Source organism: Primulina tabacum, chromosome 12 (genome assembly GCF_025594145.1).
Source record: "Primulina tabacum isolate GXHZ01 chromosome 12, ASM2559414v2, whole genome shotgun sequence".
In the NCBI taxonomy this organism is placed as follows: domain Eukaryota; kingdom Viridiplantae; phylum Streptophyta; class Magnoliopsida; order Lamiales; family Gesneriaceae; genus Primulina; species Primulina tabacum.
The window spans coordinates 16,400,751-16,472,839 of record NC_134561.1 but is presented as its reverse complement, the minus strand read 5'-3'; the positions used below and the strand labels follow the sequence as shown (position 1 = coordinate 16,472,839).

General features: G+C 38.8%; 1 protein-coding gene across 1 annotated transcript; it reads right to left on the bottom strand.

Moving 5' to 3' along the window:
• Window positions 1-37,774: 37,774 nt before the first annotated feature.
• On the bottom strand, window positions 37,775-70,371 carry LOC142520232 (uncharacterized). Its single transcript, XM_075623236.1, has 6 exons — window positions 70,263-70,371; window positions 69,576-69,772; window positions 51,813-54,105; window positions 41,822-43,066; window positions 40,690-41,189; window positions 37,775-37,969 (listed from the first exon to the last, which is right to left on the bottom strand). The coding sequence occupies exons 1-6, from the start codon at window positions 70,369-70,371 to the stop codon at window positions 37,775-37,777; spliced, it is 4,539 nt and encodes a 1,512-aa protein (XP_075479351.1).
• Window positions 70,372-72,089: the final 1,718 nt, after the last annotated feature.

Genomic DNA, 72,089 nt, shown 5'->3' with positions numbered 1-72,089 from the left:
GTGTTTCCATCATTGCGAATATGTGGTAACGGTCATGTGGTAACGGTAAGAATGTGAATGTCGTGAGGGGAAAAAGCCCCAGAGGGAACTCATTTATGGGAAAAGGCCCCCGAGGGAACCCCGACGAGCGTATTTCTATTCGATCATGATAGGCCAGGGCCCAGTTGACCGGTGAGAGTGTTGCTGGTGTCCCCCGCCGCCCAGTACTGAGGTTTCACGTAGATGGATCCATCGTCATGTCATGTCATGTCAGGAAAGTCACAATTAACGATCTAAATTCAACAAAAGAAAAAAAAAGGAAGTGTTCATGATTATGTTTAAGGTTTTATGTCATGTCATGTTGAGGAAAAGGAAATTCATGTTTGCATGTCATGAAAATGTTTATGTTTAAAATTTTATGCATCATGAAAATGTTTACGAAAATGTTTATGTTTATGCATCTTCATGAAAACGATATTTTAAGTACAAGTATTTTTCACCGTTATATGTTGACTGTATTACGTATTACTCGTTATAAAGATTATGGTGTGTTGAGTCTTTAGAGTCACTAGGTGTGATGGATGCAGGTGGTATTGAGGGAGGACTTGATGAGTGATTTGACTGGACTGAAGGCGCACACAACCCGAGGACCAGCGCTTCTACTTTTTCCGCATTCTGACTTTTGACTCATGCTTTATGATAAAAGATTTTTAAGATTATTTATTTATGCATTTGAGAGATTTTTGAGAGGTTTAGTATGGGCTATTCTTTTCAAATTATTGCTTTTTAGGTTTGGTAAAATATGCGACGATTTCATTTTATCACTATTGCACTTGGTTTTTAAAATGATAGCTGGTTAATGTTTAATTTTAAAGGGTAAAATATTTTATAAAAATATTTTCATGTGAGAAAGGTACATGGCCGAAAATTGAGTGTTAAAAAAAAAATTCTAGTACTTTTAAAGCAATAAAAAGGGCAGGACGTTTCAGCTAGAGCTAGTGAAGAATTATGACTGTGACATTAGCTACTATCCGGGTAAGGCTAATATAGTTGCAGATGCCCTGAGCAGGAAGAATGCGGTGATCACCCAATTGTTAGTACAGAGACCGTTGCAGAAAGAGATTCAGCGGTTTGAGTTTGCAGTTTATGCCAGGGGCAGTGCCCCTAGTCTTTCTACCCTGAAAGTACAGTCGACACTGAGGGACCGGATCCATGCAGGACAGACTTCTTACGAGCAGTTACAGAGGTGGAGACAGAGGGATGAGACTAAAGGCCGGAGGTTGTATACAATTATGGATGGCATAGTCAGATATCGTGACCGACTGTGGTTCCTAGCAGTGATTCCCTGAGAGCAGATATCTTTAGTGAGGCCAACAGCACCCCGTACTCCATCCATTCAGGGAATACATAGAAGTATAAGGATCTTCAGTGTCTTTATTGTTGGCCGGGCATGAATTGAGATATTCTGCGTTTCGTCTCCGAGTATTTTGACATGTCACCAAGTTAAGGTCGAGCATCAGAGACCTGCCGGGAAGCTGATACCACTCTCTATTCCCGAGTGGAAATAGGAGAACATTACCATGAACTTTGTGATGGGATTACCGAGGAATACTGGAGGATATAATGTCATTTGGGTGATAGTTGATCAGCTCACCAAGTCAGCACACTTTCTACCGATCAGGAAGACTTTCACCATGACTCAGTACCCAGAGTTGCATATCAGAGATAGTCAGACTGCATGGGATTCCAGTGTCCATCGTGTCAGACATGGATCTGAGGTACACGTCTGCGTTGTGGAAGTGTCTGCATCATGCATTGGGTACTAAGCTGCTATTCAGTACTACCTTCGACCCTCAGACCGACGGATAGACAGAGAGAGTGATTCAGATCTTGGAGGACCTATTTAGAGCTTGTGTGATCGAATTCAAGGGCAGCTGGGAACCGAAGTTACCTTTCGTGGAGTTCACGTACAACAACAGCTACCTGTCATCTATCGGCATGGCTCCATACGAGGCAATTTACGGGAGGAAGTGTAGGTTTGCAGTGTATTGGTATGAGGTAGGATAGAGCACCGATTTGGGGCCAGATATTGTCAGACAGACTGCAGAATTAGTGGTCAAGATTCGGGACAAGATGAAGACCGCGCAGAGCCCACAGAAGAGTTATACAAATCAGCGGCGCAAGGATCTTGAGTTTCCAGTAGGGGATCATGTGTTCATGAAAGTCGCACCGATGAAGGGTGTGATGAGATTTGGGAAGAAGGGCAAGCTCGGTCCTAGATTCAAAGGATCGTTTGAGATACTAGACAGAGTTGGGATGCTCACATACAGAGTTGCATTACCGCCGAATATGGAGGGAGTTCATAATGTGTTCCACGTCTCTATGTTGCATAAGTACATGTTGAATCCTTCGCATGTTTTGAACTATGAGCCACTGCAGCTGACGCTGCACCTGTCATTCAAGGAAAGACACACTCAGATTTTGGACAGGCAGGAGAGGAGGCTCCTGAACAAGGTGATCCACATGGTAAAAGTCAAATGGCTGAATCATTCCAAGAGGAGGCTACTTGGGAGAAGGAGGGCCGAGATGAGGAGTCGCTACTCAGAGTTATTCGGAATGTTTTAAATTTTGAGGACGAAATTATGTTTAGGGGGGAATTGCAAGGTCCAGGAAATTCGAACTACGTAACTTGAATGCATGCAATCTAGGGTTTTTATTTAAAATATTGTTTGTTTAACAATTTTTATGCATTTTAATGCATGATAGGTATTTTTACCCGCCGGGTTATATTTGTAACCGGTACACAAAATTTAGCGAGTTAGAGGACTTTTTGAGATTTCGGACAATATTTTCAAAAACGTACCAAAACAAAATATTTTTCGGGAGTGTTATTGAGCTCGATGGGTTTATTTTATTACTTGATGGGCTTAAAAACCCTTTTAATCCCTATAGTTTTTAATTAAGGGCTCATTAGTGCTTAAGTATACCATTTAAACACTCCACACTCTAACCCTAACCTACCTCTCGGCCGCCCTTCCCATAGCATCAACCTCAGTTTTTTGAAAATTATTCAGCATCCATCTCAGTTTTCCCTCAAGTTATCGAGAAAAATTCTTCCCCGCCTCTCGGTGGGCGTTCTACTCAAGGATTTCCAAGTTTTCGAGTGGTTAAACGCTAAGGTACGCCATGTATCTCTTTTTCTTATCATTTACACCATTTACATGCTTACATATATGTATTTGCATGAGAAATCTTTTGATTTATCATGTGGTGTCACTTTCGCAAAGGTTTGACATGAAATATGCATCATTTGACTCATAACTCACGTCTTTCTTGATATTGATGCAAGCGGATGATATGGCTTGTGGTTAGAGGGATTTTCACTTCAAGTAAATAGGTGTAAAGGTGCTGCAATTGGCTGAGGGTGAGATTTTGTGAGGGCCGATCGGTACTTGTGGTGGTTTGGGTTCGGGTATGGCTATATCATATGTTTTTGGTGCGCCGGCTGTGCAAAGGCCATCCCTAGCCTTGTACCAGACCCTGGTGGGTTTGAGCGATGGCCTAGGATGGCTCGAACATGGCTGAAATTAGTGAGGAGGCCGATCGAGCGTGGGGTGTAGAGGTTGGTCTCAGTTGGGGCGATATTGGTGGCAAGCGGATGTTTGCATCTTACAACGTGCATGGGGCTATGATCTTGGGTTAGTTCGGTCCAGGAAGGATTGTTTCAGGGCTGGTCCTCGTTGGTTTGGGCTAGAGTCGAGGAATCGGGGTATAGACGCAACTAGGGTTTCGTGGTTTGTGCACTGGAAATTTTCAGCAAATTTTAGGCTTGGTTCATAATTCCTAAGGGGTCTGAAACGAGTGGTTTAGTGGTTTGTAGTGTAGGTTCAAGTCATTGTTTGAGTTGGGAAAATTTTGATTAAGTTTCGGGTCGATACGGGTTAAAACCGGGACCCCGATCCAAATTTAAAAACGAATCATATAAGTTTTGAAATGGGCTCGATTTTACGTCTAAGAATTGCTTATAAATAAGTTTTGAGGTGGTTGGTTGGCTTCGGGTCGAAATTTAGAGGTCTAGGGTCAAAATGGTCAATTAGGGTTTCCAGGAGCAAAATGGTCATTTTGCACCCAGGTCGAGTTTTTAGTCCTGGCAGCGCCCTAAACATGATTTGACATGTTTTAAATGCTTATGTTATCACGAATATGACTTTTTATGTAAATATGAAAAATATGTGCATGCTTGATTTTAAGAAAAATTTACGTATATACATGATTTTATTAAGTGATGAATATGATGACATGTTTTGAAACATGAGAGTTGGTTGTGATACGATAATACGATGATATGTAAGGTCAAGGTTCAGTGGATGGGTAATATTGTCGCTGATGTCGCCGCCGCCAGGTACCGCGGTTATACATAGATGGATCCATCACCTAATACGATGATACGAAAGTCACAACTAATGAACAAAATTCAAATTAAAAAAACGAACACGTATATTTTGATATGATGAGATATGTTGTGAAAATGTTTAGGCTTTGACAGGTCATGATTACGCTTACATATTTTTTTAAGATCATGAAAAATATATTATTATGGTACTTTTTTTTATTGCGTGCTATGTATATGTACATGCTATAAAGTTACAGGTGTGTCGAGTCTTTAGACTCACTAGGTTTGACTGATGCAGGTGAGCAGGTTTTTGTGGAGACTGGAGGCACCGAAGACTGAGTAGGCGAGGCTGGATGTGCGCACGCTAACCCGATGATCATATTTTCCGCACATATTGTTTAGGAGTTAGGAGAGATTGTGGATATTTTCATACTCTTTCATTTTATTATCTTGATGGTTGTCATGATTTTTGCATGGTTCTTATTAGATTTTTTTTAACGACTGGCTAGAGTTTGACGACTTGACATATGTTGCAATTAGAATTTTGGAAGTTTGACAAATTGAGCGGTTAAAGACTATAGAACTGATCAACTCAACAGAAACTAATAAAAGCTAACTGAAGCTGTGTAGTTAACTGGACAATCAGTTAAGACTGATCAGTTACACAGTCAGTTCATCAATCGCCTATGAAAGTCAGTTGATAAATCATCTTGACTTAAGGAACTGAACTGATAAAAACTAACTAAAACTGTGTAATTAACTGGACAATCAGTTAAGACTGATCAGTTACACAGTCATTTCATCAATCGGCTTTGAAAGTCAGCTGATAAATCAGGTTGACTTAAAGAACTGAACTGATAAAAGCTAACTGAAACTGTGTAGTTAACTGGACAATCAATTAAGACTGATCAGTTACACAGTCTGTTCATGAATCGGTTATGAAATTCAGCTGATAAATCAGCTTGACACATCATCAAGTAAAGAGAGTATCTATCAAGCGAAAATTTGTACAAGAACAGACTGCAACTTGTAGTGGGAACGCCGCATATCAGAACGTCACAATGTACGATTGTCAAAAGAATGATGATGTGTCTACTAAGGAAAATTAATAGATATAATTATTTGAACGCATTCAATATTACCGTTGGGAAGAAAAGCCTATAAATGGCCGAGAAGATCAGCTGAGAAAAGGATTTAGGGCGTACATTCATTCTTGAGTTAAAAAAGTTTTTAAAGATCAGTTACAAGAAGCTAACACTTATCAAATTTATTCATAGCGTTAAGGCTACATTTTGAGCACCAACATAAGCACTCATTGTTATTTTATTCGGTCTTTTTAGATCAGTTGTTCATTGTAAATATATCAGTTGCGTATTGATAAAAGTTGTAAAGATACTAAGAGTTTCAGTTTGACAGTGTTAAGTCCAAACTGAAGTGGGTTATTACAGTTTTTGTAATTAATCAAAGTCTTTTAGTAAATATCCTATCATTGAGATAGAAAAGGTGACGTAGGAGCATTTGAAGTCTCCGAACATCCACAAATCTTTGTGTTCCTTATTTTCAAATATTCAATCTGTTTTTTAGTTTGTTTCCGCACTTTAAAGTTAACTGATCAACATTGACAACAATATTATCGCGTTCAATATTTCACCAAACCGGTTCACTCTTTCGAAAAGATTGGAAAATTGTCAAGTATTTATTCAACCCACCCCTTCTAAACACTTTCACTCACAAAACCGATCCTAACAAGTGGTATCACAGTTTGAATCAATTTTGTTTTTGGATACTTTCTATCTATACAATCTGATTACCATGTCGTCCTTCAACAAAATTCCAATGTTTTTCAGAGAAGAATTTGATGATTGGAAGATAAGTATGCAAACTCATTTAGCTGCACAAGAAGATGATATGTGGTACGTCATAACTGATGGACCAATGAAGATATTAAAGGAATAAAAAGCAGCCATAACTGAAGGAGCTCCCCATCACATAGGGAAACCACATGAAGGGTTGACATCAAAATATAAAAGAAAAGCCAATTTGGACAACGTGGCTAAAGTCATTCAATACAAGACTCTGGACAAGATTACTTTCAGCAAGATAAAGATGTGCAGAACAACAAAAGAGATCTAGGAGAAGTTGATTCAGCTATGCGAGGGCAATGAGCAGACAAAATAAAATAAACTCTCAGTTGATGTTCAGAAGTTTTACAACATTAAAATGAAGACTGTAGAGTCAATGACTGAGTACGATGAAAGATTCAGCGGCATTATAAATGATCTGAATGCATTTGAAAAAGTATATTCAAACAAAGAAGTTGCACTGAAGGTAGTTAGAGGTCTCCCCAAAGAATGGGACATCAAGACTATGGCTATGAGAGAGTCAAAGGACCTGGATAAGATTGAACTACATGATTTGTTTAATGATCTCAAAGCCTATGAGTTTGAACTGCAAACAAGAGAAGGAGAATCTTCTACACTACAAATCACAACTTCCCTTAGTGCTATCAAATTGGAACCAACTGGTTCAGTTGAGAAAATAGCAGATCAGCTGAATAATGACGCCATGTCATTATTTGTGAAGAAATTTGGTAAATTCATGAGAAGAAACCATGGTTCATTCCAAAGGCAATATCAGAAAAAACAACTCTAAGGAAGAACCAAATTCTTGATATAATTGTGGCAAGCTAGGACACTTTATTGCTGACTGTCCTAAACCAAAGAAGGACAGTAGACATTCAACTGAAAAAGGGAAGAAATCAGTTGAATGCAAAAGAAAAGATAAGAATGATAAAAGATCATTCAAGAAGAAGCATGAAGTCCTACTATTTGAAGAAAGAAAATCAAAATGGGCGCAGAGACTGACAGTGAAGAGTCAGAGGCTGAGAGCTCGAGCAGTTAATGCTTAATTGCAGATGATGCAGAATTGGAGTCAACAAGTGAACATGTATTTGACTTCAGCTCTACTGATTTTACATGTAAAGAACTCATTTCCACACTGCATGACATGGTAAATGAATATCACAAAATTGCTCGCTCTTTTGAAAAAACCAAAGCTGAGCAAATTGATCCCAAAGACAACAAAACTGAAACTGATGAGTCAGTTGAATTGTTGAGTTTGAGAAGGGAGATTGCAAAGCAAAAAAGCTGGAATGACCGAGAACCAATCCTTGATTCAGCAATTAAAAACTGAAATTTCAATACAAACTAATCTGATTCAAGCATGAAACAAGTCGTCAGTCACTCTGACTGAACTGCAGAGTTTACAAAAATCAGTTGCTGATAAAACTGGTTTGAGATTTAATATCATTGATGAAACCTCTGCAAGTGATACCAGGCCAAATTTGAATGTGCACAAAGGGAAATACATTAAATTTTTGAAATCAATCGTGGTACAAGAAATCTTTGAACCAAGTAAACCCATTGTCCAACCGATTGAACATAAGAACAAAGCTAAACGGTTTGGAATTGGATATAGCCCTGAGAGTCCAACTGATTCACAAAGCTGGTTACCTAAATGGTTCAGCTACAAACGTCAGCACTCTAGGAATGACTATTAAAATTATTACAACTATAAGCCATTTCAGAAGAGACATCGGTCGAACAATGAATTGAAAAAGGATAAAAATCATACCGTTTCATCCACACACCACACACCACACACACAAGTCAAGAAGAACCATTTGGAACACATCAACTGGAAAGTCAGTTAGACTGATCCAAGTCTGGGTTCCTAAAAGACTAATCAGTTTAGGACCCAAATAGATGTAGGTACCAAAATCATTTATTATGTGTGATTGCAGGTAACAGGTACAACAAAAGAATCAACTTGGTACTTGGACAGTTGACGCTCGCGATACATGACAAGGGATGCTGATTTGCTATCCCAACTGATCAAATTTTCTGGTCCAAACATCAGTTTTGGAGACAACTCTAAAGATAAAACTGTGGGTAAGGGTAAGCTTATCCATGGTAACATTATTATTAATGATGTCTTACTAGTTGATAATTTGAAATGTAACCTGATTAGCATCAGTCAGTTTTGCGACAATAATTTTTCAATTCATTTCAACAAACACACGTGCATAGTTAAGAACTCAACTGATGATATCATTATAACTGGCAATCGTTGTGGAAACACCTACAAGGTGAGTTGGACTAATCAACCTAATGCACCAGTATGTTTTATAGCTTCAAAATCTTCTAAAAATTGGTTGTGGCATAAAAGGTTGAACCACTTGAATTTCAAGTCCATTGCTCGTCTGATTAACCATGATCTTGTAACCGGCCTGCCTAAAATAGATTTTTCAAAAGATAAAATTTGATCGGCATGTCAGTTTGGTAAACAAGTAAGATCATCTTTCAAAAACAAAAGTAGTAAATCTTCCACCAGATGCTTAGAATTGTTGCATATTGATCTTTTTGGTCCTATATCAGTCATGAGTTTAGGAAGAATGAAATACACCTTGGTAATTGTTGATGATTTTTCAAGATTTACTTGGGTTATATTTCTTAAATCAAAATACCAAACTTCTGCACAACTGATTAATATTTTCAAAAGATTATTAAATGAAAAATCAGTTGGAATTGACAGAATAAGATCTTATTGAGAGACTGAATTTGTCAATAAAAAGCTCTCATTTTTAGAAAATAATGGAATTAAGCATAAGTTCTCAGCAGCTAGAACACTTAAGCAATATGGTGTAGCTGAAAGAAGAAATCGTACGCTTACAGAAGCAGCTAGAACAATGCTGGCTGATTCCGGTATCTCTCAAAGATTTTGGGCAGAAGCAGTAAACACTGCATGTTATGCTCAGAACAGATCAATGATTAATAAAAAATCATTTGAAGATATCGTATGAACTCTGGCATGGAAAGAAAAGCATGGTTTCTTACTTTTGAATATTTGGGTTCAGATATTTTATCCATAATAATGGTAAAAATCATTTGAAAACGTTTGATGCTAAATCTGCAGAGATAACATTTCTGGGCTACTCATCAGTTAGTAAAGCTTATAGAGTGTTTAACAAATGTACTTTGAATGTAGAAGAGTCAATTCATGTTGTATTTGATGAATCTGCACTAATTGATAAGCTAATTGATCCATTTGAGCTAACTGATCGCTTTACAGAAATCAGTTTTGATGATGATAGTGAAGAAGAAGTTCTCGTCAATCGACATATCCTTCAAACACCTGAACCAGAGATAGTGGATCAAATAATTGAATGGGAAACTTTCCTAACACTCGGTAGAACAACGTAAAAATATTCAAATACCAACTGAAGCCGTTGCAACTGAAACTGATGTTCAGTTACAAACTGAACCAGTTGCTGAAATTGATCTAACTAATCCCAATTACAGATGGAAGAAATCACATCCACAAGAATTGGTGATAGGTAATCCATCTGATCCGGTAAGAAATAGAAAACAAATGTTTAATTTATTTGTTCATTCAGCATTTGTTTCCCAACTGGAACCAAAGAAAACTGATGAAACTCTTGCTGATCCTAACTGGATAAGTACTATGCAAGAAGAGCTAAATCAGTTTACTCATAGCAATATCTGGACTTTAGTTCCAAGAAAAGTTTCTAAAAACATTATAGGTACAAAGTGGGTATACAGGAACAAATAGAACAAAGATGGTTCAGTTGTGCTCAACAAAGCGAGGTTGTAGCACAAGGATATAGGAAAGAAGAAGAAATTGATTACGACAAGACATATGCACCAGTTGCACGACTGGAAGCAATCAAAATATTCCTTGCCTATGCCTCATTTAAAAACTTCAAATTCTACCAAATGGATGTCAAGAGTGCATTCCTGGATGGTCAGTTGCAGGAAGAAGTACCACCAGGTTTTGTTAATTACTTTCTTCCTAATCATGTTTATCACTTGAACAAAACGTTGTATGGTCTTAAACAAGCTCCCAGAGCTTGGTATGAGATTTTATCAAAAAATTTAATTGATCATGATTTCACTATTGGATCAGTTAATAAGACTTTGTTCAAATTTTCAAAGAATAAACATATTTTACTTGTGCAAATATATGTTGATGATATTATTTTTGGGTCAAAAAACCCCAAATTGTGTGAGAAATTTTCCAAGTTAATACAGAAAAAATTCGAGATGAGTATGATGGGTGAACTGACATTTTTCCTTGGTCTGCAAGTAAAGCAATTGGAAATTGGTACTTTTATCAGTCAGATAAAATACACGAAGGAACTGCTCAAGAAATTTGGCATGGGGACATGTTCAGCTGCAAATACTCCCATGAACTCATCGATTAAATTAGATAAAGATGAAGGGAGAATATCATTTGAGAAGGCACTCTAAATAGGTTTAATAGGTTCTTTATTATACCTAACTGCTAGCCGTCCTGATATTGTATTTGTTATTTGCATGTGTGCTAGATTTCAGGCAGATACTAAGCAATCGCATTTTGCAGCTGCCAAAAGAATTTTAAAATACCTTAAAGGCACACAAAGTTGGCTTATGGTATGCTAAGGACTCATCTTTCAATAGAGTTGGCTATTCAGATATAGATTATGCAGGATGTAAGCTTGACCGTAAAAGCACAAGTGGATTATGTCAGTTTCTAGGAGACAGAATGATTTCATGGTTCCGCAAGGAGCAAACATCCATAGCAACTTCCACCACTGACGCAGAATATCTAGCTGCCGGAATCTGCTGCGCTCAATTGCTCTGGATTCAGCAACAACTGAAAGATTATGGAGTCGTTGCAGAAGAATCACCAATCTTCTATGAAAATACAAGCACAATTGCGATTACATACAATCCAATTCTTCATTCCAGGACCAAACACATTGTTGTCATACATCACTTCATCAGAGATCATGCTCTATAGAAGGAAATCAGGCTGGAGTACATATCAAATGAACAACAAGCAGCTGAAATCTTTACCAAGCCACTTCCCGAGACTAAGTTTTCATACTTTCGCAATATTCTTGGCTTAATTGATTTGTCTTAATATCATTCAACTTGAATATTTTCTTGTTGATAATTAGTTATTATCAGTTGAACACATTCTTGTTATTCAGTTAGTACCAGCTTGAATGCAGAATAGTAAAGCAGTAAAGCAATAAACAACGATGAATAAAAATATCAATTTTATTGATAATAACGTTCTGCTATTACACGATTCATTTCTCTCTCTACTGCATCTAGCCAGAAGGACATCCACGTGGATAACCTACCGGTGGCAGTCTTCAAGAATTCTTCTGAAAAGGCATTCCTTTCCAAAACCCTTTTCTCCTTGAGAAGCATCATGAATTAGACACCTTCGTCAGTGAAGATGTCTGATATATGAGCGACGATGAGACGTCACTTATACTAATTTTCAGTTGCCAATCGTTTCCGAGTGGCATTCACTCCATCTTCTCGGAAGGACTGAAGATCCAAGATCTTTTTCCAGGTTGACAATATCTTTTCAAATACAAGGTCTTCTATCTTTTTCTTTCAAGCTGCTTCTATTGAACGCTTAAATTCGTCAGCAAGGTCTGGTTGTTGTGAACTGTTTGTTGCGTCCATTTGCTGCAACTTTAACTTGTGTTATCTGCTGATGTTTTCAAGTGATCTTGTGACTAACCATCTTATTCTTATTTATAGATAATGCCTCTCTCCCCTTCCCCACCCACCACCTATTCATCGAATCACCTCACCTAGCCACCATCGCTTCTCACCTCGCCCTGACAGCCCCTCGCCTCACCCTCGTCATCACCCTCGCCTCGCCCATAGCCTCCTTTTCAAGCATCGCCCGCAACCTCACCTCTCCTCTCTTCTTTCCTCTCGTCCACTGCCGCATACTCTCGCCTTAGTCTCACCTATCGCTGTAGCCTCGCCTTCTCCCTCACAGCCTCGCCTAGCCCTCGCCCATTTCCGCAGCCTCACCTTCTTGCCCCTCGGTCCAGCACCCCACAGCCTTGCCTCCTCGCCCCTCTCTCAGCGCCTCGCCTTCTCCCTCACAGGCTAGCCTCCCCGCCCCTCACCCGCAGCCTCTCCCTCTCCCTTGCCCTCGCCCTCGCCCTCGCCCTCACGAAGCCTCTGCAAGCCCCTCGTCCTTGCCTCGCCTTCGCCCATCTCGCCCTCATCTTCAAGGTCCTCTACTAGGCTTTAGGTAAGAGAAACGAGTACTTCACTCAACCTCCATACTTCGAGCACCTCGCTCTCCCCACTTCAAGCTCCTCTACCTAGGGTCCAAACTTCACCCTCACCATCTCAAGCTCATCTACTAGGCTCTAAACTTCATCCTCACCACCTCAAGCTCTTTTACTAAGCTCCAACCCTAGTATGAAAATTATGAATCTTATGAACCTTAACCCTCCATATTTCAAGCTTTTCACCCTCACAACCTCAATCTCCTCTACTAGGCTTCAGCCTTAGTAGGAAAATTATAAACCATCACACTCCATACTTTAAGTTCCTCACTCTCACCACCTCGAGCTCCTCTACTAGTGTAACGCCCCGTAGCCATCCTAAAATTTCCCCAAGTCCAGCACGTTTAACATTGAAGTTCTTATGTGATGAGCTACCGAAAAGAAGATGCACATTCTTTATATGAGTAGTACCTATCAAATCTTTTAAACACTCCTCAACTACACAGTTTCATACCTGAACATTTTGGAATCCCTCTCCTTCTGGTGTAAGATCGGTTTATTCATGTTTCCTTCGCTTAAAAGCCTGCCAGGAGACGCTCATTATCCGTGTAACCTTATAGCACCGGTGATCACCCTCACCCTCTTCGGCCCAGGCTTCACAACTAGGCTTCAGCCTTAGTACTAAAATTATTAACACTCACCTTCCTCACTTCAAAATCCTCTATCATTGCCGAGCCATGGTAGGAAAAATATAAATTTCAATTTCATCACCTCAACTCTTCTCCTCTACTAGGCATAGCTCAAGTAGGTAAAATTTAATTTTCATTATCCCCACCTCTTCTCCTCTACTAGGCATAGCCAAATAGGTAAATTTTAATTTTTAATCTCCTCACCTCTTATCTTTTACTAGGCATAGCCCAAGTAGGTAAAATTTAATTTTCATTCTTCTCAACTCTTCTTCTCTGCTAGGCATAGCCCAAGTAGGTAAAATTTAATTTTGAATCTCCCCACCTCTTCTCCTCTACTAGGCATAGCCCAAGTAAGTAAAATTTAATTTTCATTGATAAACCTCTTCTCCTCTATTAGGCTCATCCGTAGCAGGTAAAATTTAATTTTCATTCTCTTCACTTATTCTCCTCTACTAAGCTCAGCCCAAGTAGGTAAAATTTACTTTTTATTCTTCTCACTTCTTCTCCTCTAGTAAGGATAGCCCAAGCAGGTAAAATTTAAATTTCATTCTCCCCAACTCTTCTTCTCTATTAGGCATAGCTCAAACAGGTAAAATTTAATTTTTAATCTCCTCACCACTTCTCCTTTACTAGGCATAGTCCAAGTAGGTAAATTTTAATTTTCATTCTCCCAACTCTTCTCCTCTACTAAGCTCAACCCGAGTAGGTAAAATTAAGTTTTCAGTCTCCTCACCTCTTCTCCTCTACTAGGCTCAGCCCAAGTAGGTAAAATTTAATTTTTCATTCTACCCAACTCTTCTCATCTATTAGGCATAATTCAAGTAGTTAAAATTTAATTTTTAATCTCCTTACCTATTCTCCTCTACTAGGCATACTCCAAGTCGATAAAAATTAATTTTATTCTCCCCAACTCTTCTCCTCTATTAGGCATAGCCCAAGTAGGTAAAATTTAATTTTCATTCTCCCACCTCTTTTCCTCTACTAGGCTCGGCCCCAGTAGGTAAAATTTAACTTTCAATCTCCTCACCTCTTCTCCTCTACTAGGCTCAGTCGAAGTAGGAAAAATTTAATTTTCATATTCTCCTCTATTGGGCATTGCCCAAGTAGGTAAAATTTAATTTTTATTATACTCACTTCTTCTCCTCTACTAGGCATAGCCCAAGTATGTAAAGTTTAATTTCAAACTCCTCACCTCTATCACCTTATCTTGATTCCTATTCAAAGGAACGTGAGATGAGAATTGTCCTTTACCTCTAGCTTTATCCTCTTCTCCCTCACCTGCACCTCTCTTCCTACCTCCTCCCTCTGCTCCCTCAACCCTACTTCCTCCAGGTCGCTACTCCATCCTATTGTGTCGTTGTGCATCCTCCAGATTCACGTACTTTTCTGCCTGAGCTAAAAGATCATCATAGCTCAACGGAGGTTTCTTGACTAGTGATTTGAAGAATTCTCCTCCTCTCAATCCTTGGGTAAAGGCACTGATCATAATATCAGCGATAGTCGCTGATATCTCCAGCGCTGTATTGTTGAAACGCTGGATGAAATCTCGCAAAGTTTCTGTTTCATGTTGCTTCATCACGAACCGGCTTAAGTAATTTCTCTGATACCTTTTGTTGCTATTGAAAATAAGAGTTGTAAATATTTAAAATTAGTGTGTGATGATGTATGTAATGATGTATTTATTTTTGGATTATTTCCAAAAAAATTCTATAAATAGGTCTCTCAATGTGTGAAAAAAAGCACAATTGAGTAGAGAGAAAATTTTATAAAGTGTGTAGGTTGGTAAATTTTGAGAGTTTGAGATTTTTAATTTTTACCGTAAATTTTTACTTTTAACACGTTATCAGCACGATACTCTAAGTTTCAATTCTCCATACTTTTCCAAGCTCCAAAACACAAGAAAAAGGTAACAATATTAAAAAGTAAAAGTATTTACTTTACAGATTATTTATTTTTATTGTATATATATTTAATATATAATATCATGTTATTATAAAAGGAGCCTATGACACCTCATTGTAATAACGTGATGTGATTATATTATTATATGCTTATATAATTTTATTGTGTTACTATTTATTTATTGTATATATATATTTGAATAATATCATGTTATTATATAAAAGGAGTCTGTGAAAACTCATTATAATAATGTGATGTGATTATTTCACTGTTTATATATTTTTATCGTGTTGTATAATAATTATATATATACTTGTATAATGTCACAATATTATATAAAAGAAATACCTGACACCTTATTATAATATTGTGATATGATATAAATAATTATTTAAACATGATTAACATTATATACATCATATTATTACCATAAAATTTACATGTACATACATTTATATTTTAAGAATTTGTAACGGTCATAAACGGCTAGGCTTTACCCTATAAATATGACTTCACAAACACATTCAATCACTCCAAACTTATTCTTCCTCTCTAAAAATTTTTTTCATCAAAATTTTCGAAAAAAAAGAAGATGGCTCTTTCAAGGTTATTTTGTATAATTATTTTTGTTATTATACTCACTAGTCTTGTATTTATCGCAGAATATCTGCATCGCATTTTTTCTTTTTTTTTAAGAATGTTTGTACTTGTAATTTATCCGTTACTTTTTATTATCATATTAATAGAACTTAACTAATAAAATGCATTGTTATTTTTATAGTACCATCATGTCAAACTTGGCAAAGCTCGAATTTTTTGCGCTCGACATTATAGGAAAAAATTATATGTCATGGACTCTCGATGTAGAAATGCATCTTGAGTCATTGGGTCTAAGGAGACCATTAAAAAAATGGTATATCTTCATTACAAGAAAAAGCAAAAGCTATAATATTTTTGCGTCGATATCTTGATGAAGGTTTAAAATGTGAATATCTTATCTAAAAAGATCACATGGCTCGGTGGAAAGAATTAAAAGATTTGAACATATAAGTGAAGTTATACTTCCGACCGCTCGTGATGAATGGAATATGTTGAGATTCCAAGATTTTAAGAAATTAAATGATTACAATTCGACGATGTATCGAATAATCTCACAATTAAAATTTTGTGGACATGAAGTTACGGAATCGAAAATGCTTGAAAAAACTTTTTCCACGTTTCACGCATCAAATATAACTCTGCAGCAACAATATAGAGTGCGTGGATTTGCGAGATATTCTGAACTTATCGCATTTCTTCTTATGGCGGAAAAGAACAACGAGCTGCTAATGAGAAATCATCAGTTCCGAACCTCTGGATCAACAACATTTCCAGAAGTAAATGCTGTAAGTAAAAATTAATTTAAACCTGGAAACCAAAATCAAATTCAGAGACAAGGTTTTGGTCGAGGTCGAGGTCATGGTCGTGGACGTGGACGTAGAATTGGTCGTGGTCGTGGTCGCGGCCGTGGTTTTGAAAAAAATCGAGATAGTTATTTTTATAACTAATCTCAAAAGGGCGTCACTAACCACTCACTGAAAATGCATCATGAGAACATGAGTGATAATGAAAATCACTCAAAACAATTTGAATGTTCTTGTTTTAGATGCGGCACTCCAGGACATTGGTCTCGTATTTGTCGAGCCCCCGAGCACCTTTGCAATATCTATAAAGAATCGATAAAAATGAAAGAAAAAGAGACCAACTTCATCGAACACAGTGACAGTTTGAGTGATTCAACTCATTTTGATGCTGCAGATTTTCTGAATGATTTATCTGAAAATGATCAATATGCTGGTGGAATAGAAATGAAAAATATTGATGCTACAGATTTTCTCAACGATTTCTCTGAAAATAAACAATATATTGGTGGAATGTAAATGTAAAATAATTTATTTTTCATGTACTGATATGATAATGTTTTATTGTACAATTATGATATGTGTTATAATTTTCAATAAATTACATATGTATTGTTAATAATTTTTTCATTGCATATTTTTTTTTAAGTTCAAATATGGAAAATTCTATGAACAAAGCTAAACAAAGAACTAATCCCAGGGAAGTTTGTATACTTGATAGTGGTACAACGCACACTATTTTCTTAGATAAAAGATACTTTTTGGAACTAAAACCAACAAAAACAATGATTAATACAATATCAGGTCATGTAGACTTGATAAAAGGTTGTGGTAAAGCACATTTTTTGTTACCTAATGGTACAAAATTTTTGATAAATGATGCTTTGTATTCACCACAATCGAAAAGAAATTTGTTGAGTTTAAATGATATATATTTTCATGGGTATGATACTCAGACAATAAATGTAGGAAATGAGAAATATATATGTCTTACCACATATAAATTAGGAAAGAAATACGTAGTTGAAAAACTACCAATGCTCCCTACTGAATTGCATTATACATATATAAGTCCAATTGAATCAAACATGGTAGTTAATAATTCTTCAATATTGATCAATTGGCATGATCGATTAGGGCATCCTGGTTCAACACTGATGCGAAGAATTATGGAAAATACACATGGTCATCCGCTGAAAGACCAGAAGTTCTTTCAAAATAATAAGTTTCTATGCAAAGCATGTTCTCTTGGAAAACTTATTATAAGACCATCTGTAGAGCCCAAATTCAGTACACGTAAAATCCATGCATTTATTAAATTGTCAAATTGTTTATTTAAGGTTAAAATGATTTATAGCGATGCATGATCTATTTAATTTGTATTATTTTAAATTATTTATGTTTATGTGATATACGTTAAATGTTTTCTTGAGTTTCATGTTTCACGCGATTATTCGATGCGGGATCGAGAAAAAGAGACCGGCGACGATTTTGGCAATTTTAAACATAATTTATTTTAAGTTAGGGTTGGGGCATTTTAAAAGATTTATTTAATTTTTTTAGCATTTTAAAAGCCTAATTTATTTATTAGGTGATTTTTATGATTTTAAACTTTTAAATATTTAGTACATGTGCATTTTTATTTTAATTAAGGGATTTTTAGTATAGTTAGTGTTTGATTAACATTTAATTAGTGGTTTCTTTTTAATTAAGCAATTTTATTCTCTGATTACTACCTAATACACGCACACAAATTTTAGCACACATACTTACACGATATCACACACACATATTTTATTCCACCAATTCAAAAATTTTTTAGAGCAAAAACCTAGGGTTCCTAGTGTAAGAGCAGCCGTTTTTTTTCCAGCAAGTTTTCGTTGAATTCGTTGCAATAAAATCGTTCCACGTTCGTCCCGGATCAATCCTCTCATCCTTCCCGCTTCGGTGTCGTCGTTTCGGTAATTTTAAAGATTAAAGGCAAGTATATTCTATTATTCTTGCAACAATCTTATCATATTATTCGTGTTGTTGTATATTATGCGTGAAAATCCATGTTTGATGTACAAAGTTTGAGCATGAATTCGTTGGATCGATTTTTGGAAACGTTTTCAGATCAAAAACTCGAAATTTGCTGTCATTTCAATTACTGCGCTTTTTTAGTCGACTTTCTAGAAAAACTTTCAACGTATGAAACGTAGAACTTTTCAATACCTTCGATTTGATATAAAATGCAAAATATTTTAATACGAAATGAGTGAGTTATGATTGTTTTCGTGGGACTGCTCAAACTGCATTTTTTCTGAAAATGCGTTCTTGATGTGTTCTTGAAGTTTTATTGTTGCAGGCTTCGTTGGGCATCGCCGGGCCAGTACTACTGTGTTTATACATGTTGTGGGATTTGTTTAGGCACCATATGACGTTTCGTTTCGAGACGGGAATGGCTTGGGAGGTATTAGGAGTCGTAGGAATTGATACTGTGTCGAATGTCGGGTTGTGTCGTTTTTGTTGTGCTTGTCGATATTGGGGTCGGTTGGATTGTTAGTACGGGTTGGGGTCAAGACCATAGCGTCCTAGGGTGGGTCTCGAGGTATCGATTCTTAATCCATTCATTTTGAGTTGGGAGAAATAGCATCGTGTAAGAATTTCCGAAGGTTTGATTTTTTTGCAGATGCTAGACGGACTCGTACACGGACCCTGGCATGGGGTCCGTCCCTTTGTTTTCTATGGTAGTGTTAACCTACAGTGGCTACACGGCCCACAGACGGACCCTAACACGGGGTCCGTGCCCTTAATTCTCTTCAGATACGTTTTTACAACGCCTACACGGACCTAGAGCCGGACCCGGGCACGGGGTTCGTGTACTTCATTTTGGGGAATAACTTAGACTTCACCTCAAGTTTTAATTCGGGGTTTCAGGTCATTGTTTAGTATGATGAACAAAAACACGGTCAAGTCCCGAGGTGTCTAGAAATTCATAAGTTATTTAATTATTTCGGTGTTGGGTACGATTAGTATGGTTAAGATAAGCGTTTGAACTCATGTTAGTATGTGCAGCGTGACCCCAAGCGAGATCCAACGAATCCCTCAACGCCAAGTAAGTATGTTCGACGTGCAAAAGAAAATATTTTTTTGTTTTTGAGGTATGCTAAATGTCTTGTGACCAAATTATGAACGGGTTTGGAAGTCGGTGAACGTGGCCGAGGACCTCTCCACCCCGGTAAAGTATGATCGGGTTTAGATCAGGATTGAAAAGCGGTAAAGTATGACCAGGGACCAATCCATCCGATAAAGTATGACCGGGGATCTCATGTATGTGGCAGTGGATTTTTCCTGTCAGCCCAGTACTGTGGTTTAGTCTGATCAGGAACATTTATGTATGGGTCACTTGCTTTGAAACATATCTCTACGCAAAATGATGTTATATATGCTCAAGTATATATGATGCAAGTATGTTTAAAGAAAGTTTTATGATGATGGCACGTCTATATTTATTCTACTACGTTCAAGTTTCAAGTATGTTTATGCTATTACGTTCAAGTTTCAAGTATGTACGCTCTATTTTAAAGATACATGTGGTTTTATTACGTATTACTTGTTATTTCTAGTTTATACATGTTGAGCCTTTAAAGTCACTAGACTTGATCGTTGCAGGTGAGAATGACTTTGAGGAGACGAGGGGTGGAGACCAATGAGCTGGCTTGGACTGCGCATGAGGCAAAACCCGAGGACCGCCAATGTTTTAAGATTTGATGCATGACAATTTTAATACTCTGATTTTTATGAAGTGGTTTATGATGTTTAAACGATTATCACTTTTGGCAAACTTGGTTGTGGTTGTTTTATTGCAAATGTTTTTAGACGATCAAGTTATTTTAATGGAAATTTGAAAGTTTATTTTGTATTTAAGAAAATTTTAATTTTTCCGCAAATTTTAAAATAGTTAAAAGTACGGTACGTTACAGTAGGTATCAGAGCGGTGTTCTTGTAAAGGGTTACGCCTACTGCCAGTTGCGAGAAGCTAACGAAGTCACAACTCAAGTCTGTAAGTTTTAAAGTGTTAAATTATTTCATGTATTGAGCATCCAATCATGATTTCAGCATGTGCATATTTAAATTCAAAATTTTGTGCATCTTATGACATTGGTAGTATATTCATGCATGTTTGGTTTACGTGTTGGGTAAATTTGGAACAGTATGCCTCCTAGACGTATGGTTAACCGTGAAGCAAGGGAGGGGGACAGAGAGGCTCGAGATGAAGAGAGAGTCACTCCCTCTCGCCCACCTCCTGATATGCAGGCACAAATGCTTGCAGGAATGACTCAATTTTTCGCACAGTTTACGGGGAATCAGGATGCAGTGGACACAGGGGCGAGGCCCAGACCAGAGGCTGTGTACGAAAGGTTTAGGAGGATGGATCCTAAGGAGTTCTTGAAGACTACTGACCCGATGATAGCTTAAGGATGGATTAAGTCCATCGAGGTGATTTTCGCTTCATGGAGCTGCAGGATGCAGACAGAGTTAGATGTGCCACCTTTTTGTTGACAGGGGACGCCAGGCTATGGTGGGAGAGCGCGTCCATGTCGGTGAATCTGCAAACTCTGTCATGGGATGGGTTTAAAGAGGTCTTTTACTCCAAGTACTTCACTGAGGAAGTACGATCAAGACTAACCAGGGAGTTCATGTCGCTGCGACAGGGAGACAGCAGTGTGGCAGACTTCGTCAGGAAGTTTGAGAGGGGGTGTCACTTTGTGCCCCTGATTTCAAATGATGCCCGGGAGAAGCTGAGACATTTTATGGATGGGTTGCGGCCGATCTTGCGCCGTGATGTTTGAGTTGCTGGTCCTACTACCTATGCTATTACCGTATCTAGAGCCTTGGCGGCAGAGCATGACCAAAGGGATATCGAGAGTGATAGGTAGGGCAAGAAGCCCTATCAGGCACCTCAGCAGCAGCAGCAGTAGCGAACCCAGTTTAAGAGGCCTTTTCAGGTGCAGTAGGGGACGAGGCCATTTCAGGGAACGCCGAAAAGCAAGGGTCCTATTCCTCAACAGAAGGCTCCTCAGAGACCCGTTGAGTACCCAGTGTGCCCGAAGTGCAACCGCCAGCATCCGGGACAGTGTTTATATGGATCGGTCAAGTGCTTTAAATGCGGAGCCAACGATCATATGTTGAAGGACTGCCCATAGTGGAGGCAGCCGACCCAGGGTAGAGTGTTCGCCATGCAGACAGAGGAGGCGAACCCAGACACGACCCTGTTGACTGGTAACTAATTTAATTCAGCACCGCATTATTCTTTCTATGCATGTTTTGAATTTTATTTGGGTTTATTAGTGGGCTAGTTAATATTTTGGTAACTTGGGATATAAATTTCTACTATGTTTGAGGTTAAGGTTAGAATTTTTGGATATAAATTTTGTGTGTTGTGCTAACGTCTCTCAGGAAATATTTTCATAAAGAGAGTAGCCACGAAGGCCTTGATAGACTCAGGGGCCACTCACTTTTATTTCGGAGATGTTCGCTAATCATCTAGACGTCAAGTCTATTGGACTTGACGTGAGCTATTCAGTGACAGTCCCATCAGGGGAAGAGTTATTAGCTACTAGCGTGGTCAGAGAGATCGATCTCAAGCTGCAAGGCCACCTAGTGTTTGCCGATCTAATCGTGTTGCCGATGCCAAAATTTGATATTATCTTGGGAATGGACTGGCTGACGAAGAACAGAGTTCTTATTGATTTCCAGAAAAGGTAAGTGTTGGTAAGACCTTTGGGAATGGAGCAGTTTCACTTTGAGCCAGATAGATGGAGGAGTTTCCTTCGCATGATCTCTTGCATGTAGGCACGGAGGCTTATTCATAAGGACTGTCAGGCTTTCTTGGCCATCATTGTTTCAGCGCCTAACGTACCAACTCCGTCTATATCTGATGTACCAGTAGTCAGAGATTTTCTTGACGTCTTTCCAGATGACGTCACAGGCCTTCCGCCAGAGAGAGATGTGGAGTTCGTCATTGATCTTATGCCAGGCACCGTAACAATCTCTAAGGCACTGTACTGATTAGCTCCAGCGGAGATGTTAGAACTCAAACAGCAGATCCAGGAGCTTCTAGACAAAGAATTCATCCGCCCTAGTTTCTCACCATGGGACGCACCAGTGCTCTTTGTGAAGAAGAAAGATGGGAGCATGAGGATGTGTATCGATTACCGAGAGTTGAACAAGGTAACGATAAAGAATAAATACCGACTTTCTAGGATAGAGGACTTGTCCGATCAGTTGCAGGGAGCTACAATGTTCTATAAGATAGATCTTTGATCAGGGTATCATCAGCTGAAGGTAAAGGATGCAGATGTTCATAAGACAACCTTCAGAACCACATATGGGCATTACGAGTTTTTATTGATGCTGTTTGGACTGATGAATGCTCCAGCAATATTTATGGACCTCATGAACCGAGTGTTTCAGCCTTACCTAGATCAGTTCGTCATAGTGTTCATTGACGACATTCTCATTTACTCGAAGAGCCATGAGGAGCACCGTCAGCATTTGGGTACTGTTTTTCAGGTCTTGCAGAGTCGCAAGTTGTTTGCAAAATTTAGTAAGTGTGAATTCTGGTTGGAGAAGGTAGCGTTTTTGGGTCATGTAACTTCTAGCAGTGACATTGAGGTGGATCCAGCTAAGATAGCAGCAGTTAAGGAATGGGTTGAACCGAAGAATGCTTCAGAAATCCGCAGTTTCCTAGGCCTAGCAAGCTACTACAGGAAATTTATTCAGGGATTTTCTTCGATAGCAGTGCCACTCACTTCATTGACTAAGAAGAATGCTAAATTCATTTGGAGTGAAGAGTGCTAGAAGAACTTTGATACTTTGAAGCAAGCTCTTATCACAGTGCCAGTGTTAGCCATGCCAGTAGGGCAAGGCAATTTTGTGCTATACACCGATGCATCTAAGCTCGGTCTAGGCGCAGTTTTGATGCAGCATGGTCGGGTTATAGCTTATGCCTCTAGATAGTTGAAAGTGCATGAGAAGAATTATCTGACTCATGATCTTGAATTAGCTCTTGTTGTCTTTGCATTGAAGATATGGAGAAATTATTTGTACGGCAAGAAATGCCAGATATTCACTGATCACAAGAGTCTCAAATATTTCTTCACGCAGAAAGAATTGAATATGAGACGACGACGGTGGTTGGAGTTGGTAAAATACTACGATTGTGAGATTAGCTACCATCCGGGGAAAGCTAATGTTCTGGCAGACGCCTTGAGCAGAAAAGTTGCAGTCGTAGCACTGTTGTCTGTGCAGAGATCTCTTCAGCCAGATATTCAGAGATTTGGGTTAGAATTTTATCCTAAGGGCAGAGCTCCTAAGTTGTCTAATCTGACAGTCAAGTCTTCTTTGTTTGACCAAATCCGTCGAGGTCAGTCTTCAGATGATCAGTTGCAGAAATGGCGACTGAAGGATGAAGCCAAGGGCAGTGTGCTCTATATATTGTCCGATAGTATTGTGAGGTACAAAGGTAGAATGTGGGTGCCTAGTGTTGATTCGATCAAAGAGGATATTCTGACAGAGGCACATACATCTCCGTGTTCCATCCACCCAGGAGGTACTAAGATGTACAAGGATTTTCATATCATGTATTGGTGGCCAGGTATGAAGAGTGAAGGCAGAGCATCAGATGCAGCACGAATGCTCAAGCCACTCCCTATCCCCGAGTGGAAATGGGAGAATATCACCATAGATTTCGTTGTTGGTTTGCCGAGGTCAGTCAGAAGATCCAATGCTATTTGGGTTATAGTGGATCGACTTACTAAGTCAGCGCACTTCTTGCCAGTGAAGGCGACTTTCTCCATGACGCAGTATGCTGAGCTTTATATCAAGGAGATAGTCCGATTGCACGGGATCCCAGTTTCTATTGTGTCTGACAGGGACCCGAGGTTTACATCGTCCTTTTGGAAGAGTTTATATGCAGCCATGGGGACGAAGGTTCTATTCAGTACAGCTTTCCACCCTCAGACATATGGCAGTCTGAGCGAGTAATTCAGATTTTGGAGGATTTGTTGAGAGCCTGTGTGATTGATTTCCATGGGAATTGGGAATCGAAGCTACCTCTCGTGGAGTTTACATACAACAACAATTTCCAATCATCTATACGTATGGCTCCCTACGAGGCACTGTATGGAAGGAAGTGCAGATCACCGATTCACTGGGATAAAGTCGGTGAGCGATCAGAACTTGGTCCAGAGATTGTTCAGCAGACTGCAAATGTGGTGGTCAATATTCGAGATAGGATGAAGACCGCCCAGAGTAGTCAAAAGAGTTATGCTGACAAGAGGAAGAGAGCTCTAGAGTTTGCCGTAGGTGATCACGTTTTCGTGAAGATAGCACTCATGAAGGGCGTTATGAGATTTGGGAAGAGAGGCAAGCTCTGTCCGAGATTTATTGGACCATTTGAGATTCTTGACAGATTTGGGACACTAGTTTATCGTGTAGCCCTACCGCCGAATCCGATCGGAGCACACAATGTGTTCCACATCTCGATGCTGAGGAAGTACCTAGTGAATCCTTCGCATGTTTTGAGCTATGATCCGTTGCAGCTTGCTCCAGATCTGTCGTATAAGGAAAGACCTGTCCAAATCCTAGAACGACAGGAACGGAGAATTCGGAACAGAGTAACCAAACTGGTCAAAATCCGGTGGCTAAATCAATCTGTAGAGGAGGCCACTTTGGAAACAGAAGCAGATATGAGAAGTCTCTATCCGGAACTGTTTGGTAAGATTTAATTTCGAGGACGAAATTTATATAAGTGGGGGAGGAACTGTAAAGACCAAATTCAGTACACGTAAAACCCATGCATTTATTAAATTGTCAAATTGTTTATTTAAGTTTAAAATGATTCATAGCGATGCATGATCTATTTAATTTTTTTTTGCATTATTTTAAATTATTTATGTTTGTGTGATACACGTTAAATGTTTTCTTGAGTTTCATGTTTCAGGCGATTATTCGATGCGGGATCGAGGAGAAGAGACCGACGACGATTTTGACAATTTTAAAACGTGGTAATTTATTTTAAGTTAGGGTTGGGGTATTTTAAAAGATTATTTAATTTTTAGCATTTTAAAAGCCTAATTTATTTATTAGATGATTTTTATGATTTTAAACTTTTAAATATTTAGTACATGTGCATTTTTATTTTAATTAAGGGATTTTTAGTAAAGTTAGTTTTTTATTAACATTTAATTAATGGTTAATTTTTAATTAAGCAATTTTTATTCCCTAATTACTACCAAACACACGCACACACACTTTAACACACATACTTACATGATATCACACACACATTTTATTCCACCAATTCAGAAATTTTTGAGAGCAAAAACCTAGGGTTCCTAGTGCAAGAGTAGCCGCCTTTACTCTGAATTTTTTTCCAGCAAGTTTTCGTTGATTTCGTTGCAAGAATTATTGTTCCACGTTCGTCCCGGATCAATCATCGCATCCTTCCCGCTTCGGTGTCGTCGTTTCGGTAACTTTAACGATTAAAGGCATGTATAATCTATTATTCTTGCATCAATCTTGTCATATTATTCGTGTTGTTGTTTATTATGCGTGAAAATCCATGTATGATGTACAAAGTTTGAGCAGGAATTCGTTGGATCGATTTTTGGAAACGTTTTTAGATCTAAAACTCAAAATTTGCTGTCATTTCAATTACTGAGATTTTTCGATCGATTTTCTGGAAAAACTTTCAACGTATGAAACGTAGAACTTTTTGAGACCTTCAATTTGATATAAAATTCGAAATATTTTAATACAAAATGAGTGAGTTATGATTGTTTTTGTGGGACTGCTCAAAATGCGTTTTTCTGAAAATGCGTTCTTGATGTTTTACTATTGCAGGCTTCGTTGGGCATCTCCGAGTCAGTACTACTACGTTTATACATGTTGTGGGATGTGCTTAGGCACCATATGACGTTTCGTTTCGAGACGAGAATGGCTTGGGAGGTACTAGGAGTCGTAGGAATTGATACGGTGTCGAATGTCGGGTTGTGTCGTTTTTGTTGTGCTTGTCGATATTGGGGTCGGTTGGATTGTTAGTACGAGTTGGGGTCAATACCATAGCGTCCTAGGGTGGGTCTCGAGGTATCGATTCTTAATCCATTCATTTTGAGTTGGGAGAAATATCATCGTGTAAGAATTTCCGCAGGATTGATTTTTTTGCAGAGGCTAGACGGACCCGTACATGGACCCTGGCACGAGGTCCGTCCCTTTGTTTTCTATCGTAGTGTTAACCTACAATGGCTACATGGACCCCCAGACGGACCCTAACACAGGGTCCGTGCCCTTACTTCTCTTCGGATACGTTTTTACATAGCCTACACGGACCCAGAGCCGGACCCGGGCACGGGGTCCGTGTACTTCATTTTGGGGAATCACTTAGACTTCACCTCAAGTTTTGATTCGTGGTTTCAGGTCATGGTTTAGTATGATGAACAAAAACACGGTCAAGTCCCGATGGGTCTAAAAAGTCATAAGCTATTTAATTATTTCTGTGTTGGGTACGATAAGCATGGTTAAGATAAGAGTTTGAACTCATGTTAGTATGTGCAGCAGTGGCCCCAAGCGAGATCCAACAAATCCCTCAACGTCAAGTAAGTATGTTCAACGAGCAAAATAAAATATTTTTATATTTTTGAGGTATGCTAAATGTCTTGTGATCAAATTATGAACGGGTTTGAAAGTCGGTGAAAGTGGCCGAGGACCACTCCACCCCGATAAAGTATGACCGGATTTAGATCAGGATTGGAAAGCGGTAAAGTATGACCAAGGACCAATCCAATCGGTAAAGTATGACCGGGGATCTCATGTATGTTGCAGTGGATTTTCCCTGTCAGCCCAGTACTGATGTTTGGTCTGATCAGGAACATTTATGTATGGTTCACTTGCTTTGAAACATATATCTACGCAAAATGATGTTATGTATGCTCAAGTATGTATGATGCAATTATGTTTAAAGAAAGTTTTATGATGATGGCACGTCTATATTTATGTTACTACGTTCAAATTTCAAGTATGTTTATGCTATTACGTTAAAGTTTAAAGTATGTACGCTCTATTTTAAAGATGCATGTGATTTTATTACGTATTACTTGTTATTTCTAGTTTATACATGTTGAGCCTTTAGACTCACTAGACTTGATCGATACAGGTGAGGATGACTTTGAGGAGACGAAGGGTGGGGACCAATGAGCTGGCATGGACTGCGCATGAGGCTAAACCCGAGGACCGCCAATTTTTTAAGATTTAATGCATGACAATTTTAATATTCTGATTTTTATGATGTTTAAACGATTATTACTTTTGGCAAACTTGATTGTGGTTGTTTTATTGCAAATATTTTTAGATGAGCAAGTTATTTTAATGGAAATTTGAATGTTTATTTTGTATTTAAGAAAATTTTAATTTTTCTGCAAATTTTAAAATAGTTAAAAGTACGGTACGTTACACCATCACCAACTAAAATCCAAAAAGAATCACCTATGTTTCTCGAACGTATTCAGGGTGATATTTGTGGGCCAATTCATCCACCATGTGGACCATTTAGACATTTTATGGTAATGATCAATGCCTCCAGCAGATGGTCACATGTATGTTTATCATCAACCCACAATGTGGTATTTGCAAGATTACTTGCTCAAATAATAAAATTGAGGAATCGATTTCTCGATCATACAATCAAGAAAATTAGACTTGATAATGCTGGTGAATTTACTTCCCATACTTTCAATGATTATTATATGTCAATGGGAATCACTGTTGAGCATCCAGTGGCTCATGTACATACATAAAATGGATTAGCTGAATCATTGATTAAACGTCTACAACTGATTGCTAGACCAATGATTTTGAAAACAAAACTTCCTATTTCTAGGTCATGCAATTTTACATGTTACTGCATTAATTCGCATCAGACAAATGCATATAATAAATACTCCCCATTGCAGCTTGCATTTGGTAAAGAACCAGATATTTCTCATCTGAGAATTTTTGGATGTATGGTATATGTGCCTATTGCACCACCTCAACGAAAAAAATGGGACCTCAAAGAAAGATCGGAATTTATATTGGTTATGATAGCCAATCAATAATTCGATATCTTGAACCTTAGACATACGACGTGTTTACTGCACGTTTTTCTGATTGTTATTTAATGAGGAAATCTTCCCAATGTAAGGAGGAGAAAAGAAAAATATCGAAAAAAAAATTACATGGTATACATCATCATTGTTACATCTGGATCCAAGAACTAAACAATGTGAAAAAGATGTACAACAAATTTTGCACTTGCAAAGAATAGCAAATCAGATACCAGATGCATTTGCAGACACAAAAGGGGTAACTAAATCATATTTACATGTTGTAAATGCCCCTGCTCAAATTGAAATTCCAAATAAACAAATTGAAGACACTCATGATGTCATTAAACACTTGAAGCGTGGAAGGCCAATCGGTTCCAAGGATAAAAATCCTCGAATAAGAAAAAACATAGATAAACACGATGATCACAAAATAGAGAATGATATTCCACCAGAAATACATGATGATAAAAATGTTCCGTCAGAACCACAAACTGACGAGAATCGTGAAATCTCTATCAATTATATTAATACTGGAAAAATATGAAACCGAAAAGATATAAAAGAAATTGATGAGATATTTTCTTACAATGTGACATTTGACATCATAAATGACAATGAAGATCATGAGCCAAAATCATTTGGTGAAAGTAAAAATCGACAGGACTGTATAAAATGAAAAGACGTCATCCAGGTTGAATTGGATTCGCTAAATAAACGTAATTTTTTGGGACTATAGTCCTTACACCTGAAGGTGTAAAACCTGTTGGGTACAAATAGGTCTTTATTCGAAAGCGAAATGAGAAAAATGAAATAGTAAGATATAAAGCTCGGCTTGTTGCACAAGGTTTTTCTCAAAAGCCTGTAATTGATTTTGAAGAAATGTATTCTCCTGTTATGGATGCAATTACGTTTTGGTATTTGATTAGTTTGGCGGTATCTGAAAATTTAGAAATGCGTCATATGGATGTTGTCACAGCTTACTTATATGGATCACTTGATAGTAATGTATATATATATATATATATATATATATATATATGAACATCCCTGAAAGATTTAAGATGCCTGAAGCACAAAAATCAAAACCCAGATAATGTTATTTTGTGAAATTGCAAAGATGATTAAATGGGTTAAAGCAATCTAGCCGAATGTGATATAATCGGCTAAGTGAACACTTAATGAAAAAGGGATATTTAAACAATTCAATATGCCCTTGTGTTTTCATTAAGAAAACAACATCCGGATTCGTAATTATTGCTTTATATGTTGATGATTTAAATATCATTGGAATGAATAAGGAAATTCAAGAAGTTGTGTCGTATTTGAAGGAAGAATTTGAAATGAAGGACCTTGAAAAAACAAAGTATTGTCTTGGTTTGCAAATTGAACATAGAAAATGTGGAATACTTGTTCACCAGTCAAATGATATAGAAAATGTCCTTAAACGTTTTAATATGGATAAATCAAATCCTTTAAGTACTCCAATGGTTGTTAGATCATTAAACATAAAAAAGGATCCATTCCGTCTATGTGAAGATGATGAAGTTATTCTTGGTCCAGAACTACCATATCTAAGTGCTATTGGTGCCCTTATGTATCTTGTAAATTGCTTAAGACCTGATATATATTTTGCTGTAAATTTATTGGCAAGATTTAGCTCATATACAATCAAAAAGACACTGGAATGGAATTAAACATATATTACGTTATCTACGATGATCGACAGACTTGGGACTTTTGTATTCAAAAGATACCAATCAAAGCATAATTGGTTATGCTGATGCTGGGTATTTATCTGATCCACACAAGGCACGTTCCAAAACAGGATATGTATTTACTCGTGTAGGCACTGTAATTTCTTGGCGTTCACAGAAACAAACACTTGTAACAACTTCATCAAATCACGCCGAGATTATTGCACTACATGAAGCAAGCCGTGAATGTGTATGGCTAAAATCAATGACCGAACATATCCAAATCTCATGCAGATTATCATTAGACAAGAAGACTGTGACACTATATGAAAATAATGTTGCATGTGTTGCTCAAATGAAAGAAGGATACATAAAAAGCGACAGAACTAAACATATTCCCCCTAAGTACTTCGCATTCACACAAGAGCTTGTAAAAAATAAAGATATTGATATTCGTTACATTCAATCAAGTAAAAATTCATCAGATCTCTTCACAGAGGCACTTCCTACGACAATATTCAGAAAACATATACATAACATTGGGATGCGCAATCTACAAAATTTATGAAGAATCGTTCGTGTTAACATGATGGGGAGTTTACGTGACTGCACTTTTTTCCCTTACTATGTTTTTTTATCCCAATGAGTTTTTCCTAGTAAGGTTTTTAACGAGGCGGTATAAACACGTAATGAAGACAATCATTGTATCATGATTATCATCACAAGGGAGAGTGTTGAAAAATATGAGTTGTAATATTTGAATGTTGAAAATAAGAGTTGTTAATATTTAAAATTAGTGTGTGATGATGTATTTATTTTTAGATTATTTCCAAATAAATTCTATAAGTAGGTCTCTCAATGTGTAAATAAAATCACAATTGAGTAGAGAGAAAATTTTATAAAATGTGTAGTTTGGTAAATTTTGAGAGTTTGAGATTTTTACTTTTTACGTTAAATTTTTACTTTTAACAGTGGGCATTTATTTACAATTTATTTTAAAAAAATTGTTGTCCAATTTCACGTAGTTTGATGAACTTTTAAAAATCACGGTAATTTGATAAAATTTTTAGAAAACAACCATAAACTGATAAAAGCACCCTCAATTTTTGGCCAAACTCCGGAATCAAAAACTCTTATGGAACCTGTTAGAGATCAATTTCATAAGAATAATTTTCAACCCGGCTAGATCGATAAAAAATATTATTTCTAATGTCAAAAATATTATTTTCCATATAGATTGGTTTGACCCGTCTTACGGATATAAATCCATGAGACCATTTGCCTTCTCAACTTTGCTAATATTTGTTTTCAGTCCTACCGGGCCACTTCTACACGAAATAAGAGATGTGAGATTGATCCTACATAATATCTATAAACATTCCAGCCCTCACTGTAATTTTTTTTTTTAAAAAAACATATCCAATATTATGATATCCACTTAACAAAACCGATATAACGAGTCCTGACATACACGAAAAGATGAGTAGGGATACCTCGGTGTGGAGAGGCATCGTAATGTCAAATATATGATTGTACAAAAACCTTTATTTAGAAGATATTTACTTTCAAAATAAAGTTATACAACAACCAACTTTTCTATGATCCTCCTAGAGTTATAAATTTGATGCAAAATATATTTACATACACATCGCGTGTGACTTAAAAATCACATATTGGATGAAAAGATATTTGTCGTATTTCTCTCTCTAATGGGAGCTTTTCTTCCCCTCGTTGATGGTGGGTTAGTTTTCTGCTCTTTGTTTATTGTCTTCCTCTCACTTGGGCGTATCTATCCTTGTTAAATATCCATCTTGCATCTCACTGAAACACTATGGCGGGCATCGAGAACCAATTACATGACCTATCACTCTCTTTCGAAGAAGAGGAATTGTTTGACTGTGAAGGCGAATCCAATGCAAGTGTGGAGGCCTGTGTGAAGTTAGCCCTAGTAGGGAGATTTCTGATGGATCGATTGGTAAATTTCAGGGCAATGAAAGCCCATATGGCGAACATATGGCGACCTAGCAAAGGATTGTCTGTTAAAGACCTTGGATCAAATCTATTTTTGTTCCAATTCTACCATGAAGCTGATGCACGAAGGATTATTGAGGGTGGGCCGTGGTCGTTTGATAATAATCTTTTAATTCTCGGAAAACTTGCAACGGGTGACATACCATCTACTGTGCCACTGTTCCATGTTCCATTTTGGGTGCGAATACATGATCTCCCGGTTGGTCTTATGACTGAAAGAGTCGGTAAAATGATGGGTGATTTATTGAAAGTTTCATGGAATTTGATGCTAGAAATGCCTCCATTTGGAATTCTTACTTGCGAATCCGTGTCTTACTAGATGTGCGTCTTCCTCTTCCCCTCAAACGTGCAAAGAAGATAAAGAAGCTCAGTTGCGCAAGGACAAGGAATACTGTAAGAGGCAAATCAAAGTTTTACTTGAAAGAAGGGATGAGATATCAAATACCTCGCTGAAGGAAGTAAGGGAACAATATGCCAAGATTCTGGTTCAGGAGGAACAACATTGGAAACAAAGAGCCAAGAACTTTTGGTTGAAGGATGGTGATATGAATACCCGTTTCTTCCACGCTACTGCCTCATCGAGACGGAACACAAATAAAATTACCAGGCTGATGTCTGAGGATGGACACTGGTGCTATGAGCAAACTGATATCTGTCATATTGCCCAACAATATTTTGCCTCACTTTTTAAGGCAGATGGAAGTGCCCTTGAGCCAGTACTTGATTGTGTGATAAGAAGCATTTTGACTGATGATAATGACTCTCTTATCAGCCCGTTCACAAAAGAGGAATTTACGAAGGCTGTACGTGATATGCATCCTGATAAATCTCCGGGTCCAGATGGTTTTAACCCAGGGTTTTATCAACGTTTCTGGAATTTAGTAGGTACCGATGTTTTTAATTCATGTGTCGAATGGCTACGATATTGTGGTTTTCCATCTGGTTTAAATGAAACTAATGTGATTCTGATTCCTAAAGTCGATAGCCCACAGACTATGAAAGACATGCGACCAATCTCTTTATGCAATGTGATTTATCGTATCCTTGCAAAGGTCTTGGCTAATAGGTTGAAGAAGATCCTGCCCCAAATTATATCACCTGAGCAATTAGCTTTTGTGGCAGGACGTTCTGTTCTGGATAATGCACTCGTGGCTTTTGAAGCCATCCACTACATGAAAAGGAAGAATCACGGAAAAAAAGGTGAAGTAGCTCTTAAGATTGATATAAGTAAGGCTTATGATAGAGTAAACTGGGACTTTCTGGCGAAACTCTTACTCAAGATGGGTTTTCATAGACAGTGGATTATGCTATGTGTATCTTCGGTTAGTTACAACATTATTGTAAATGATGCTGTTGTTGGGCCGATAACTCCGGGGAGAGGACTGCGCCAGGGAGATCCACTATCTCCGTATTTGTTCATCTTATGCTCTGAAGGTCTAACGACGCTGATTCGCCATGCTGTGAGGAATGGATCAGTACATGGGGTTCAAATCTGTAGAGGTGCCCCTGTTATCTCTCATTTGTTGTTCGCAGATGACAGTATTCTATTTTGTAAGGCTACAACTGATGAATGTCGTGTGGTGAAAAGTTTAATATATGATTATTAGAAGGCGGCGGGTCTAGCTGTGAATTTTTCCAACCGGAATTCTTATGAGCAATAATGTATCGATGAGGCTCGGGGATCAAATCTCAAATATTTTTGAGGTGTGGCAACCACTTAACACTGGGCGGTATTTAGGCCTACCGAGTTTGATTGGTAGAAACAAGCGTGCCATATTTAACTATCTTCGCGGTCGAATGTGGAAGCGAGTCCAAGGGTGGAGTGGGAAAGCTATCTCAAAAGCGGGAAAAGAAATTCTTATTAAGGCCGCGGCGCAAGCAATACCAGTTTACTGCATGAGTGTGTTTCTACTCCCAGTCTCTATTGGAGAAGAACTACAAAAAATGTTGAATTCCTTCTGGTGGGGGTCCAAGAAAGCAGGGGAGAAAAGTTTGAATTGGATGAAATGGGATATGCTATGCGAGTGGAAGGAAGATGGAGGATTGGGTTTCCGGAATTTCTTTAATTTCAACATGGCGATGCTCGGGAAGCAAGGTTGGAAACTACTCTCCAACCCAGACGCATTAGTTTGCAAGTTACTCAAAGCTAAATATTATCCACATGGGGATTTTCTAAATGCCCGATTGGGGCATAACCCAAGTTTCACTTGGCGTAGCGTCTGGAGTTCCCAAATATTGCTAAACAAAGGTGTTCGATGGAAGATTGGGGATGGCCGTTCAATACAAGTATGGAAGGACCCTTGGATATGGAGTTCTGAAAACTTTCAAATTCGATCACTGCCAAGGGAGGGATTTCAGGACTTGCGGGTTAATGAGTTGATGATTCCGGGTGTGCACTTTGGGATAATGAGCTACTTGAAGAAATGTTCAGTGAGCAGGATGTTGGTGCCATCAAAAGTATACCATCAATTGAAAGCTCTGGTCCTGATTCTCGAATTTGGCATTTTACTAAGAACGGGTTGTATTCGGTAAAATCTGGATATCGTGTAGCGATGGATTGTGAAGATGGTAGGCACTGCCCAATAAGAAGAAACTGGCAATGTCTATGGCGTCTTCGGGTGCCCCCGAAAATCAGGAGTTTTTTATGGAGGTTGGGACGTGATTGCTTGCCTACAAGATATAACCTTGGAAGAAGGGGTGTCCTCGTCTCTCAGAATTGCGTCCTCTGTGGATCGGGAATTGAAAATACTTGGCATTCCTTAGTCAGCTATCCTTTTGCTGAAAATTGTTGGAATAAAGCTGGATTACATGGAGTGGTTTACTCCACAGCTTCAGAATCTGAATCTGTAGGGGAATGTCTTTTTAAAATGTTGGATAAGCTACAAGAACCGATCATTGCTACGTTTGCTACGGTTAAATGGGCCATTTGGAAGCAAAGGAACAATAAGTTGTGGAATTCTTGCAACCTTCCTGCCTCGGATACAGTGTATACAGCCATGAATGATTTATATGAGTGGATGGCAGTGAAGTCTCGAAGGAAACCTGATGATGGGAAATCTCCTAACAGAACTGAATGTGTGTTGTGGCATCCACCTATTGAATCGTTTGTCAAATGCAATATTGATGCGGCTTTTCCGAATGGTGCAGATGTTACGGGATTGGGAATGGTCCTGCGGGATGACTCTGGTGCTTTTATTGGGTTTCGATCATCTGTCTACTATGGGAAATTGCTTGTAAAAGAAGGGGAGGCTATGGGGCTGGTGGAAGCTATTAGTTGGGTGCATACTATGGGCTATCAGAAGGTGGTACTTGAATTAGACTCGAAATGCGTGGTTGATGCAGTTGGATGCACAGGAGAATACTTGTCTGAATTTGCTTCTATTATTGCTCGTTGTAAGCTGCTTATGATGGACAAGCCTGATCACACAGTGCGGTTTGTGCGACGAATAGCGAATGAGTTATCTCATACTTTAGCTAAGAATGCACTGTATTATGCTAATCCTTGTCTTTGGGATGAGGCACCAAACTTTGTGGATGCCATTCACACCCCGATATGTACTCATTCTGATCATATTTCTATAATAGATTGAGTATGTTTCTCTCAAAAAAAAATCACATATTGTTAATTCGGTATCCACAGAAAAAAAAAATGAAGTGGAAATTACTATTATACAGATGGGAATAGGTTAGTCTCAAGTTTCAACTTGGATGTTTAACAATTTTTTATCATACAAATGGATTTAACATCTAACCTGGAGAATGATTAATGCTCCTCATAATTCAGTTAGAATATATACACTTTAGGCAATCAACCAAATACCTGTACCAAATAAAGAAAACATGTAATCATGTATGAAAGGAACGTTGCTCATAAACGTACAGGAAATAAATTAAAATATTATAATGTGTGTATCAGAAGTTAGTGTTGTGCTCTGGTGTTGTTAACACGAGCACACAACATGCAGCGGAAATTAAGTATTAACACACAAATATAACTTTAATAAATTAATATCAGATTTAAATTATGCACAAGTACGAATACTTGTGCGATGCCTAATGGCAAAAAAATTCACTAGAAAAATTATGTAAATCGTTTACACCAAAACAATACTAATGAGAAAACAAAACCAAATTCCTTGACACTCCAAGGGATTAAAAATGCATCAAAATAAACCACACAAAAACTAGATGCATAAAATAAAAACGTATTGCTTAAAACAAACACAACCATTCTTCGACCAACACTCTGCGTCAGTGTTGTTCTTGAGTGTTGTCAACACCAATCAGCAACATGGTATATGTGAATCAATCACACAAAATCTTCAACACGAAAATCTTCAATATCTGAACTCTCTGTGTGTTCAGAAAAATCCAGCAGCTCTCATACGCTGTAAAGTGATCACACGATCACACAAAAACGTATCCTCAAAATAAATGTTCGGCTTTTGTATTTTTCTTCTATGTATGCGCTCCTCTGCCGACCTCACGAAAGAGTCACACCAAAAGACTCACACGAGAAGCTTCAAACGAAAAAGACTCTCTTCTCTCCAACTCTCTCCTCTAGACTTCTCCTGTGGCCGTGAAGTTTTTCATCTATATATCACCAATGCTTGACCTAAAAAGCATTCCATAAAATAGTCCAAGAAAATATAGAAATAAGATCTTCATTAGAGATAACACTATTTTAAACATGGATAAAATATCTTGGAGATAAAAATCATATTAAAAACAAATCATATAATATTTAGATATAAATCAAGCAATATCTCATAATCAAGAAATAAGTAAACCGAGATATTATCATTTAAAATTAAATCAAGCAAGATTTGAAAATGTAGAAAGGCAAAATCTTAAATTGAAAATATCAGTTTAACAAAATAATAAAGGAATAAAATATTCCTTTCAATCTTCCCTTTTTTGCCTTTCTGGACAAAACATCCAAAAATGATAATCTTGGTAAGCATCGCAGTCAGTTAAGCTCCCCCTGCATTAGAATGTGTCTTCCCCTGAGTCAAAGGTCATCTCCCCCTGAATTAAACATGTTAGAGCATTGGTGTTGTTGACAGTGTTGACAACACCATCGTTAGGACATCTGAAAACATAAGAAGACATACGAAAGAAAATTTCAATAATCACGCAACCAGATATAAGAGCAACCCAAAAATAGTATTACAAACAGAGCATAAGTATTCATCCTTTATCTTCTTCTGTGTCCGTAAGCTCATCAGTCTCAGCAACTCGAGATACTTCAGCACCATCCAGAACCTCGAGATGCTTTAGCACCATCCATAGTCTGTGTCATTTTTGGTTCTCCTACTCCCTCTTTTTGGCCAGAATGTAAGCCAACTTCTAAAAGCACCCTCTACTCAGCCACCTGTTCTCCTTAATAAGCAATGAGTTCTTTGGCCTTTTGAGTCTGCTGAAGACCAAACTCAATTTGGTCCTTTAAGTAAGAAGCATAGAGCATGCCAATCCATTGGAAGTGGAAGTGGACGAGGACGTCGTGTTTTCAACACCAGTGGCAACACCAGTAGCTGACCAAGATAGGTCCAGTTTCCTGTTACCATTGAAATAAGGCGAAGCGATCTTAAGGGTTTTGCTCACATCAAAAAGAGTCTCATCATCTTCTGTGAGAAACCCCTATAACTCCAGTATCCCAAAGATCAGGAAGAAGAAAGAAAAAGAGTACATCAGGGATAGCATTGATGTCTTTCGTGATTTCATTTTCTTCATTTGCGGGGGTATTGTAGAATTCATTGATGATACTCGGGGAGAACTTGACAATCATAGCAGATAGTCCTTGACATCATAATCACAAGAGCCAATGTTGTCAGCGCTGTTGACAACATCAGACTCAACATCAGCAATATCTTCAGCCACTTGTAGAATATGAGAGAAAATTATAGAGGTATATCAGGAGTTATACACAAAGACGCACAAGAGAAATCACGAGAGTAAGGAAAGATTGCAAGGGTAAATGAGAAGAAGCAAGAGTAATTGTAACGCCCCAGATTTGACGACTGTTCTCACTGTATCAAGACGGATCTTTCCAGCGTGCTTATGTCATCACTCACACGCACCCTGGGAAACTTCCCAAGAGGTCACCCATCCCAAAATTGCCCCAAATCAAGCACGCTTAACTTAGGAGTTCTTATGTGATGAGCTACCGAAAAGAAGATGCACCTTCGTGATATGAGTAGTACAAATCAAATCTTTTAAGCCCTCTTCAAGTGTGCAGTCCATTACATTGAACAATCTCAGAATCCCTCTCATTCCCGTGTGGGTCGGTTCATTCATGTTCCCTCCACCTAGAAGCCTGCCAGGAGCCGCTCATTGTCCGTGCAACTGATGGCACCGGCAATCACTCCCCGCCATCTTCGGCCCCGGGCCTCACAGTAATTATCAGATATTCAACTGTAACAAAACATATATGCTCTTACTCTAACAAAAAAATACACCGATTCAATTCTTCAGCTCCAAAAAAAATCCACATGGTAAAGATAATATTTCCGAAATTTACCCAAAACACTAATTACGGTTCTATCCCAAAATCAAAAAGTAAAATTGATTCAAACTCGTGTTATGACGATTTGAAAAGAACATCCAGTGAAACCCATGTCGATTATAAAACACTGACACAAGTAGTCACATAAATTCAAAATCTAGGTAATTAAGAATTTTATCAACTGTCATAGGTCAGATACTGATATGTCACTGCACATGATGAATTCACGAAACAAACATCAATATGCATGTCCTAAATATGCCTCCAATATGATGAATTATCGAAATGTCAGCGGTGTATAAATTGTGTTGTGTCAGAACTTGGTGTTGGCAACACATCCTGGCAACACCACTGAGTTTTATTCAAACTTCCATAAAATTTTATTTTGATTCAGAAATGGTAGCTCCCACACTAGAAGAACGCTCTTCAATGAACTCCCCTAGATAGTTTTTTCTATTACTATTTTTAATTAGAAGTGGTAGCTCCCACACTAGAAGAACGGTCTTCAATGTACTCCTCTAGGTAGCTTTTTCCATTTTCTTCTAAACAATTTTTTTTATTTACCTCTTTTCTGTTTTTCTCCTTATGCTCACATTTTCCAAGTCACTTTTTCACATTAGACAAGATCAAGATTTCCAGGAATATCCTCAACTACTTGATGCCTTGGATTGAGCATAATTTATTTCTCAACATTTGATTGGAAGTATGAACACTCAGAGAGTACTTTTCAGAAATTGCCTTCACTGTTCAGACATTATACAAATAAATAGGATGGTTATGATTATACAATATGCCTAACATCCTAAAAATATACATGAAAAAATGGTGTTGTCACCGGTGTTGGAAACACCAATGACAATATGTGTGTGTGATTATTGTATGCTCATGCTGAGAGACTTCCGAAGATTGAAAAATCTCTAAAAGTCCAAAGGTTTCGTGAATATATCAGCCAGTTGATTCTCAGTCCTAACAAATTTCAGTCGAATTATGCCTTTTTCAACCAAATCTCGAATAAAGTGATGTCTTATGTCTATGTGTTTTGTTCGAGAGTGTTGAATAGAATTCTTAGAAATGTCTATAACACTTGAGTTGTCACAATATACCATCATGAAATTACTTAACTTGTAATCAAAGAAAGAAATTTAGTTCCCCTACCATGCTCATTTCGAAATGTGATGACATGCAATCCACAAAGTTATTCACAAGTATTTCAGATGAAGAACCAAACATAATATCATCTACATATACTTGACAGATAAAAATATCATATTTCAGTTTTTGAATGAAAAGGATTTTGTCAACCTCACCTCGTTTGAAGCCCAGGTTTATCAAATATTAGGACAACCTACCATACCATGCCCTTGAAGCCTGTTTCAGTCCATACAAAGCTTTCTTCAATTTATAGACATGGTCCAAGTGGTGGGGATCTTCAAATCCTTTAGGTTGAATAACATAGGTCTCCTCATTCAGAATTCCATTCAAGAAAGCACTTTTTACATCAATTTGATACAATTTGATGTGCATACGACATGCTATGGCAAGCATCAGTCGGACTGACTCAATTCGGGCTACGGGAGTGAAGGTTTCATCAAAACTCACCCCCTCAACCTGTATACCCTTGAGCTACCAACTGAGCTTTGTTCCGAACAATGTTACCAAATTCATCTATTTTATTCTTGAAAATCCATTTTGTTCCAATAACATTGATATTTAAAAGTCTAGGCACTAAATCCCATACATCATTGCGCACAAATTGTTTAAGTTCTTCATGGATTGCATTGACCCATAATTCATCTTTTATTGCATCATTAATATTCTTGGGTTCAATTTGAGAAACAAAACACGAGTGACTTACCTGAGAAAACATGGAGCTCATGCAGATTAAACCAACCATTTTGTGGTAGTCCACCTTTTCTTTCTTTCTTGTTTGCACATCATCATGTAATTCACCAATAATTTGTGATGATGGATGATTCTTCTGAATCTTGCTGGGAATTTCTTTTTCACAATTGATCACCACATCATCATTATCATCATTATCATTATCCACAGTTTCTGGTTGGTTCAGAGGCGGTGTTGTGCTTGGTGTTTCTTCACTGGTCTCAACATCAGACTCAACACTGTTTCTTGTCAGTGCCTCACTTATATCCAGCAATTCTTCTACACCATCCTTTGGTGTTTTAACTATCAGATCTGCAAGATCATCAAACACAACGTTAATTGATTCCATTGTAGTCCTATTTCTTAGATTAAATACACGATAAGCACGACCATTAGTAGAGTATCCAAAAAAAAGACATTTATCACTTTTGGAATCAAATTTAGCTAGATGATCTCTATCATTCAACACATAACCTACACATCCAAAAATATGAAAATATTTAAAGTTTGGTTTTCTTCCCATGATAATCTCATATGAGGTCATTGTAGAACCACTCCTTAAATAAACACGGTTGGAAATGTGACATGCCGTATTTAAAGCTTCGGCCGAAAAATATTTTGACACATTCTTAGAACTAAGCATGACCCGAGCCATTTCTTGAAAGGTTCGATTTTTCCTTTCAGCTATGCCGATTTTTTGAGGGGTCTTCGGAGATGAATATTCATGAGTGATACCTTTCTTATGGCACAAAGAAATAAAATGAGAATTTTCGAACTCATCACCATGATCGGTTCTTATTTTAACCACCCTCATATCATACAGATTTGTTATCCTTGCATGCAATTTCTTAAAAGCATCAAAAGTATCAGATTTTTCTCTAAGAAATCTTACCCAAGTAAAATGCGAAAAATCATCAACACAAACAAACAAATATTTTTTACCACCCAAGCTTTCAACTTCCATTGGACCCATTAGATCCAAATACAAGAGTTCAAGGCACCGTGTTGTCCCAAAGTGTTGCAACACCGGGTTCGCAACACGAGTTTGTTTACCTTTCTGATACGGTCCACAGACATATGAGTTACCTGAACTTAATTTGGCATACCTCTCACAGCATCAAACTTACACGGATTCTTCAAAGTCTTGAAGCTCACATGTCCCAGTTTTCGATACCATAGGTCTAAATCACTCACCTTGGCACTTAGGCAACTATCACCTTCTCCCATTTGATAGTGATTGTCAGTAGAACGAGTACCTGACATTACACAAACATTGACATCATTAAAAACTTCACAATTATTTTTACTGAACTTAACATGTAAATTATTGTCACAAAGTTGACTTATGCTTATTAAGTTTGAGTTAAGTCCTTCAACATGTAGAACATTATGAAGTTCAGGAAGTCCGTCAACATTCAGAGTTCCTTTGCCTACAATTCTTCCTTTGGCACCACCACCATAGGTTACACGCCCACTTTTTACTTCAACATAATCCGTGAGGTGTTCTTTAGATCCGGTCATGTGGTGTGAGAACCAACTGTCAAAGTACCATGCACCTGCAATGTTAGTTTTTAAAGAAGTATAAATGACATTGCAATGAATAACAGCTTTTGGTACCCAAACTTTCTTCACAGGAGGTTTCTTGACTATTGTGTTGCGCCTGGTGTTGGGCAACACAGTGGGCAACACCAGATTTGCATGCCAGTTAATATAGTCATTCCTCAGTTTAAAACAGAAAGGTTTGATGTGACCTGGCCTATGACAGTAGTGGCAAATAAAATGTCGCTTTCTTTGCTTTGATTTAGAAGTTGACACTGGCTTCTTGGTTTGTGGCATCTTCACTGGCGGGTCAACTTTCAAATGAGAAGAGGAAGCTCTGTTTTGTTTCAGCAATTGTTCCGAGGCTTGCTTTGAGATTGGCAGAGTCTTCATGGTAGGTTTCACTATTAAGGGGACAGAGCAGTCTTCACTTGCCTTTACAAACACGGTTGATTTTGATTTAGAGTTGGAAGTTTCACCATGTTCATATGTGCTTTCAACATATCCAAGACCAGTTCTGTTGTCCTTTTCCATAGTTAGCATTGAGTCAAGTTTTGATGAACTTGAGCTAAATTTAGCAATAGTCTTTGTGGCCTTCTCAAGATCATCCTTGACTTTGCACAGTTCGAGGTCCTTCTTACTCAACAAGACATCCAGTCGAGACATGCTACTCTTTAACTCAGTATTTTCCTTTGAGAGCATAGAATTTATTTTATTTCTTTTGATCCAATCTCCGTATAGTTCTTCATACATAGCCTGCACACTTTCAAAGGTGAGTTCATCAGAATCAGTATCCTGTATTTCATGATTACCTGAGTCATTGTGAGATTTAGCATTGAAACACAAGGATTTTGAAGTGGTGTTGCAGCCCGGTGTTGCAACACCAGAGGCAACACCGTGCGGGTTGACTTGCAGCTAGCATTTTTCCTTCAAAACAGCAGTGTTTGTAGACAGTACGTCCATTGGGATTCTGTAAAATTTCCTGCAAACAAAAACAACAATAAACCAGAATCAATCACTTAGTGTATCAAGCGTTGGCTCTGATACCACTTGAAAGGAACGTTGCTCATAAACGTACAGGAAATAAATTAAAATATTATAATGTGTGTATCAGAAGTTAGTGTTGTGCTCTGGTGTTGTTAACACGAGCACACAACATGCAGCAGAAATTAAGTATTAACACACAAATATAACTTTAATAAATTAATATCAGATTTAAATTATGCACAAGTACGAATACTTGTGCGATGCCTCATGGCAAAAAAATTCACTAGAAAAATTATGTAAATCGTTTACACCAAAACAATACTAGTGAGAAAACAAAACCAAATTCTTTGACACTCCAATGAATTAAAAATGCATCAAAATAAACCACATAAAAACTAGATGCATAAAATAAAAACGTATTGCTTAAAACAAACACAACCACTCTTCGACCAACACTCTGCGTCAGTGTTGTTCTTGAGTGTTGTCAACACCAATCAGCAACACGGTATACGTGAATCAATCACACAAAATCTTCAACACGAAAATCTTCAATATCTGAACTCTCTGTGTGTTCAGAAAAATCCAACAGCTCTTATACGCTGTAAAGTGATCACCCGATCACACAAAAACGTCTCCTCAAAATATAGGTTCGGCTTTTGTATTTTTCTTCTATGTATGCGCCCCTCTGCCGACCTCAAGAAAGAGTCACACCAAAAGACTCGAGAAGCTTCAAACGAAAAAGACTCTCTTCTCTCCAACTCTCTCCTTTAGACTCCTGCGGCCGTGAAGTTTTTCATCTATATATATATAACCAATGCTTGACCTAAAAAGCATTCCATAAAATAGTCCAAGAAAATATAGAAATAATATTTTCATTAGAGATAACACTATTTTAAACATGGATAAAATATCTTGGAGATAAAAATCATATTAATAACAAATCATATAATATTAAGATATAAACCAAGCAATATCTCATAATCAAGAAATAAGTAAACCAAGATATTATCATTTAAAATTAAATCAAGCAAGATTTGAAAATCTAGAAAGACAAAATCTTAAATTGATAATATCAATTTAACAAAATAATAAAGGAATAAAATATTTCTTTCAATGTAAATGGAGAGCATTAATGCATATAGAACATCCACTTATGGGGAGAGGATTGTGCCACGGGTGGCAGCAAGAAGGTATACGAATATTTGGAATCTAATTAACACGAGTGAAAGAAATTGATAGGCATACAGATGACTTAATTCCCCTTAAAAATTTCACGACTTTATCTAAATATATGATCATCTGGAAAAGAAACAAAGTTTTATAGTAGGTGTTCAGTGAGTGAATTTTTGACTTGAGATTTATTGACTCTAATGTAAAAACAATCTTATTTTAATAATATTTTACAGTTTATTCAATTATGTTATCTACTTTATCTGTATACACATGCAAGCTGCATATATAAACTCCTTGAATATATAACAGGAACCATGATGTCTACCTCTCATCGTAAGATGGTGAAACTCATTAGGAAGTGTATCATATATTCTAAACAGGTCCCTAGTCGAATCAGCCGCTTAAAATTAGGATCAAGGTTGTTTGAGCTTGAGATTAATATCTGTGATGTAAACGTCGTGTTTCATTGGTAAAGGCATGAAGATGTCCATTCATATAGATGAGTGATCATTTGATGATTCCCTGAACAACTCTCCATCGGACTGTCCAAGTGGTTATCATTTATTAAGTGGAATAGTACATAGTTATGGTTGTATATCATTAGTCTTTTGACTAGGGGCAACATAGATGATCTATGTATTAGCATGCACTTTAATCCGTTTACCGACTCCATTGAGGGTCATCAGGTGGCATGTTGGGTGTAGTTTCGAAATACGTACTAGCAAATGCATTGTAGTTGGAGATTCATCATTTGCCTACAAGTGAAGATATCATATGTGATTTAAAGAGTTAATTAGGCAATGAATCTCTAACCAAATTAAGACATGAATTTTGGAAACGGATTTTCTCAGTTGCACATATCATGTCACTATTATTACTCAAAAATACATCAAATTATTATCGAATTCATATGCAACTCTCGATATACCAATGATTGTTGATTCGACCGGGATATATGAGTTGAAGGAACTGTACTGTATGTTAACCATAACTTAAGGTTTTTGTAGACACTATAAGTGATACCTAGGGGATCATAAGATGATGCTACTAGACGCTCTTGCCATAATCCAATGGGTGCAGTCAGACTTGAGTTCTGACATTTTTATCAAGGGGTTGATGAAAAGAATGTGACTAATTATGGTAAGCCCATATAAAAATATATGTTATTCTGAATCACAAGAGGTTGTGAACTCATGGTATTGAAGGATCGTTTGCTGGGCACCTAGAGGTGCTTCAAACAAAATATTCTCCAAGAGTTGCAATAGCTCGTGTTCTAAGAATGTATACACCGATGAATTAGATCGAGTTTGGAGTTTAAACCAGGAGGAAAACACTCGAAATAATCCTTCGTTAATAAACACTGATATATTTTGTATATCATGTGTAATTGAATAACTGAAAAAAGGGTATATTAGTTTTTGCATTCATCAGTTCAGTTATGGTGACAACTGAACTGATGAATACTCCAACTAATCCAAACAGTTTAAAAACAACTGTTAATCAGAAAAATACACAAGATATGTTTATGGATGTTCGGAGACTTCAACTGCTCCGACGTCACCCCTTCTACCCCCTCGGGTAGGATTCACTAGAAGACTTTGATTTATACAACTCTTTGTACAAACCCACTCATCTAGGACTTAAGCTACTGCCTAACTGAACTCCTAGAATTAGACTGAAGGCAGCACCTTTCAGTCAACACTTCTTTAACGTCTATGTGAGAAAGACTACATACACAAGTTTATTATCTTTGTTCAAGACTGTATTTGAGTGGTGGTGTGTGTGTGTGAGAACTGATCTCTGAAAACTACCCAAAAGTGTTCTCACACACTGAGGGAAATATGCTTCTAAACTAAGCTAATAACACGATGAAGTGTTCCCTCTGGACTGATTGCTTCTTGTAAGCTGGTATGCAATATGCGTGCCCTCTCTTTTTATCTTCACACACTCTAGTATGTACTCTTACTTCTTTGCTGATGGTCTTGAGTGTGTATATATAGAGGCATTTAGATCGTACTTCAAGACTCATCACATGTGATCGTTGCAGCTTTGAATTGTTTCTTTGGTATATGTGTCTTGACTTTTCTTACATGCCTTCAGGAATCTCTCAGCTTTAATCTTTGCTGCAACGTCCATTATTGTACCTTTGATTGTACATGTATTTTTATCTTTGTGCGTAGCTGGAGTCCACTGTAGATACGCTTATCTTGATCTGTAACTGAATGGTCCCTAACTGGTCATCTGAACTGATCTTCAGTTGGGCTGGTGAAATCAGTTGACTCGTCAGTTGAACTGATTTTACTCTTTCAGTTGAACTGGTCAGCTGGGTTCTTCATCAGTTGAGTTCTTCATCAGCTGGCCGGGCTTCTGAAGGTCTTCTACTGAACTACCTATCAGCTGGACAATCAGTTGAACCGTTCTTTGAGATATCAGTTGAGCTGAATCAGTTTAGTCGATCAGTTGATGTTTTCAGTTTGCATCTCGATGGCTTCAGTTTTGACTCGTTTAACTGATCAGTTCGAAGCCTGATCAGTTCCAGCTTCCTGCGCACTTAGGTAAATTATTAGAAACAAAATAACAAGTTTTGTTAACATCAAAATCAAGATTGCGAACATGAAATGTTCCAACAATCTCCCCTTTTTTGATGATCACAAAACTTGAGCAATTAAAAAAATGATTCTCCCCTTTTGTGAGAAACAAAAAGAAAACAACTTTTTTAAAAAAGGTTTTTCAGTTCTTTGGTTCGAGGAGTATCAGAAAGAGACGCTCCCCCTACAACTGAATGAAATAATTTGAAAATAGTTTTTCAGTTCGAGAGATAATTCTAAACAAACTCCCCCTCAGAAACTGAATTAAAAACTCCCCTTCAAAATTATAATCATTTACGCGATTAATGAAGTTTCAGTATCAATCAAGCACTTTGGACAACAAATCTTAAGATAGCAATTCAGTTATGTAAAGTCTAACTGGATGAACAAGATGTTTATTTAATCAAATAAGCGTCCCTTGTATTATACTTTTGCGCACATCAACAAGTGTAAGGGAAATTGCCACTCCACTGGCAGACTTTAAATAACATCAAACATCAGTTAGTTTACACATAATAGAACTGAATATACTAACAACTGGTCGCCTTGAATGCTGCGAGGATTTCACGTTTCTTTTGCCAGAAGATCAGTTAGTTTGCTTTTTGGACTTGATCTCTGTGCTGGCTAACTGGTCGAGCTGACTCAAACTGGACTCAACTGATGCTGAACCGCATTGATCATCTATATTTGATCTGATATGGCAATGAAGCGGCGGCACTTCTGATGGTTAAGTTTAACTTAACTCATCAGTTTCAGCTGGTAGTTAGGTTTCGTCTGTTGATCAATTGGACTGATAGACTGACAACTGAAATTTTGTCCTTTGAGCAGTTTAGTTGAACTGCTGTCAGCTGAACTCAAAGCCCTGCAAACTACTTAAAACAACAAAGTTAATGAATCGAGAGAAGTGGCTACAATGTTAGTTGCTGAGCCAAGAACATTCTCTCTCCTCATAACAAACCCATAAAATATTTAAGTGGATTTTGAAATCCATTTTAAAAACATATTTTAAAATATCAGTTTTCAAATGTTCTTCTTAAAACAGCTAGCTCTGATACCAATTGAAGGATCGTTTGCTAGGCACTTAGAGGTGCTTAAAAAAAATATTCTCCAAGAGCTGCAATAGCTCGTGTTCTAATAAATTATACATCGATAAATTAGATCGACTTTGGAGTTAAAACCAAGCGAAAAACACTCGAAATAATCCTTCGTTAAGAAACACTGATATATTTTGTATATCCTGTGTAATTGAATAACTGAAAAAAGGTAGATTAGTTTTTGCATTCATTAATTCAGTTATGGTGACAACTGAACTGATGAATACTCCAACTGATCCAAACAGTTTAAAAACAACTGTTAATCAGAAAAATACACAAGATATGTTTATGGTTGTTCGGAGACTTCAACTGCTCCTACGTCACCTCTTCTATCCCCTCGGATAGGATTCACTAGAAGACTTTGATTTATACAAGTCTTTGTACAAACTCACTCAGCTAGGACTTACGCTACTGGCTAAATGAATTCCTGGACTTAGACTGAAGGCAGCACCTTCCAGCCAACACTTCTTTAACGTCTATGTGAGAAAGACTACATACACAAGTTTATTTTCTTTGTGCAAGACTGTATTTGAGCGGTGGTGTGTTTGAGAACTGATCTCTGAAAACTACCCGAAACTGTTCTCACAAACTGAAGGAAATATGCCTCTAAACTAAGCTGATAACACGATGAAGTGTCCTCTCTGAGCTAATTGCTTCTTATAAGCTGATATGCAATATGTGTGCCCTCTCTTTTTATCTTCACACACTCTTGTATGTGCTCTTATTTCTTTGCTAATGAACTTGAGCGTGTATATATAGAGGCATTGAGACCGTACGTCAAGACTCATCACATGTGATCGTTGCAGCTTTGAATGCGTTCTTTGGTATATGTGTCTTGACTTTTCTGACATGACTTTTCTGAGGTCCTCGGGTGCCACTACTGCCGACCCAAGCTGGCTCACTGGTCCCCGCCCTCGGCTCTGGCCTCATCAGTACCTACAACAATCAAGTCTAGTGAGCCTAAAGACTCAGCATGCATAAATCGCATCTAACGAGTAAAAATCTGAATTTAAAATCTGCATGAGTTAACATATCCTGTCTGAGGCATACTGAAAATAATCTGTACTGAGCAATTATAATACGTGCATAAATGAACTGATAATAACAGTAAAAATGTCTGCTCCTTGGAGCCTGTACTGAAATAACTGATAAAATTTTCTGTTGAGTTTATGTTTTACGCCTGTGGCCACTGCACTAAGCTGAACTGATCGGTAACTGGCTACCGGGGAGGCTGAAACTGAACTGAGCTTGTCGGTCACTGGCGACCGTGTGGTACCATACTGAACTGATCGGTCACTGGCGACCGTATAAAATAACACTCCCACATAGTGAATGAACCACAAGCCATATCGCATAAATCTCAAAATAATCATTTTCTATTTAATGCACGTAAAATAATTAACTGGCATAATGAAAATGTCCCGTAATTTTACCAACTGGATTGGATTGGATCGTCCCCAGGCTCGCTGCAACCTAACTGTGCTATGAAAATATGCAATAGCTTAAACTTGACCAACTATGTAATTTACGTTCAAAATATGCGACTATGACGCCTAATGACTTCGCATTTAATCATGACTCCGAGCCAACCTGAACCGACACTGAACCGACGTATAGTCATGATTAAAATACGCTGAAAAATCATAAAATAATGTTCCTAAAATGATAGGGTCGAAATCTAGGTGGAATGGAGGCCAAAACACGAAACGCTCTTTCGAGAGTCAATTTGGCACATCGCACCGTAAATTCTCGTACGACCTCGAAAATGATCCGAATGACGAACGGTCGAAAACATGACCTTCCCAACTCAATGAGGCACTGTCCAGTCCAAGGTCATGGGCTAAAAGCCAACCAAGAACTCAAACGAGCCTTCTAAATGACACAGCAACTTGCTGTAATTTCCAGCAGCTGCGCAACTACAAGACTTGCGTTGGTTTCGAGACTATCGGCCATTAGGGGCGTGAACCACCAACCAGAGACTCTTACCAACATCCCAAGGAATGATTTGAACCATGGCTAAGGGCCCTAGGCCAGCCACAATCCGCATCATACCAAAACTCAACCGAAGGGTCCAACCGAGAGCAACGTGCATGCGTGTGTAGTGTTTATGCTATGATCGATGTCTCGTGTCATTCCAATGGCCATTTGATTGACCATGGCACAATCTAGACATCTAGGAGCATGATATGAACCGTGGCTAAGGGCCATAGGCCAACCAAGATCCATACCAAGCAACAAAAGAAACGAAACCATATGCTGAAAAATGGAAGGGGCCGAATGGGGAAAGGGGCTGTTCTTGTTGATTATTTAAAAACCGATGAGCCCTGGACCAAGCCACCAAAAGGGCAACTTAATCACGTCTTAGACATGCTAGGGGAGTGATCCAACCATGGCTAAGAGCCCTTAGGGCAGCCAAGATCAGATCCAACCCCTTGACACAAAAACTGAAATTTTCGAACACAAATCTGCGCCTATGGGAACTTGCTGTCATTCTGAATTTCCAGCAAGCATGGGGCTGGTTTGAATGGACCAAAATGGTCCTAATGCATCCTATTACGTGTCTAGGAGTCGCCTTGGGAGCCTGGAGTCGAACCAATCACCTGAAACTCACAAACCAAGAAAAACGTGAAGCTTGCTAAGAAATATCAAAAATTCTGCATGTGTTGTTTTCAAAAGTTTTGACATGGATCTCGATTTTTGCTTGAATAAACATGATCATGTACTGAAAAATAAATGATAATATGACTTGATTGAGGTTTGAAAGAAATCTAGACATGCCTGGTTTCGTTTCGAAAGAAAACGAACGAAACGACGACGACGCGGCGCGGAGGAGGTGGAGCGCTTCTCTTGTTTACCTTTCTTGCTCTCGATTTTTCTTCCCTTGCTTCCTACTGAATTCCCACGGTTTTCCTCTCTCAAAAACACTCTGAATTTCGTGACTAAGGGAGGGGGAATGATGGTTAGGAGGGTGAGGGAAGTGGGTGCAAGATATAAGGAAAGAATCAAGACCAAGTCTTCTCATTTTTGAATTTTGAATTATGGTTTGATATCAAATGAGTTGGTGGATGCTTCTAGGAGGTAGTGGCCGATTTTTCTTATTTTCTAGTCTAGAATATGTCCATTTATTTAATTAAATTGTGCTCTCAAAAATCCTAGAATTATCCTACTAATTACATGCAAAGAATTGGTCAAAGTTGATGAGTTGGAATGAATTGCTTAATAAATCCATGGGGCCGAAATCATGCTAATAAAATGAGTGGGAAGTGTTGGTTATCTAGTCAACTAATAATCCTTGAAAGCCTTACTAATCCTTTAAATAATTTAGTGAGCTAACCCCTTAATTTAATAACTTAAATGAGCTCATTTCTTAATCACCTCAAATAATTAAATTAAATCCTCGAACCTCCCTTACTAACTTAAATGAACTTACTTGCTAGCTAAATTAACTTCTGGAAATATTTCTCGAATCTTAAATTCTACCTCAAAACTTCGACTCCGGTCCGGCCTCACTGAAATAACTGAAATGCTAAAAATCAAACTACTGAACTGAAATAATGAATAATTAACTTCAAATAAATGCATTTAAAATAATCATGCAATGAAGTCAATTAAATTTAAAAATCTAGAATTATGCATGGCTTATACGTCTACTGATTTACGGGTTCTACAATCCTTCCCCCCTTAAAAGAAATTTCGTCCTCGAAATTAGAACTTACCGAAAAACTCAGGGTATCGACTTCTCATCTCCTGCTCAGACTCCCACGTAGCTTCCTCCTCTGAATGGTTGAGCCATTTGACTTTGACTCGCTTAACGAGCTTGTTCCGAAGTTTCTTCTCTTGTCTGTCTAGGATCTGCACGGGTCTCTCCTCATAAGATAAGTTCGGAGTAAGCTGCAACGGCTCGAAATTCAGCACATGCGAAGGATTTGCCATATACTTCCTCAGCATGGAGACGTGAAAGACATTGTGTACTCCGGCCAGATTTGGCGGAAGAGCCACACGATAAGCAAGCGTCCCAACTCTGTCAAGGATCTCAAACGGTCCAATGAATCTCGGACTGAGCTTCCCTTTCTTGCCAAATCTCATGACACCCTTCATAGGTGCCACTTTCACGAAGACATGATCGCCCACTGCAAACTCTAACTCTCTCCTCCGCTGATCGGCATAACTCTTCTGTCGACTCTGAGCAGTCCTCATTCTATCACGGATCTTGACTACTACATCTGCTGCCTGCTGAACAATCTCTGGACCCAACTCTGCTCTCTCTCCTACTTCATCCCAATGAACAGGAGATCTACACTTGCGGCCATACAGCGCCTCATACGGAGCCATACCTATAGACGACTGGAAACTGTTGTTATAGGTGAACTCTACCAATGGTAAGTTCGACTCCCAACTCCCAGAGAAATCAATGACGCAAGCACGGAGAAGATCCTCTAAGATCTGAATAACTCGCTCCGACTGTCCATCTGTCTGCGGATGGAAAGCTGTGCTAAACAGCAACTTCGTACCCATAGTCGAATGCAAACTCTTCCAAAACGAGGAAGTGAATCTGGGATCTCTGTCGGATACGATAGAAACTGGAATACCGTGGAGTCGGACTATCTCTCGGATATACAGCTCTGCATACTGAACCATGGTGAAAGTCGTCTTAATAGGCAAGAAGTGCGCTGATTTGGTAAGACGATCTACAATCACCCAGATAGCATTCGATCCTCTGGCTGACCTCGGCAATCCGGTCACAAAGTCCATGGTAATGTTCTCCCACTTCCACTCGGGAATAGGAAGAGGCTTGAGCAAACCTGCTGGTCTCTGATGCTCGGCCTTCACTAACTGGCAAGTCAGGCACTCGGATACAAAACGCCTGATGTCCTTCTTCATCCCTGGCCACCAATACAATAACTGCAGATCTTTGTACATCTTCGTACTCCCAGGGTGAATGGAGTACGGGGACGTATGGGCCTCTGATAAGATGTCTGCTCGGATAGAATCACTGCTAGGAACCCATATCCTATCTCGGTATCTCACAATACCGTCGCTGACTGAATACAAAACACTGCCCTTGGCTTCATCTCTCTTCTTCCACTGTGCCAACTGCTCATCTGCGGTCTGACCACTGCGAATACGGTCCAAAAGGGAAGACTGAATGGTCAAGGTAGATAGACGAGGAACTCTACCTCGAGGGTAAGTCTCAAGATCAAACCTCTGCATCTCGATCTGAAGAGGTTTCTGAATCGTCAAGTGAGCCATCACTGCGACTTTCCTGCTCAAAGCATCCGCAACTACATTAGCTTTACCCGGGTGGTAGCTAATGTCACAATCGTAGTCTTTCACAAGCTCCAACCAACGCCTCTGACGCATGTTCAGCTCCTTCTGCGTAAAGAAATACTTGAGGCTTTTGTGGTCGGTAAAGATCTGACACTTCTCTCCATACAGATAGTGCCTCCAAATCTTCAAAGCAAAAACTACAGCCGCTAACTCTAGATCATGGGTAGGGTAATTCTTCTCGTGGATTTTCAGCTGTCGAGAAGCATACGCTATCACTCTCCCATGCTGCATCAAAACTGCACCTAAACCAAGCTTCGAAGCATCGGTATACAGGACAAACTCGCCGGGCCCTGATGGCATGGCCAAAACTGGTGCTGAAATAAGAGCTTGCTTCAAAGTATCGAAGCTCTTCTGACACTCCTCGCTCCACACAAACTTCACATTTTTCTTTGTCAGTGCTGTGAGTGGAACGGCAATGGATGAGAATCCCTGAATGAACTTCCTGTAATATCCTGCTAGCCCAAGGAAACTGCGGATCTCGGATGCATTCTGAGGCACAACCCAATCTCTGACTGCTACAACTTTCGCCGGGTCTACCTCAATGCCACTGCTAGAAACAATGTGGCCCAAGAACGCCACCTTCTCTAACCAGAATTCGCACTTACTGAACTTTGCGAATAGTTTATGTTTCTGCAATGTCTGCAACACTGTGGTCAGATGCCTGCTGTGCTCCTCCCGACTCTTGGAGTAGACGAGAATGTCATCTATGAACACTATCACAAACTGGTCGAGGTACGGCTGAAATACGCGATTCATTAGATCCATGAAGATCGCTGGCGCATTCGTCAGACCGAACGGCATCACTAGGAACTCGTAGTGACCATAACGAGTCCTGAAAGCTGTCTTCGAGACATCAGCATCTCTCACCCTCAACTGGTGATAACCGGAACGCAGATCTATCTTGGAGAAAATCGAAGCTCCCTGCAACTGGTCAAACAGATCCTCAATCCTCGGCAGTGGGTATTTATTCTTCACTGTAACCCTGTTCAACTCCCGGTAGTCAATGCAAAGCCTCATCGAGCCATCCTTCTTTTTCACGAATAAGACTGGCGCGCCCCATGGAGAAAAGCTCGGGCGAATGAACTCCTTGTCGAGAAGTTCCTGAATCTGCTTCTTAAGCTCTGCCATCTCTGTCGGTGCTAGTCGGTACGGCGCTTTGGATATCGGAGCCGTACCTGGCATAAGCTCAATGGAAAACTCCACCTCTCTCTCGGGTGGCATACCAGAGACGTCTTCGGGAAAAACGTCTAAGAAATCTCTGACAATCGGAACATCTGAGGCTGACTGGCTGGGTTCCTCGGGGACAGATAAAAAGGTCGCTAGAAATGCCCGACACCCTCTATGCATGAGTTTCCTAGCCTGAACATAAGGAATAATGCGCGGTAAGGGAAAGTACCTGTCCGGCTCAAATAAGAACTGTTCCATTCCAGGCGGTCGGACAAGAACAGATCTCCGCTGGAAGTCTATCAACACTCTGTTCCTCAATAGCCAGTCCATCCCTAGGATGATGTCAAATTCCGGCATCGGTAGCACAATCAGATCCGCATAAACAAGATTACCGTGCAACTCAAGGTCTATATCTCGGATAACATTGGTAGCTGCCATCTCCTCGCCTGACGGCAATACTACTGAAAAGGCTGTATCTAGCCCAATGGTCTGGATCTTGAGGAAGTTAGCAAAGACCTCCGAAATAAACGAGTGAGTGGCCCCTGAATCTATCAAGGCCTTGGTAGCGGAACCAGATATAAAAATTCTCCCTGAAAGAGCGGAGCTCTAAGTTGAATTCCACTACAAGATCTAAACTTATAGACATGCAAAGGTAAAGGTTCCTCTAGCTTAATTTCCCCGAAATAAATCTGAGTAGAGCATGCAATCCTATAACAGTTCTAAATTCAAAATCTAAATCCCGATTCCCAAAACGCGGAAATTCAAATAATAACTTAAAGTTTAAAGGTACCTGTCAACAACATAGTCTCCGGGTTGGCTTCCGCGGCATGGAGAGCAAAAACTCTGCCTTGGGTAGGCAGATTCCTCTGAGGGCACTGCAGCAACATGTGGTCTGGACTGCCACACTTAAAACACTTTCCTGAGCCAGCCATACATGCTCCAGGATGGCGACGTGAGCACCTGGGACAGACTGGGTGCTCCTGAGTCCTCGGGGCTGGGCGTCCCCGCTGCTGCTGCTGCTGGCCTCTGTTCCTGGGCGGTCCATGAAAAGGCCTCTTATTCTGCTGCTGATGCTGATGAGGAGGAGGGCGGTGCGGTGCCTGGACTGGGCGCTTGCCCTGGCGATCCCTCTCGATATCCCGCAGATCCTGCTCTGCGGCTAAGGCCTTGGAGACGGCAACCTCATAAGTAGCAGGGTCAGATACCCTAACATCCCGGCGCAAGATCGGCCGTAAACCCACCAGGAAGTGCATCAGCTTGGCTCTGGCATCATTCGCTATCAGGGGCACAAAGTGACAGCCCCTCTCGAACTTACGGATAAACTCCGTAACCGACATATCCCCCTGTCTCAGGCTCATGAACTCGGTGGTCAGCCTGGTGCGAACCTCCTCAGCAAAATACTTGGAGTAGAAAACCTCCGTAAAGCGGGTCCAAGAAAGTGTAGCCAATGTCAGGGCTACCGAAGCTCCTTCCCACCATAAGCGGGTGTCTCCAGTGAACAGGTAGGTGGCACATCGGACTCGGTCTGCGTCCCCCAGCTCCATAAAATCGAAGATAACCTTGAGGGATTTGATCCATCCCTCGGCAACCATGGGGTCAGATGCCCCAGAGAATTCCTTCGGGCGCATCTTCATGAATCGCTCATACACAGCCTTGGGCCCTGTCGGCCTGGCTGCGGCTGCGGCTACGGCTGCGGCATTGCCCCCCGAAAACTGTGCGAAGAATTGTGCCATCCCAGCTAACATCTGGGCACTCATGTCCGGTGGGGGCGGTGGAGGAGGTGGTAGGTCTCCCTCTGGTCTACGCTCCTCCCTGTCTTCTCGGCGAGGCTCCTCCTCTCTGTTGCGCTCTAAAATGCGTCTAGGGGGCATACTGTTCCAACATAACCCATACGTAACTAACATGCATAATTTCATAATTTATTTTAAATGAACTCTGAAATACTGAAAATCTGGAAGCATGCTGACAAACTAATTCATGCTTTAACTAAAATGCTGAACAAAATGCTGAACTGAAAAACTTACAGACCAAAGGCGTGGCTTCGTGAGCTTCTCGCGGTCAGTAGTAGTGAAACCCTATACAAAACCACCGCTCTGATACCGGGAATAAGACGTACCGTCACCCCGATTGGGAGAGTAGGTGGGAGATTGTTACGTTTTATTCACACCGGGATCCCTAGACTTAGATATGAGTCGAGTTAACGAGTAAGAGTCGAAGAGTTTTATCTGTATTTACTAATGTGTCATAATTACTGATTAATGTGTTATGATTGGTATTTAATTGCATGACATGCATGTATACATGTTTTATACTGGGATTTGTTCACACCGGAGTATCCGGCTATTTTTGTGTCTGTATGTGTGCATGACAACAGGTGAAACAGGATCAGGGTCAAGTAGAGCGTGACTGAGATTGGATAGCGTGGTGATTTCGGGCGTGAGGAATGAACTGGTAGTTTTACATTTGTTATGTAGTTTGTTGTAAACGCTATTTTGTATGACTTTAATGGAACAAGACATGTACCGTCGTTTGTTGAAATAAAATGGAGATAACGTTGATGTATGATTTATTTACAATTATTTTTGATATTAAAAGCAAAATTTTGACCCACATTTTCTAGCAAAGATCCAATTAATCCCAAAGACAATTGAGTTAGTACCAGGGTCCCCACAACAGGTGGTATCAGAGCGATAGATCCTTAGACTGAACTAGAAGTAAATGGGCAGGGGTAGATCGAGTCATCTTCCTTGCTTTGATGATGCTAGCATACTATTAATTGTATGTTGATTTACATATGTTATATGTGAAAGCATGTTTCTTGTAGTAATACATGTTTACCTGTTTATCTGATTGATTGCGACATGTATTAAGAATAAAATGAATCAGAACCGATTCTGGAACAGAGGTATATGATCAGAGAATGACTGAAACAGATTGTATAGATTGTGTACTAATTCGTTTGAGAATCAGATATGCCTCCTCAAAGAGCAGCAGTGCCTGTGCGTCCGGTACCAGAAAAGGGCAGTACTTCTAATGATCCGATGGATGTTACTGCGACACCGATGGAGACACTACTGAAACGGTTTCAATCCTTTAAACCGCCGACACTTAAAGGTACTGAGAGCGCTATTGAGTACGAAAGCTGGTTAGATGACATCGAGATGTTATTTGAGTCCCTTGATTATACCGATGAACGACGAGTGAAGTTAATTGGCCATTAACTGCATGAAGTCGCGAAGAATTGGTGGTTTACCACATAAAGAGCATTGGAGCATCGTGGCACCGAGATCACGTAGAAAGTTTTTAAAGCAGAGTTCTATCAAAGCTTCTTTCCCGTGTCTTACAAAAAGGATAAATGTGCTGAGTTTGCCAATCTGAGACAGGGACAGCTGAACATCGAAGAATATGTGGTAAAGTTTTCGACATTGCTCCGATTTGCTCCTCACATGGCAGGGAATGACGAGGCCATTGCAGATCAGTTTATCAACGGCTTGAATCCCGATATATTTACCCTAGTGAATACCGGCAGACCGAACAACTTTGTTGATGCTTTGAACCGGGCGAAAGGTGCTGAAGCTGGATTGATAAAGCAGCGAGGAGCATCGTATATGGTACAGACTCCGAAACCTCCACAGCCTACTACACAGCTTTCACCCCCTCCTCCTAAATTCGAGAGCTGTGGTAGCAGTAATGGTAAGAAAGACTAGTTAAAAGCCAGAAGGAAGCAATTCAAGAAATCGGGCAGCAGTTCATCCAGTTCCAGTGGTCCGAGACAGAGGGGTCCTTGCCAGAGTTCAGATTATACAGGAGTTTATTGCAGAACTTGTGGAGGCAGACATCCTACAAATCAGTGTCAGGGAGTGGTTTGGCGATGCAATGTCTGCAAACAGCAAGAACATTTTGCCAGAGTCTGTCCACAGAGAGGGTCACAGCGATCACAGTGTGCAGGATCATTTGCATCAGTATCTCAGCCTAAGAGGCAAGCATCATCTGTCCATTCCTTCCAGCCGCCACCTGCACCATCTCAGTCGAGGCCAGGAGGGAGCCAGATTGTGAGCCAACCTCCCAGACAGCAGGCTCGAGTATTTGCACTGACAGAAGAGCAGGCCCAAGATGCACCAGACGATGTGATAGCAGGTAACTGTTTTCTATGCAGTTATCCTGCTTATGTATTGATAGATACGGGTGCATCTCATACATTCATTTCTGAGCGCTTTGCATTGACGCATGCTTTGCCTGTCGTGTCATTATCTGCCGTAGTGTCTATTTTTTCTCCTTTGGGGAGTGGTTTGATATCAGTGACATCTGTTAGACATTGCATGCTACAGTTTGAGGGTAACGAGATTGAGTTAGACTGTGTTGTGCTTGGATTGTCTGATTTTGATTGTGTTGTCGGTATCGATATGTTAACCAAGCACAGAGCCACTGTAGATTGTTTCCAGAAGATTGTCAGATTCAGACCAGAGATGGCTGATGAGTGGAAATTCTACGGTAAGGGTTCCAGAGCTTGGATTCCCTTGATATCTGTGTTGTCTATGAGTCGATTGTTGCAGAAAGGAGTAGAGGGGTTCCTTGTATATTCAGTAGATCTATTGAAATCGAGCCCAGCATTGGCAGTTCTGCCGGTGGTATGCGAATTTGCGGATGTATTCCCAGAGGAGATTCCAGGGTTACCTCCAGTCCGAGAGGTAGATTTCAGTACTGATCTCCTACCAGGTACCGTTCCTATATCTCGAGCTCCTTATAGAATGGCACCCATTGAATTGAAAGAATTGAAGGAACAGCTCGAAGATTTATTGACCAAGGGTTACATTAGACCGAGTGTGTCTCCTTGGGGTGCTCCGGTACTGTTTGTTCGAAAGAAGGATGGTTCGATGAGACTTTGTATCGATTATCGACAACTGAATAAAGCAACAGTAAAGAACAAGTACCCATTGCCTCGCATTGATGATTTGTTTGATCAGTTACAGGGTTCTTCTGTATAGTCCAAGATCGATCTGAGATCTGGGTATCACCAGCTGACGGTCCGAGATTTTGATATACCGAAGACAATATTTAGAACTAGGTATGGACATTATGAATTTATTGTCATGCCATTTGGTTTAACAAATGCTCCAAATGTCTTTATGGGCCAGATGAACCGTATCTTCCAGAAGTACCTTGACGAATTTGTGATTATATTCATTGATGACATTCTGATATATTCAAAGAATAGGAGTGATCATGCGAATCATTTGAGGACAGTGTTGAGAACGTTTAGAGCAGAAAAATTGTCGAAGTGTGAGTTCTGGCTGAAGAAAGTTGTGTTTCTAGGGCATATTGTATCGGGAGAGGGTATTTCTGTTGACCCTAACAAAGTTGAGGCTGTAATCAGTTGGCCTAGACCGACATCAGTGCCAGAAATACGTAGTTTCATGGGTCTAGCAGGCTATTATCGGCGATTTATCAGAGATTTTTTCAGTATTTCAAAGCCGATTACGCAGCTAATTCAGAAGAACGCTCCGTTTGTGTGGTCAGAGGCGTGTGAATCTAGCGTCCTAGAGTTGAAGAAAAGATTAACCGGTGCTCCAGTGTTGACTATCCCTTCAGGTACTGGTGATTTCTTTGTATATTGTGATGCATCTCACAGAGGGCTAGGATGTATTCTTATGTAGCGAGGACATGTGATTGCATATGCCTCGGGACAGTTGAAACCTCACGAGACTCGGTACCCAATTTATGATCTTGAATTGGCGGCCATTGTGTTTGCACTGAAGATATGGCGACAATATCTTTATGGCGAGAAGTTTGAAATCTACTCTGATCACAAAAGCCTGAAATACCTGTTTTCACAGTCAGAGTTGAATATGAGACAGCGTAGATGGCTCGATTTGTTGAAGGATTTCGATTGTGAAATCAAATACTATCCAAGAAAGTCTAATGCAGCAGCGGATGCCTTGAGTCGAAAGGTATGTGCTCTATCCTTTTCGACAATAAGTGTTTCGAATTTGATTGAATATTGTTGTTTGTCTAGATTAGCATTTGATACAGATAGTAGACCATTGCGACTTGCCACGATTCAAGTGGAACCAGATTTGATTGTTCGCATTAAAGAAGCACATAAAAATGATCAGAATGTTCAAAAGTCGATTGCAATGGTTAGAGCAGGACATCAGTCAGAGTATCAGGTACATGATCATGTTTTGTATGTGAATAACCGTCTTGTAGTGCCAGATGTTTCCGATTTGAAACAACAGATTTTATCAGAAGAGCACAGTAGTCGGTTTAGTATTCATCCTGGTGGCAGAAAGATGTACAACGACCTAAAGATACAGTTTTGGTGGAAAAAGATGAAATCAGACATTGCAGAATTTGTATCTAGGTGCCTGAACTGCCAACAGGTAAAGGCCGAGAGGAAGAAACCCGGAGGTTTACTTCAGAGTTTATCTATTCCGGAATGGAAATGGGACCACATTTCCATGGATTTTGTTACGAAGTTACCACGATCATCCCGAAGTTGTGATTCAATTTGGGTCGTGATTGATAGATTGACCAAATCAGCATGCTTTATTCCGTACCGAATGACGTACCGACATGATCAGATGGCAGAGATATATGTCAGAGAAGTGTTCAGATTTCATGGTGTGCCGAAATAGATCGTATCAGATCGTGATCCACAATTCACTTCACACTTCTGGCATAGTTTGCAGCAGGCTCTAGGTACGACATTGCATCTGAGCACTGCTTACCATCCCCAGACAGATGGACAGCCAGAGCGGACTATCCAGACCTTAGAGGATATGCTGAGAGCTGTAGTGCTAGACTTTGGCACTAGTTGGCAAGATTCACTACCTCTTTGTGAATTCTCGTACAACAACAGCTATCAGACGAGCATCAAGATGGCACCGTTTGAAGCTTTATACGGAAAGAAATGCAGATCTCCGCTGTATTGGGATGACATCTTAGAGGTACCAGAACTGGGGCCTTATATGATTCGTGAGATGACAAAGAAAGTAAAATTGATCCAGAAAAGAATGAAGACAGCGCAGGATAGGCAAGCCAAGTACACAAATGTACGTCGTAGACCGTTAGTGTTTGAATAGGGAGACAGAGTATTTTTGAAGATTTCTCCATTCAAAGGCGTTGTCAGATTTGGCAAACGTGGAAAGTTGTCTCCTAGATACATCGGTCCATACGAGATTCTTGAGAAGATTGGCGATCGTGCCTATCGACTCGCCATTCCTCCTTCTCTATCGGGGATACATGATGTCTTCCATGGTGATTTCGCGTAGATATATGCCTGATGCTTCTCATGTCATTCAGCCTGAGGAAGCCGAGCTTGACGACACTTTAAGTTATATTGAACAGCCAACTCAGATTCTAGATCGGAAAGAAAAACAGCTTAGAACGAAGATTATTCCGCTAGTGAAAGTCCAGTGGAGTCGTCATGGCATTGAAGAAGCGACTTGGGAAACAGAATCAGAAATGAGACAGAGATATCCAGAGTTATTTCCATGACGTGAGTGTTTATTCAGCTTTTGATTTTATTATTTCTTTTACATGCTTTGATTGATTGCCTGCGAGTTCGAGGACGAACTCATATCTAAGAGGGGGAGAAATGTAATGCCCGAAATTTTAGTTTGATACTTTTGAGTTATCATGTATTATGAATAAGGGAATGGAATATCAGACATGGAGAAGCGACGTTACAATTCGAGTTTTAGTGGTACAGTAGATTCAGTGCACCCGCGCCATAAAAGTGACCGCACCTGCGGTGTTAGGACAGAGAGGGCAACGCACCCGCGGTCCAAAAGCCAGCGTACCCGCGGTCGTTCCTTCTAAATTTGTGGAGGTGATCCAGTACGCTCAGTGCACCCGCGGTGCAGAGTGAACACACCCGCGGTGTGACGTGCAGAATAAGGAATTAAACATGTGTCTTCACCATGCAAGATATATATATAAATTGTCTTCATTTCCTTCATTATCGGCAGCCAAGGACCGAGAGCAAGTACAGAAATTCCTTCAAGCTTCAAGATGTATTAACAATTTGGTTGTGCAACATCTAACCATCCGATTTTGAATCCGAGATTAGATTCTTGCTCCTTGCATCATAGGCTTTTAAAGGATGTAAGTTTTATTATGTTCTTGTTTGATTTGGCAATATGATGTTGGGAGAAATCAGATTTGATTGCTATTATGTGTTCTTATGATTATTATGAACTTATATTCGCAACCGGATCGAAGAACGGATATGATATGCGATTTTTGTGCAAATTTCAGCATGTCTTGAGTTGAGTTATGCAGATTTTGAGTTTGTGGTTGATGGTTATTGAGAATTGTGACTAGTTGATATTACATATGTTAGTTGAGATGACCGGTATTGCGAGATTATGCCGTTATGCCGTTGAAATGTACCGAGATTGAATAATGATCCGTATGTGTATTGATTTGAGCTAGAGATTGATAGAATGCATCTTGAATATGTCATTTCAGATTTGTCTTGACAAGCTTCGACATCGACAAAGACTGAACAACGAAAGGTATAATTCAATGTTGATTCGGGAAGACACAACTCGAATTAGATCCAATTTGAGTTTCCCAAAATCACATACTAGATTGTTTATAATTTGATATGTTTATGCCTTGTCTATAGAGTTGTAGCCATGCACATGAGATAGGTGAGTCGTTGGCAGACATGCCAAGATACCGGATGTTCGGTGATATCGACGTACGTAGGAGAAGATCGACTCCTAGTGTAGATATTCGATACAGAGAGGGCCGAAGTCCGGGAATAAGACGTACCGCCACCCCGATTGGGAGAGTAGGTGGTAGATTGTTACATTTTATTCACACCGGGATCCCTAGACTTAGATATGAGTCGAGTTAAATAGGAAGAGTCGAAGAGTTTTATCTGTATTCACTAATGTGTCATAATTACTGATTCATGTGTTATGATCGGTATTTAATTGCATGACATGCATGTATACATGTTTTAAACTTGGATTTGTTCTCACCGGAGTATCCGGCTGTTGTTGTGTCTGTATGTGTGCATGACAACAGGTGGGACATGATCAGGGTCAAGGAGCGCATGACTGAGATTGGATAGCGTGGTGATTTCGGGCGTGAGGAATGAACTAGCAGTTTTACATTTGTTATGTAGTTTGTTGTAAACGCTATTTTGTATGACTGTAATGGAACAAGACATGTACCGTCGTTTGTTGAAATAAAATGGAGATAACGTTGATGTATGATTTATATACAATTGTTTTTGATATTATAAGCAAAATTTTGACCCACATTTTCTAGCAAAGATCCAATTAATCCCAAAGACAATTGAGTTAGAGCCCGGGTCCCCACAGGCTTATATTTCCAACGCATACTGAATAGCTTCATTTCAATAACCGAGCTGAGAGATATGACCAAAATAACGCAACTGCTCAAACCCAACTGATTGTTGTTTTCGTGCAATCAGTTCAGAGATTCATCGATAAGTTAGACATTGATAACTTCCGATTTTTCCAAACTGACGTGAAATAAAATTTGTTCCCAATTGAGTTTTCTGATATATGCAAGTTGAATAAGTAAAAATATTTTTGGTTGAAGCATTTTATCAAACACTTGATATGCAATATTTTGGTATTTGAAGAACACATAAAATGCTTCAACAATGCTTATTTAAAAACAATGGAAATTATAAGTAAATGCAATAAACAAATAGACACGAATTTGTTTATGGATGTTCGGAGACTTCAAATGCTTCTACGTCACCCCTTCTTCCCCTTGGGAAAGATATTCACTAGAAGACGTTGATTTATACAACTCTTTGTACAAACCCACTCAGCTAGGAATTACCCACTGCCTAAACTGAACTACTAGCACTCAAGATTGTAGGCAGCACCTCACAATCAGCTTATTGTTTAATGTCTCATATGCAAAGACTACATACACAAGTTTATTGTCTTTGTGCAAGACTCACTCAACTAAACTTTGAAGTTCAACTCTGTTGTATATGTGTGAGTGATTGTGTGTGAGGAATTTATCATTTACAGTGTACACCGCAAATGTATCCTCACACAAGGGCTTCTGCTCTCAACTAGCTGATTTCTTCATGTTAACTGCCCATGCTTTGAATCCCCTTCAAAAGCACTTGTTTGATCTTCAAGATGTTGTATTTATAAGCCCCAACAATGATATATGCGTTAGACATAAGAATATGACCGTTTGGAAAGTTTCTGTACTGTATCTGAAATTGCAACGGTCAAATTCGTCTTGCTCGGCATTTTCCCGACTAGTCAACTCTGGTCAACTCTGGTCAACTCAACTCGTCGTTCAGTTCAACTGGTCAACAGCTGGTTCGGTTCAGTTCAGTTGGTCAGCTGCTGGTTTTGTTCAGTTTAGTTTCAGCTTGTGTGCTGAAATCAGCCTAGCTGATTTCAGTTTGTGCAAAACCAATAACTTCATCGTCATTTATCAGCATCTTAAGCTTCAATTCAGACTTTGACTTATGAAGATGATTTATAGATAATCGTCTTATATTTCCAACGCATAGTGAATCGCTTCATTTCAATAACCGAGTTGAGGGATATGACCAAAATACCGCAATTGCTCAAACCCAACTGATTGCTATTTTCGTACAATCAGTTTGGAGATTCATCGATCAGTTAGACCTTGATAACGTCCGATTTTGCAAAGCTGACTTGCAGTACAATTTGTTTCAAATTGAGTTTTCTGATCAGTCCAGTTGGCGGATTGTCATTTGGATTATCCAATTGAGAGATATCATTAAAATACCAAAGCTTAATAGAAAATCAGTTTGTGCAGAATTCAGTTTTTGTTTGCTTCTTGTGTTTGCAACTTCACACATGAGTAAATATGTTTGAAACACAATAACAAGTTTTGTTAACACCAAAATCAAGATTGCGAACATGAAATGTTCCAATAGTTGATCTTTTTAAAAGGTTAATTTAGGAAGTTTTGGTTAGATGATGATTAAAGATTTATTTTATGCATTTGAGATTTAAATTGTTAATTTATTATGATTTTTAGAATTGTTAAGTTATTTTATTTATTTAGTATTTTTTAGTTTATGATTAGTAAAAAAAAATCAAGGTCATTTTAGTTAAGTATAACAACAAAGACTTCATCAACACATGGTTAAGTATAGCACTAAAGACGTCATCAACACATGGTTAAACTTATTAGAAATGGCATTCGATTTCAGTTTGCGGTTTTAGGTGAAAATGGAAAATCCACTAATATTTAATGCATTTAGATCTAATTATTTCAATTAGAAATAATTTGACAATTATATTTAAATAGGTTTGTTAACTCGAGAAATCCTTTAATAAATAATTTTGGAGATTTCACGTGATTGTGAAGAATTAAATAATTAATTGAATTTTAACACGTGTCAACAAAGTAGAGTTTGGTACCGTTGTGTGTCTTAATTCTTTATTTGAAGTTGAATCCCTCCTTGATCGTTGAACTCTTCGTTTGTAGTTGCAATTATTTTATTTACAATTTAAATTAATAATTCATATATCATTTTTTTATTTATATTATCTATCTTAAGTAAAGTGATAAAATTTTAGTAATTAAATATTAGTCTATGTGGGATCGATACTTGGACTCATGATCTATTTACTATAACTTGACCTAGTCCGTTTGCTAGATTTATTTCTAACTGAAATCTTCGGTCAACTACGCTTAGATATCCGAGTTAGTGCATTACGTACCTCACTAAAACAATCTGACAGAAAGCTTACTTGTCTCAATCTAGACAATACCAACATAATGAAATCACTATCAAGATAGATCCTGAATTATCAAACATGCTTTAAAGTTCTTCCTAATCATCCTTAAATCACTATTTAAGGCTTTAGGATTATTTTTGTCCGTTGTCAGCCCGCTGATGATGTCTCGATCTGCATGTCACAGTTCACTGACTTCTCCTCGAGTCAAAACTAGTTCCGAAGCTTTCCAACACAAAATTTCCCTAGAAACTTACTAGAAAACCTAAGGTATATGGCTAAAACTCAAGAGGGAGTAGCTAAAGGAAAGCGGTGTAGGAAAAAAATTAAATCAGTTTTCATTTATAGGCTGCATCCGCACTAGTTCTGAAGATCTGTAATCAATCTTATCTGCCACGTATTATAATCTCATTCGTCTAGTTGAATTTCTCGAGATAATGTAATCTAAAATAGATTAGGTTGTCCATTTTAAATTCGGTGGATCCCAACTGGTTGATCTCGGATTATAAATTCTTTAATAATGCTTAATTAACAACTCTTTAATAATTTCTTAATTATTATTTCATTCAAAGTAAGGATTCGAGTCATTACATCATCCTTTTCTTACAAAGATTTCGTGATCGAAATCAGAACAGAAGTACAAATTCAACTGAATAAAATACAACTCATGATCATGATTACAATTATATAACTCAAAACAAATGAAGATACTCTGAGCGCATACGACTTTCTAACTCCCAAATCGCCTTTGCAGTACCTCGGTGTTTACATTGCACTAGAACAAATGGAATGAACTTGTTTATGAGCTTCTTCTCTTTCCTACCCAGGATTAAAAAAGGCTGCTCGATATAAGTCAAGTCTTCTTCAAGTTGAACATCTGTTGGATCAAGAACGTGCGATTCATCTGCTACAAACTATCATATTATTGATACATGAAAGACAATATGAATGCTGGACATATAAGGCGGTGAAGCCACTCAATACGCCAAATTTCCAACAAATTCCAAGATCGCGAGAGGTCTGATGAATCTTGGTGCTAATTTTCCCTTGAGTTCAAATCTCATCACCCCGCAGAATGGTGAAACTTTAAGGAAAATTTTTCACATGGATGAAACTGTAGGGGTCTACACTTGGTATTTGTGTTACTCGATTGACGATCTTGTACAGTTTTAATTCTCTTGTTGTTCAGTTACACTTTGTCAATCACTTATTCCACTAATTCAGGTGCTTGCACTAGTCGGTCTTCTACTTCGTCCAAAAAAAATGGAATACCAAAACGTCTACCATACAATGCTTCAATCGGAGACATACCGATGCTGCTTTGGTAGATATTTTTATATGCAAACTCCATAAGCGGCAGATGATCATGCCATGCTGGTCCAAAATCAATAGCACAAGAACGTAACATGTCCTCGAGTGTCTGAGTAGTCCTATTAGTCTGACCACCGGTCTCTGGATGATAGACAGAACTCAGACTCAATGTAGTTCCCAACGCTTTTTGAAAACTTCCCTAGAACCTTTAGGTAAAGCGTGAGTCTGTCACTGACTATACTTGTTGACACACCATGATATTTAATAATCTCTTGGAACTATATTCTTGCCATGCGATTGAAACTATATTCCCAACTATACGAAATGAAATGTGCTGACTTAGTTAGTCAGTCTACAACTACCCAAATTGCATCACAATTATTAGAAGACAACGACAAGTGCGTGTCGAAATCCATCGTCACATACTCTTACTTCCTTTCAGGGATAGGAAGATTATGAAATAATCATTTGGCAACAAACTAGTAAACATTTTTCTTCATAGTTCATACCTTTCCACCAAAACCTGGTCTTCAAATTCTTATACATATTCATGCTTCCAAGATGTATATTCAACTTACCCATATGGGATTGAGATAAAATCTTGTCTCTTAAATTAGAATCTTCTGGAACCACGATTCTCTTTGACAGACACAAGGTTCCATCAATTTCAAACACAAAGACAGACGTTTTGTCTCTGTTAGCTGCTAACCTTGCTAACTTTTTCACCTTTGGGTTAGAAAACTGAGCTTATCTGATTTTTGCATACAACGTCGGTTCAGATAAAATGCTCGTTACTTGAATGTTTTTCATTTCATTCTTATGACGGAAGTGAAATCCTAGAGAACAACAATCTTGTATTACACTTGAGAACAACAATCTTGTAATCACACCTTACGACCAAGAGCATCATCTATAAGAGTCTTTGATCCTGGATGATACTTTATTTCGCAAATATAATCATTTAACAAATTACTCCATATTTTTTGGCGCATATTTAACTCTGCTTGAATGAAAATATAGTTTAAGCTTGTGATCTATAAAAATATCAAATATCTCTCCATTCATATGCAATCATATGACCATTATGGGTTAAAACACACCCAAATACTTGAAGTGATGCATCAGTGTACGTACACAATGTACACTCCTGATCCAGACGACAGAGTTAAAACTGGTGTATTTGTCAAACGTTGACAGAGTTCATTGAAACTATTTTCACAATCATGTGTCTTTCGAACTACACATTCTTACATGTCAGCTGTGCCAATGGCTTGGCAATGTGAAAAATCCCGAGATGAATCTCCGGTAATAACCTGCCAAACCTATAAAACTTCTTATCTCTTGAGATGATTCCAGTCGTGCCCAACTCAACACTACTTCGATCTTGCTAGGATCCATTAATATTCCATACTTGGATATAGCATGTCTCTAGAAGACAAATCCGTCAAGCCAAAACTCAAACTTGTTTAACTTACCATAGAGTTGGTGATTCCCTAAGGTTAGCAACACAATCATTAAATGTTGTGAATGCTCTTTGTGGCTATGAGATTATACAAGTATGTCATCAATAAAGACAATGACAAACTTGTCGAGATACTCCAGGAAGACCTGGGTCATCAAATCCATAAATATTGCTGGAGCATTCGTCAAACCAGACGGCATCACTAGAAACTCAAAATTCCCATACCTTGTTCAAAATGTAGTATTAGGAATATCACATTGATGAACTCGAAGTTGATGATATCCAGATCGTAAATCGATCTTTGAGTACACTGAAGTCCCTTGCAATTGATAGAAAAAGTCATCGATCTGTGATACCAGATATTTATTTTTTACTTTTACTCGGTTCAACTGTCGATAAACTATTCAAAGCCTCATAGACCTATCCTTATTTTTAACGAACAACACTGGTGCTCCCAAGGAGACACAATGAGTCTAATGTACCCCTTTGTCAAGAAGATCTTGTAACTGTTGTTTCAAGTCTTTTATCTCCAATAGTGAAAATCTATAAGGCGCTTTGGTGATAAGTGCGGTTCCTGATACCAATTCTATTTCCGCTTCAACTTCTATCTCCGGAGGAAATCCAAGAATTTCATCCGGGGAAACTGTAAGATCTAGAAAATTCAAACTACGTAACCTGACTGCATGAAATATATGGTTTTACCAAAATATGAAGTTTAATTATCTTTACACATGTAATGCAAGATAATTGCGTGGTTTATTAAAGTTTCATGCATAAGCGCTTTCAGTAGTTTTTCGCGCTCGAACGAGGAACAGAGACATGGACAATTAAGGAAAAATATTTTTGTAAATTATTATTTTTAATTATTTAATATATGGTGTAAATTAGTGAGATTTTCGAAAATGGGCCTAGGTGGAGTTTTTTTAGTCTTCGGGTCATATTTTAAACTTGTACGCATATTTTAGCGAGTCGGGGAACGTTTTGATGGTTCGAGCAATATTTTAAAAAATGTACCGAAACAAAATATTTTTCGGGAGTGTTATTGGGCTTAATGGGATTATTTTATTTTTTAATGGGCCCAAAATCTTTTTAATCCCTTTAATTTTAAATAATTGCTCATTGGTACTTAATTTATGGACTTAAACCTACCTTCAAAACCCTAACCATACTCCTCAAGCATTCGGCCGCCCCTCCATTATTTTCAGCAGCCAATTTCATGAAAAATACAGCAGCTTCCTTTGAAAAGTCTCCCAATTTTGCAAAGAAATCCTTCTTCATCTCTCTGTTGCAAGTTCTATGCGTATATCTCAAAGGTTTCGAGCGTATATACACAAAGACACACCATAAATCTCTTTTTCTAATCATTCACATTTTATATGCTGATTTGTGTGTGTTTGCAATAGGAATTCATAGAGTTATCGTGTCCATCGATTTTATACGATTTGGACATAAAAAATATGCATATCATTTTGTATATAACTCACATTTTTCCAAGACTTTCGTGCAAGGGCTACTAGACTTAGGTTTCAAGGGATCATGTCGAGTTACATGGTGGATACATATGAGAGGGCTTCGGTTCATGTCTAAGGGGAGAGGGCGATCGCTTGGGTCCTAGGAAGCACATAGAGGCTAGGTCGGGTAAAAGAAGTGGTGTCGCCGTGCATGGCTCATTCAAGGGGCTGGCTTGGGACGTGTGTGGTCAATGACATGGCCCTGTAGTGGTCAATGATCGGCTGTTAGCGTGTTAATGCATGGATCGAAGCTAGGCGACGATTTGGGGAAAAATGGTGGCAAGATCGAGTATTCATGGGGAACCGAGGGGTGCACATTCTTGAGGATGAGGGCTGTGGTTAGGTCGGTCCAGGAGGGTCCAGAGGTGGCTGGGAGTGGTTGGGTTCACGGCTGGTCCAGTCTAGTTGGGCTAGGGTCGATTATTTGAAGGATAGCTGCACGAGGGTTTCGTGAGAGAAAGTGCAGAAATTTTCAGCAATTGTATGGTCCTTTTAGAGGGTCTTAGGTGGTCTAAAACAAGGGGTTTAAGGGCTGGTCATGTAGGTTCAAGTCATGGTTTAAGTTGGCAAAAGTTTGGTTGAGTTTTCGGTTGATTCGTGTTAAAACGTGGACCCTGGTCCATGTTTTAAAACGAATCGTATAAGCTATTGAATGGGCTCGAGGTTATGTCTAGGAAATGATTATAAATATGTTTTGATGCGCTTTAAGGAGTTTGGTTGGTTTCGGGTCGAAATTTTGAAGTCCAGGGTAAAATGGTCATTTCAAACCAAGGTCGAGTTAGATGTCCCGAAAGCGCCCTGATAACAAATTGACATGATTTAAATGCATACGTTATCACGAACATTAATTTTTATGGAAATATGAAAAATATGTTGCATGCTTGATTTTAAGGAAAATATGTATATGCATGATTTTTCTAAATGATGAATATGATGATATGTTTTGAAGGATGGGAGTTGGTTGTGACTAATATGAACATGAACACGAACATGTAAGGCCAATGCTAAATGGATGGGTAAAATTTCTGCTGATGTACCCGCCGCCGGGCACCACAATTATACGTAGATGAATCCATCGACTAGAGCTGACAGGAAAATAACAAATAATGATCTGAATTAAAATAAATAAAATTAACACGTATATGTTGATATGATGAGACATGTTTGGAAAACGTTATGCTTTGACACGATATGTTTAAGTTTATGCTTTTAAGATCATGAAATGTATGTTAAATACAGTACTTTTAATTGTTGCATGTTATGTATATGTACTTGTTATAACGATTCAGGTGTGTTGAGTCTTCAGACTCACTAGGTATGAATGATGTAGGTTAGCATATTGATGAGGAAACTGGATGCGCCGAAGACTGAGTAGGCGGAGCTGCATGTGTGCACGCTAACTCGAGGACCATACTTTTCCCGCACATTATGTTCATGAGTTAGTAGGGGGCATTGAAATTCTTTTTACTCGTAGTTTTCATATGT

Bases quoted from the DNA above. Each gene is read 5' to 3' on its own strand.
- LOC142520232 (XM_075623236.1), bottom strand. From the start codon at position 70,371: ATGAAGAAGGATTTCTTTGCAAAATTGGGAGACTTTTCAAAGGAAGCT. The intron at 69,773-70,262 runs GTATGGTTAGGG...TATTTCATGCAG, and splicing joins GGCGGCCGAATGCTTGAGGA to TCAGGTTACGTAGTTTGAAT. The intron at 54,106-69,575 runs GTACATTAGACT...GTCTACTCCAAG, and splicing joins AAGATCTTCTTGACAAAGGG to AGTCGGGAGGAGCACAGCAG.